Source organism: Bufo bufo, chromosome 2 (assembly GCF_905171765.1).
Source record: "Bufo bufo chromosome 2, aBufBuf1.1, whole genome shotgun sequence".
Lineage (NCBI taxonomy): Eukaryota > Metazoa > Chordata > Amphibia > Anura > Bufonidae > Bufo > Bufo bufo.
Genome location: NC_053390.1, coordinates 251,031,847 through 251,103,935, shown reverse-complemented (window position 1 = coordinate 251,103,935; position 72,089 = coordinate 251,031,847). Strand labels below are relative to the sequence as shown.

Genomic DNA, 72,089 nt, shown 5'->3' with positions numbered 1-72,089 from the left:
ATATTCCACTAACTTGTGACAAAAAATAAAATTTTACATGAACTCGCCATGCCCCTCACGAAATACCTTGGGTGTCTTCTTTCCAAAATGGGGTCACATGTGGGGTATTTATACTGCCATGGCATTTTAGGGGCCCTAAAGCGTGAGAAGAAGTCTGGAATATAAATGTCAAAAAAAAATTACGCATTTGGATTCCGTGAGGGGTATGGTGAGTTCATGTGAGAGTTAGTGGAATATGAGACTTTGTAAGAAAAAAAAAAAAAAACAATTTCCGCTAACTTGTGAAACAAAAAATCTTCTATGAACTCGCCATGCCCCTCAAAAGTGATCTTTTTATAGCGCTGCACCGATTTTACAGTGTTTTTGCAGTGATCAGAAAAAAAAAATTCTGTCACTGCGGTGGGGCGGACTGAACGCAAGTGTGCGCACAAGATCAGGCCTGATCGGGCGAACACTGCGTTTTTTGTAGAGCCTATAGAACATGTCCTATTCTTGTCCGCAATTGCGGACAAGAAAAGGCATTTTCTATATAGTTCTGGCAATGTGCGGATCCGCAAAATGCGGAAAGCACATTGCCGGTGACCGTGTTTTGCGGATCCGCGGTGTCTGTGTTTTGCGGATCAGCGGATCCGCAAAACACATACGGACATCTGAATGGAGCCTTACAGGGGGGTGATCAGGGGTTAATAAGTGACAGGGGGGGTGTAGTGTAGTGTGGTGCTACTTTACAGAGCTGCCTGTGTCCTCTGGTGGTCGATCCAAGCAAAAGGGACCACCAGAGGACCAGGTAACAGGTATATTAGACGCTGTTAACAAAACAGCATCTAATATACCTTTCAGGGGTTAAAAAATCGCATCTACAGCATGCCAGCGAATGATCGCCGCTGGCAGGCTGTAGATCAGCTTGTTTACCTGCAGTTCCTGTGAACGCGTGCTCCTGTGTGCGCGCGTTCACAGGAACGGAGGTGGTTATAGAGTCCTGTCACCACAAAAGTCATGCAGGCAGCAGGTTACAGAGCAGAAGCAGAGAAGATTGCTATGTAGTTTTAAGGGAACTGATTCAGTAAAACTTGTATTTTATACATTTTAAACTCCACTATTTCTGCTCTCTGTTGTACATGGAAGGTATATCGGTGATTGATAGCATTCACTGCATTAGGGTTCATGCACACACACACATAGCAGTTCACAATGCACGGGCACTGGACGTGAGCACTTTGTGCTGCGGATGCGGACCCATTGACTTGAATGGGTCCATGATTCGCAAGATACGGCCAAAGACTGGACATGTCCTATCCTTTGCAGTGCGGAGGCATGCACCCAAAAGTCAGCGCAAACGCTTCATAGTGTTTCCGTGGGTTTCCGATCCATGCCTCAGCTCTGCAAAAGATAGGACATGCCCCATCTTTGGCCGTATCATCTGCAGCATGGAGTGCACACGGCCAGTGCCCGTATATTGCGGACCCGCTGTTTGCAGTCCACAATATGAGCACAGAGCCCTTGTGCATGAGCCCTTAGGCCACTTTCACAAAATCATCGTTTCATCAGTGATTTCAATCAGTGATTGGGAGACAAAACCAGCAGTGACTCCTACACAGAGATAAGATATAATGGATGCACAGGCTGCGTTTCTCACTAGAAATGGTTAAATAGCTATGACTTTAAAAAGACAGTCCTGTGTTGGACTTTCAGGGTTGTATGTTACATTTTTGCCTGCAGGGGGCTGTAGACGGACGCAGCACAGCATTTACCAGGCTTTGTTCTGCATTACTTCACCATGAGGATCAAAGGTTTAGAAAGCTGCCAAAAATGATGGAGCAGGTGTGGTATACACTATATACTGTATAAATCAGGCCTTCCTGTCTTTGCTCTGTTACCTCTTAATGTATAACAAAATAATAACAAAGACAGGTGCACTCTGCGGTCTTACTAAACCCTCAAACTGATTTTAAAATTGAGAGATTAGCCAACATATCCTACGGTGTAGGACATGTCTGAGCCCGAGCACCGCGCCAAGGTTTCTCAAGTAGCTCAGGACCTAACACTCGCCTACCTGGGCCATATGGGCAATACCAGGAGCCAGTGGGCAAATTACAGGAGCATGAGGGCGACTCACAAACAGCTCACCAGTTACCTCCAGCATGTAGCCATGCTAGCAATGGGAGGAGTCTGCGAGTCCCACTCAAGACTGGCTGATATGGCCCAGGCCTCACAGGTGCACCTAAATGTAGCCTGTAGATGGAAAGCGGGCACATTTAAATTGGAGTTTATACACCTCCAGGCATCTCTATATATACAAACTGAAAAGAATGGCGTGGTATTAAACAATGTAGATTATGTTTTGCAGGCCTTATTACTGGCAGTCTCAGAATTCTCTCTCTGTTACCCGCAGAGCTGCAGGCTTTACAGTTCTCCTGCATGGCATCACTTCTTGAAACCTGTGTTCTGTCTTTACTCAAGTTAGCTAAAGAGCTCTTGCCCTCTAACTGGGACCAGAGACAAGACTTTCCATAGGTGCTGAGGCTTGAGTCAACTAAAGAGTTTTTATAGTAGTACAGTTGTTAATTTTGTGAAGGTAGGACACATCCATGACTTTTTCTATATTTATTGGTTTCCAGGTATCTGCGTTTCATTCCCTACAGACTATGCTCCGATCTTCTAGCCTTCGCTCTACACTGCTCTGTCATGCAGTTCCTATGATGTCCTTCAGTCTGTGCTCTCCCTGCTGGGCTATGTGCAGCTGTTCAGTAAGTTGTTTCACCAAAGACTTTACAAAAATCACGGTAAAAAGATACAAAACATCCTGCACGATATGATAGTAAATAAGCGGATGTGCATGGCTACATTTATAAAGTCACGGAAAATAATGCACTAAAACAATAGATGCAAACATAATAAATGGACTAAGTAGGTTTAGAGTAGGACCTCCTGACGAAGCTTTTAAAGCGAAACGCGCGTCAAGGTCCTGCACTTGGGGCTTTTCACCTCTTTTTGGTCAGACCATGTCTTCAGGTACGTCCCTTGTATAATGTGTCTATGGTTACACCGTTATGCCACATTGTCTATATTAGATCTATGTTACATACTGAGGTTGGACGTTGGTTATTTCTCATCCACTTGGTATGTATTGTTTTACATAGTTATATTGAGTCTTATACTGTGATTATAGCTTGTTTTGCAATAATAGTTTTACAGCACAATCCCTTATAGGGGTGGGTGGTGCATATTATTACCACTTGTGTTTTTTTTCTGTTTAGATAATTTATGACCATTTTCTGTGAGGCACAGTGTGTAGCCTTGTATCCGGAGACAACATGGATGTCCTATGAGGTTTTGCCCCTTGCTTCTCTGTATATCTTTTTCCATCTTGCCCTCTTTCTCCATATTTTATATATATTATTGAAATAAAGTTGGTATAATTTTTTGATTACTGGCTCCACAGTTTTTTATTTTGCTATGACATTGTGTGTTGTCCCAGGTGGAGTGTAGTGCTGTCGGCGTTAGACAGAGAGGTTTTGTAGGTTTATAAATAATTAGAGTAGGACCTGCCTGACTGAGACCACCGTGGCGCGGGTAGGTGCGTACAGATGTGTTTTGATCAAAATATATTGGCTAAGAATGCCTATATGTTATTATCAGAGTGAGGGCTTAGTCCATATATTATGTTTGCATCTATTGTTTGATTGCATTATTTTTCGTGACTTTATAAATGTAGCCATGCACATCATCAATAGATGCAGGATGGGTTTTTTTTTTTCTGTGATTATTTTGATTTGTCTTGAAGGAGTGGCACCTTCAGGTTTGAATGCGCTTCTATCCTGGGAGTAGCATTCATGTGCCACTTTTGTCCACCTAATAGGCGACATTGATTAAGGTGGTACATGTAGCTGTGTGTGTCCTTCTGATTGCTTGCTTTGTGCTCACAGAGGTAAGAGAGTGCAAACACACTATATGTGCAGGGTCTGCTGTTGTGATTATAGATGCCTGTATGGCAATAGGTAGGTTTAGAGTAGGACCTGCCTGACTGAGATCACCGTGGCGTGGGTAGGTGGGCATAGATGTGTTTTAATCAAAATATATGAACTCAGAATTTTATTATTAGAGTGAGGGCTTTGTCCATATATTATGTTTGCATCTATTGTTTTAGTGCATTTTTTTCCATGATTTCACCAAAAACTTTCCCAACATTAACTGTGAATTATTAAAGGATGTTTTCTGATGCTAAGTTTATTAATGGACTGTCCTTAGGGGAAGCCGTAAATATCAGATCAGTTCGGTCAGACAGGCTACTGCTATGTCATTAAGCAGCTGCCAGCAGCAGAAACTACAGGGAGTGCAGAAATATTAGGCAAGTTGTATTTTGAGGATTAATTTTATTATTGAACAACAACCATGTTCTCAATGAACCCAAAAAACTCATAAATATCAAAGCTGAATATTTTTGGAAGTAGTTTTTAGTTTGTTTTTAGTTTTAGCTATTTTAGGGGATATCTCTGTGTGCAGGTGACTATTTACTGTGCATAATTATTAGGCAACTTAACAAAAAAACAAATATTTACCCATTTCAATTATTTATTTTTACCAGTGAAACCAATATAACATCATCAACATTCACAAATATACATTTCTGACATTCAAAAACAAACAAAACAAATCAGTGACCAAATATAGCCCACCTTTCTTTGCAAGGACACTCAAAAGCCTGCCATCCATGGATTCTGTCAGTGTTTTGATCTGTTCACTATCAACATTGCGTGCAGCAGCAACCACAGCCTCCCAGACACTGTTCAGAGAGGTGTACTGTTTTCCCTCCTTGTAAATCTCACATTTGATGATGGACCACAGTTTCTCACAGGGGTTCAGATCAGTAGTGGAACAAGGAGGCCATGTCATTAGATTTCTTCTTTTATACCCTTTCTTTGCCAGCCACGCTGTGGAGGTACTTGGACGCGTGTGATGGAGCATTGTCCTGCATGAAAATCATGTTTTTCTTGAAGGATGCAGACTTCTTCCTGTACCACTGATTGACGGAAGGTGTCTTCAGAAACTGGCAGTAGGACTGGGAGTTGAGCTTGACTCCATTCTCAACCCGAAAAGGCCCCACAAGCTCATCTTTGATGATACCAGCCCAAACCAGTACTCCACCTCCACCTTGCTGGCGTCTGAGTCGGACTGGAGCTCTCTGCCCTTTACCAATCCAGCCACGGGCCCATCCATCTGGCCCATCAAGACTCACTCTCATTTCATCAGTCCATAAAACCTTAGAAAAATCAGTCTTGAGATATTTCTTGGCCCAGTCTTGACGTTTCAGCTTGTGTGTCTTGTTCAGTGGTGGTCGTCTTTCAGCCTTTCTTACCTTGGCCATGTCTCTGAGTATTGCACACCTTGTGCTTTTGGGCACTCCATTGATGTTGCAGCTCTGAAATATGGCCAAACTGGTGGCAAGTGGCATCTTGGCAGCTGCACGCTTGACTTTTCTCAGTTCATGGGCAGTTATTTTGCGCCTTGGTTTTTCCACACGCTTCTTGCGACCCTGTTGACTATTTTGAATGAAACGCTTGATTGTTCGATGATCACGCTTCAGAAGCTTTGCAATTTTAAGAGTGCTGCATCCCTCTGCAAGATATCTCACTATTTTTGACTTTTCTGAGCCTGTCAAGTCCTTCTTTTGACCCATTTTGCCAAAGGAAAGGAAGTTGCCTAATAATTATGCACACCTAATATAGGGTGTTGATGTCATTAGACCACACCCCTTCTCATTACAGAGATGCACATCACCTAATATGCTTAATTGGTAGTAGGCTTTCGAGCCTATACAGCTTGGAGTAAGACAACATGCATAAAGAGGATGATGTGGTCAAAATACTCATTTGCCTAATAATTCTGCACGCAGTGTATACAGTGGTTGGAACTGGAAGCATAAGTTTCCATCCACTGTGTAGTGGTGAATGAAAGCTGAGCTGCAGTTATCGGTGCTGGAAACTACACAGTGGACGGAGCCTCATATCCACTGTGTAGATTCTGGAGCTTGTCTGGTAATTGGTGGGGGTTGCTGAGTCTTGGACCTCCAACCATCTAATTTTTCATGACCTAAGTCCCGGAATTACCCTTTAATGTAATGAATGTATCTGCCTCTTCCATTTTACCCAGCTGCCCTCACTGTTGGAATGCTGGGACTGTCTCGTAGTGATGTGGATTGTTCTGTACAGAGCACACTGCATGCTGGAGCTCTTCTGCGGAGATATCCAGGATTGAGTGATGTATTGCTGGAGGAACTGCAGAAGGCTACACATGCAATAGAAATACTGCATCCCAGTCTGCATCCTACCCTTACACTGGTTGCCAAGCTACAGCCTGCGGAAGACAGTGAAGCCAGGTGATAGGCCTTTGGGTAGGTTTTTCTTGGTAAGCATTGCTGGGCTTACACATTGGTAATTGAAAGTTTTAGGCTGATGTCATTGGCTTTTCCTATAGATGAGAAATGGTTTGATGATCAAAAATATGGAAGGACTAAGACAGATTTTTTGTTTATGACTCATAGAAAAATATACTGCCCCTTGGGTAAAATGTTATCCTAACGTAATAAATGTATCCCTCAGCTTTATTTTTACTACGGGAAACTACTTGTTTTAAACATATCAATTTAATATTTTGTCCTTTGGAAAGATCTGTCCCTTGCTACCACACCAGCACTCTGCCCTTCTTGTGTGTGTGCTGATCCATTATGAGTGTGTGAGAAATTGTGACTTACTGGAGGTGACATAGTGAGATGAGCCCTCCGAACTACTACATCTGTTCTCACACAGCTTGATGTGAGGTTAGACCCAGGGTTGCCAACCATCCAGAAATTTCTGGACAGTCTGTAAAAATAGGCAACTTTTTTGGTAATGTTGTTTTATCAGTATAGTGTGGTATAGACAAGGATTACTCATAATCTTTATCATACATTATGGTTTTCCAATTTGTCCGTAAAAAATGTTGGCTGTCCATGATTTTGGAAATAAGTTGTCCTGAAAAAACGAAAAATGTGAGTTTGCAAACCGTGGTTAGACAACTCTCATGACGTCTTCTCTTTAATTTATCTATTATCCCATAACATTTTTTTCCTTTTGCTCAAATCTATACTGTGTAGTGGATCTGCTGCAAAATTGAAGATGGTGTGTGGGACCCTGTTCCTAGATTTGCTGTCTCTGCCCTGAATCGCCAAGCTTGAAGATCCTTGCACAGTAACTGGGACCATTCTTGGGCTCCCAGAGCATTTCTGGAGGTGTGTAAGAGAACTTCCATTCTCCTTATTTTTGCCTTTCCTGTCTTCATGATGGGTGGTTTGAAGGACATTACTTTGGTATCACCGAAGAAGAATCAGATACGCTGTGAATAGAGAAAATTAGTATTACCTGTAATTTTGCTTTCCTCGAGTCCAAAGACAGCACAGAGCAGTATATTCTGTCTCCTACTCTCTACCCTAGGTCCAACCCACCTAGAATACTAAATTAATAATTAGCATAATAATTGCCTCATGAGATGTTAGGACTAGCATCTAGATAGCACACTTTATGCCCCTTTCACACAGGCAAGATTTCCGCGCGGGTGCAATGCGTGAGGTGAACCCATTCATTTCTATGGGGGCTGTGCACATGAGCGGTGATTTTTACGCATCACTTGTGCGTTGCGTGAAAATCGCAGCATGCTCCTCTTTGTGCGTTTTCCACGCAATGCAGGCCCCATAGAAGTAGATGGGGCTGCGTAAAAATCGCAAGCAAGTGCTAGGAGATGATCGGGGTGGGGACCCGATCGTTATTATTTTCCCTTATAACATGGTTATAAGGGAAAATATAGCATTCTTTATACACAATGCAAAGTACAATAGGGCTGGAGGGGTTAAAAAAAAAAATAATAATAATAAAAATGTAACTCCCCTTAATCCACTTGCTCGCGCAGCCCGGCTTCTCTTCTGCCTTCATCTGTGAGGAAAAGACCCGTGGGGACGTCACTGCGCTCATCACATGGTCCGTCACAGTGACATCATCAAAAGGTCCTATTCCTCAAAGAAGAAGACAGAAGAGAAGCTGGGCTGCGAGATCAAGTGGATTAAGGTGAGTTAATTTTTTCTTTAACCCCTTCAGCCCTATTGTACTATGCATTCTGTATTAAGAATGCTATTATTTTCCCTTATAACTACGTTATAAGGGAAAATAATAGAATCTACACAACACCGATCCCAAACCCAAACTTCTGTGAAGAGGTTCGGGTTTGGGTACCAAACATGCCGATTTTTCTCATGCGCATGCAAAAACGCATTACAATGTTTTGCACTCGCGCGGAAAAATCGTGCATTTTCCCGCAACGCACCCGCATCTTATCCGGGCCAAAAACATGACGCCCGTGTGAAAGAGGCCTTAAAACTCTGTCCAGGTTCTCTGACCAAGGAGCTCTCTCAGCTAAAGGAGGAGCTTGCAGGATCCTTCTAGAGTTTCCAAAGAATTGATTAATTTAAGACAATGCTAGAGAAATTTCCTGTCTAATCAAATATTTGTATTTACCCACATATAATAGAATATGGTGTAAATGATGATAAAAAGCCAATGGACCAAACTGAAGTGATATATCATTGTTGCGTGTCTTTTATTTAAAGGACTGCGGTTATCTGTTTTTATGATGCCCACCACTAGATTTTTTTGAGAGCAAGGAAACAAAGGCCATTCTCTAATTCATAAAGATTTTATCCTATGCAATGCTGTTGAGAAGAAGCCACATCTAGAATGCTGATTGTTATTAGCTGGCTGGCACAATAGCAGGAATCATTCTGCTACTTATGGATCTGGGTTGCAGGATCCAGGGATTCTGAGTTCAAAGAACACCAGGGGCTCCTTAACAAGTGTATAACTATTAAATAATATGTGACATACTATTAATTGGCATTTAATATAAAGGATTTATTACACTACACACTTATACCATCTATAGTATTACACAAGCGTGATGGAAGGTCTGTATGGGGATGTCAAGACCTATATTGGAAGTTTCCATATATGACCATGTAAAAGCACATACATGTGTAAGACATGCCTATATCTATGCTATAAATGACTGAGAGACAGACAAGGGGGGTCGTTGCTGAAGAAGATGAAGTCACACATGGAGCCTGAGAAGGAGGTTTCTACCCTTCAGCAATGATACTTTAAGCGTTTTTGTCGGACTGCGCAATTTCTTGTTATTTAGCGAAGTAACCTCATAAAGCAGAACCTTCCAATTGTATATATACAGGCAAAACACTGGATTAGCTAGATATCCTCATCCGCCTCCAACTCCTGTGGGACATCAAAAACCGCACCAATAGTGAAGCACTGCATATAATATTGGCTCACACTCTGCTGATATACTCACAAGGGCAGGTGGAATACAGGCACATCAAACAAATATACCGTCTTCTATTTCTCTTCCCACACACTTCCTATGGAATATAGAAACCACTTCCCATAGTGAAGAATCATCATTAAATTTTAAAAATCTCTTTATATTATACTCACATGTGCAAGTAGTAAAATGTGCAAAATACAACAAATCACAGCCTAGTGCTTCTGCCCGACCCGGGTATCGCTCCAAGCTTCATCAGGGTCGTAACTATCAACACTGACATGCATCTTTAAATACCCATAAAACACCCTTCCCCTCCCCCCATTTTCTACCATGTTCAGATTAAAATCCTATAACTAGAAATTATACTAATATAAAATGCAGAGTGTATCAGACCTATATTTAATCCTCTTTACTCAATAAAAAACCCCTTCTATACTCCATTGTTTTCCACTCATCCAGAAATCCATTCATACGAAACTTTAACTACGGCACTAAGTCCGAGATGCACCACATGATTCTATTCAGCCAATCCTGCATCCCGGAGCGAGCCTCTGATACGGACTTGCTCTACTACAGGTATGTCATCACGGAACTTCATCTACTCTACCATCTAATCAACTTTTATGAAGACAGAAAATAAATCACATTGTTAATTTTTTTATACCCTTGTTCAATCCTGGTGAATGAGTCCTCCTGATGTTCCTTACTCCAAATAACGCATACACTATATTTGGAGAGGATAACCAAAAGTTTTATATTTTACCACATGTTTTACAATAACAATGATATGTGGACACTAGTGCATTGTGTTTAAATCAAATTGAAAAATTATCTGCTCTAACAGAGAAAGTAATATTTAAAGGGAACCTGTCACCTGCAAAACGCATATTAAACCGACCACAGTACCTTACAGTATCCCCCAGTGTGTTGCTAATCATATTTTTCTTTGCATTTCTTCATACTTGTTAAAAACGCTGTTTTAATGTCGGTTGGCGCTGTCTCCGAGTCAGGCTTGAAGTCAAAGGGGCAGCGGCCTCCTTGCTTCAAGTAAAGCTAAGCCCGCCCCTTACCCCTCCTCTACAATTAGATGGACATGCTGCCGGGATCGCGCTCTTCTAGTGCATGCGCGGTACGCTGCCTGTTACAGCATGACGGCCGGGCGCGCGCACAATCAAACGTCCGGAGCATCCGCAGTCAGCAAAATGTAGGTGAGTGAGTGAGGATCGCGCTGTAACAGGCAGCGTACCGCGCATGCGCTAGAAGAGCGCGATCCCGGCAGCATGTCCATCTAATTGTAGAGGAGGGGTAAGGGGCGGGCTTAGCTTTACTTGAAGCAAGGAGGCCGCTGCCCCCTTGACTTCAAGCCTGACTCGGAGACAGCGCCAACTGACATTAAAACTGAGTTTTTAACAAGTATGAAGAAACGCAAAGAGCAAAGAAAAATATGATTAGCAACACACTGGGGGATACTGTAAGGTACTGTGGTCGGTTTAATATGTGTTTTGCAGGTGACAGGTTCCCTTTAATCGTTAGGCAACCCCCGTGATAAAGTCAATGTTTACTTTTTAACACCAAGTATTTTTTAGTTCTATAACATTCTGGTTAATTTCTGAATATATCTTAAGGCGATCAGAGTTCATTTTTTGTGATCTTTTATACAGCATAAAGTTCATAGAGAAAAGTCTGGCTGCCCAGAGCCACACTAGAGTGAGCCTACTGCATATGGTCTTTTATTGTGGTAAATGTATGAGTATGCAGTAAGCTCCTACGCTTCATTCAGCAGGGGCTACTGGCAGACAGAATTTAATCATTGAGGTACTGTATATGACTATGCAAGGGATTTGCAACTCTGTAAACTTTTCTGCTAGCTCTTCAAAATCTTCAGTCAACATTTCCTTTGACCATTAATTTTCAATGATTCTGTTGCAGCAGTGAGAAGACAAGTACTGATTTTTCACATTTATTTTGCATGATGCCACAGCAGATAATATTTATTGACTGATATTGTTGGAAAATCTGAAGTATTTATCACAAAGTGTTTTTGTCGCAGAATAAGATACATTTTTACAGTTTTGAACATCTGCAATTTCTGCCTGCTATAGTGGGTTTTTTTTAGGTGTTAAAAGATCCTGTCAGATTTGCTAAATGGTCAAACACAGTATGATTATATGCCAAGGAGTTGTCCGAGTTATGGCAAAATGTGGCCAAATGCAGGGTCTGTGACAACATAAAAAAAAACTCCCCCTTTATACCCCTCTTTCACTGCTGCTTACAGCACCACCTCTACTATGCCTCCCTCTGGTCTTTACTTACTTGGCTGCAGCAGTGATGAGCCAGTATATGGAACAAGATCACTGGGGCCAGTGATTGGCTGCAGCGGTTATATGTCTATACATATACTTCATTTTCTCCATATAGCTGGTGGCATGCTAAATGTAAGATTAATATAAAAAAAAGTCATTCATTTTCTGATTATTTAACAAAAGAAATAAATGAAGATAAATATCTTTACATGTATGAACCGATTTATGGATATACATGACCACTATAAGGTGTGGTCTGGTCGTCAGAAGTCGAGTATAACAGTGTGGAGTCAAGAAGGCTAAAAGTAATATGTTTACAATGCATGTCTGTTCTGTAATATAAAATTGTGTGTAAACTTTGTTAGCTGCAAACTTAACCAAGTTTTGTCAGCATTGCATTCAAGTAAATAGAGCTTGGCTACAGTACCTGTCATTGGCACGTTGGCATGTATGAATGCAGAGTACACAAAGCATCACAATTTATTCGTTCTAAATCAAAACCATTATTATTATTTTTTTTTAACAGAAGTCGCCTCAACAACAGCTCATGTAAATATACTCTTCAAGATGAGCCATTTTCCCCCTTTATAACCAGACACTTATTTTTGGTTGTACGTGGCTTTGAAAACCATAACTTGGTTATTTTAATTATTTTTGGTGATACATGGGGCTTTATTTTTATGCCATTTTATTTTAGTAATTTGGTTTTTATTTTTCATACCCAGGAAAATGTAAAAAGAAACCTTCTAGCAGAGATACTGTACAAGTGGACCGACCAGGCATTTATAGTTAATGGGCGCCAGAAGTGGAAAAGGCTATTTGGTCCTGTATCATCCGGACAAATGGCTATCCATCTAAAATCATTAAAATGTACCGTAAGTGTAACAATATTATAAATATCCAAAAAGGCTCACATCCTAAATTGCCTCATTGTTATATGTAGTGATTAAAGTTTAAAGAGCTTAATTTACATACAGATACTCCACAGACTTATTTTTGTCTGACATCACTGTTGTCCTTTCTTTGACAGCACTGTTTTTAGTCTTCTCTCTTACAGGACTGTTGATTGAGTGTTGTTTAGTGTTCACTATGTTTGCTAGAGGAAGGTGTGCTGCACCACTTGTGCAATTAATGGACTTAAGGGGAAAATAGTGAGAATTTGAGAAGCTGTGAAATCTCTAAAGAGTTGGAGGACATATTTAAGTAGTGCATCGGTAATGTCAACGGTGGTTAGTAGAGGGCACTCAGACATTTAGAGAATGGTCAAGACAGACAGTTGCAAGCCAAGATCAATGTATAATCTCAGAGGACAGCCACAGCATGACAGATTGCAGGGGCTACTGCAGAACCAGTAAATGCCCAGACCATAAGGAACGGTCTACTTAAAGGGTTTCTACCATCAGATTTACTGCTATTTAGCTGACTGACAATAACGATGTGCTAATGTCAGCACTACATAACATCGTTGCGGAAATCCCGCATCTGCGCCGTTCACCTCTGTATTCGGCGCAGTGAGGAAGCCGGCACCAGGAGCACGGCCTTCACTCACTGCGCCGAATACAGAAGTGAACGGCGCAGGTGCGGTATTTCCTCAGATATGCATGGAACGTGGACATCAATCAAGAGGAGCGGGGCGGGCAGAACGGAGGACCTGGGCGGGATAAAGGGCGAGTAGACCGAGCCTCTAGGTGCTGAATCTACGCCCACATAGCACCTAGATGCTCATTAGCATATTATAAAAGTGTGTATTTTAGCAGAACGGCTGCAGGGACAAATGTAAAAAACCACTTATGAGCGATGTGCTAATGTCAGCAGTACATGTCAGTCAGCTACATAACAGTAATTCTGATGGTAGAAACCCTTTAAAGCAGGCCTGCATTCACACACTCCAACAGCTCATTTCCCAATGACCTCATCATATCCAAGAGTGCCTGCACTGGTGCCATAAATGGCAAACAGTCTTCAGTAATCAGAGATAACACCCACCCACATATTGCCCGTGCTATACAACTTTCTTTTCAGGACGGCCCATGCACAGCAGCCAACAACCATCTTGACTGACCTATGGGTCCAAGTTGAAAGAGCTTGGAATGACATACCACAGGAGGATATATAGTATCTGTATGACCGTTACCAGAGTGGCAGCCTGTACTGCTGCAAGGTGAGATGCCACCCAATACTAACGTTATCCTGCCACAACATATACTCTGCTGAAAAATAAAGGGTGCACCAACTTGTTTGTGTGATCATTAACCAAACACCACTAGCAGTTTATACTTTGTCAGTTTCAGCTCAATCACATTAAGTTTTCCAGGTGTTCTTTTTAAATTTTTTGCTAGTGTACTATCAATATCTGGTTTGTCAGGTTTTTAAAACTGGGACTGCCTAGAGCGAAGAGCTATGTCCTTGTTGGCTTTTTACTGAAACATCATCCTTTCCTATCTCGGTCTATATTGGGAATGACAACCCTACTCAAGTGACTCCCAACCTCCCAACCCCCCCCCCCCCCCCCCCAAAAAAAAAATTATGGTTGAGACAACCTCTTCAATTTTGTAATATTTTTTTTGAGAAAATATCCAGGTGATTTTACACTTGGAGCTCCACAGCAGACATATGCACACAGTTTTAGTCAGTGGTACTGTAAATTACTACTGTCAGACAATATTTGGAGTCATACATTTAAAATTATAGGACAATATGGAGTCATAATATAAGTTTAAAATGATAGGACATATTATATATGAATATAATTACATACATGGATATACTTCCTTCAGAGTTCTTAAAGATTGCTACATTTAAAAGGTTTCCTTTTCACATTTTGAATTAGCACCTAGAGCCGTCACTAGAATATTTGTGATAAGTCAGCAAATAGAAGTTTTTATAGTTGACAACGTAGAATTTTTTTCACACTGGTCAATTAAAATCTAGAAGTCCTTTAACACAGACCAATATACACTCACCTAAAGAATTATTAGGAACACCATACTAATACGGACCCCCTTTTGCCTTCAGAACTGCCTTAATTCTACGTGGCATTGATTCAACAAGGTGCTGATAGCATTCTTTAGAAATGTTGGCCCATATTGATAGGATAGCATCTTGCAGTTGATGGAGATTTGAGGGATGCACATCCAGGGCACAAAGCTCCCGTTCCACCACATCCCAAAGATGCTCTATTGGGTTGAGATCTGGTGACTGTGGGGGCCATTTTAGTACAGTGAACTCATTGTCATGTTCAAGAAACCAATTTGAAATGATTCGAGCTTTGTAACATGGTGCATTATCCTGCTGGAAGTAGCCATCAGAGGATGGATACATGTTCTCATGCTGTTTACGCCAAATTTGGACTCTACCATTTGAATGTCTCAACAGAAATCAAGACTCATCAGACCAGGCAACATTTTTCCAGTCTTCAACAGTCCAATTTCGGTGAGCTTGTGCAAATTGTAGCCTCTTTTTCCTATTTGTAGTGGAGATGAGTGGTACCCGGTGGGGTCTTCTGCTGTTGTAGCCCATCCGCCTCAAGGTTGTGCGTGTTGTGGCTTCACAAATGCTTTGCTGCATACCGCGGTTGTAACGAGTGGTTATTTCAGTCAACGTTGCTCTTCTATCAGCTTGAATCAGTCGGCCCATTATCCTCTGACCTCTAGCATCCACAAGGCATTTTTGCCCACAGGACTGCCACATACTGGATGTTTTTCCCTTTTCACACCATTCTTTGTAAACCCTAGAAATGGTTGTGCGTGAAAATCCCAGTAACTGAGCAGATTGGGAAATACTCAGACCGGCCCGTCTGGCACAAACAACCATGCCACACTCAAAATTGCTTAAATCACCTTTCTTTCCCATTCTAACATTCAGTTTGGAGTTCAGGAGATTGTCTTGCCAGGACCACACCCCTAAATGCATTGAAGCAACTGCCATGTGATTGGTTGACTAGATAATTGCATTAATGAGAAATAGAACAGGTGTTCCTAATAATTCTTTAGGCGAGTGTATTAGGCAATTATTGGGAACGAAATACATGTCCCAATAATTGCACGATAGTCAGTGGAAATAATGACTGCATTTACATGTAGCAATCACCTCTGCTACATGGGGACAAGTGATTGCTAGAGCAATGCTTGTCCCCATAGAAAATTATTGTTCCTGTGCAGAAGATCCTTGGTCATACAGGCTGATCTACAGCACTGAAACCATAATTTTTTTTTTGTGCAGGTTGAGAGACACAATCACCCAATCAATGAGCGTTTGCTCGTTCACTGTGTGATCACCAGCACCTTTTAGACAGACCAAATGATCATCCTTGATAACTGGCCTGATTATCAGTCTGTGTAAGAGGACCTTATGAAGGCAAATATGCAGAGAATAGAGAAGTTCATTGCCAACTTTAGCAGGTATCATGTACTGACAAACAATAACAGTAGTAGTGTAGTAGAATCTTTAAAATAAAAAAATAAAAATAAAAAAGGAAGTAACATCCCCACCCCCAAAAGGCAGGTAGAAGAGGTAGGTATCTGAGGAGGTAAACTATTTTTTTGAGGACTGCAATGTGTGTAACTGCCATCATACATCCAATGATGACAATGCTCATCACACAAAAATATAGGAGAGTAAGTGGCACGTGCAGTCTTCTCGGAGGTCTTCTTGAACCCAGGAGCCCTGGCAGCCAGGAAGAGAGGCAGCGGTCCAGAATGTCCTAAAATTTTCACAAGATAGTTTTAGTAATGCATGTCTGGGTTATTCTGTACATCTTCCAAGCAGCAGATGGATACACTTAATTTGGCTTTAGAATGTCCCTGATGTGTCAGGTGGTGGATTCTATGAAATGCCCAGTGGATGACATCTGGTAATGTGCAGTATAATGAATCAAGCTCAGTTTGTCACCATATCCCTGGCACAATTTGAACAACCCTTATGACCTGGTGCAATGTCATGTCAAAATCTAATTTGGGAGTTGGGACTTTAATAATTTCAATAATGATCATCCATTAAGTATTTAGTTAACTTCTGGTCTTTGGTGGCTTCTTAACTGGTGTCTGGGCACAAGTACAACCGTTTACACATGAATGTGTAATGACCTGAGATGCATCATGCTTTTTCTTTCTGTGCTCACTTAGCAAAATCAGAGTACAGTATGGCTATCCAGTGTTACTGCCAAGAACTAATAGACTGCACACTAAAGTGACAATCTGCACAGCACTCACTTGGTACACCTTCTTAAGCTCAATTTACAGTAGAAAACCTTAACCCCCTCCTGACACAGTGGTTTTCCATTTAAATTTTTCACTCCTTGCCTTCCCAGAGCTATAAGGTTTTTATTTTTCCCTTCACAAAGCCATAAGAGGGTTTGTTTTAGCGGGATAAGTTGTAGTTTCTAATGGCACCATTTTATAGTAGTGGGAAGCTGGAAAATAAAATTTGAGATGGTGTGAATTTGGAAAAAAGGCCATACTTCTAAGGCCTCTTTCACACGGGCGTTGAGGGAAAATGTGCGGGTGCGTTACGGGAACACACGCGATTTTTCCGCGCGAGTGCAAAACATTGTAATGCGTTTTGCACTTGCGTGAGAAAAACCGCGCATGTTTGGTACCCGAACTTCTTCACAGAAGTTCGGGCTTGGGATCGGTGTTCTGTAAGATTGTATCATTTCCCCTTATAAACTATTTTATAAGGGAAAATAATAGCATTCTGAATACAGAATGCATAGTAAACTAGCGCTGGAGGGGTTAAAAAAATAATAATTTAACTCACCTTAGTCCACTTGATCGCGGCCCAGCATCTCCTTCTGTCTCCTTTGTTGAATAGGACCTGTGGTGAGCATTAATTACAGGAACAGGACCTTTGATGACGTCACTCCGGTCATCACATGGTACGTCACCATGGTAAAAGATCATGTGACGTACCATGTAATGACCGGAGTGATGTCATCAAAGGTCCTGTAATTAATGCTCACCACAGGTCCTATTCAACAAAGGAGACAGAAGGAGATGCCGTGCCGCGATCAAGTGGACTAAGGTGAGTTAAATGATTTTTTTTTAACCCCTCCAGAGCTAGTTTACTATGCATTCTGTATTCAGATTCAGAATGCTATTATTTTCCATTATAACCATGTTATAAGGGAAAATAATAATGATCGGGTCTCCATCCCGATCGTCTCCTAGCAACCGTGCGTGAAAATCGCACCGCATCCGCACTTGCTTTGTGGATGCTTGCGATTTTCACGCAACCCCATTCACTTCTATGGGGCCTGCGTTGCGTGAAAAACGCAGAATATAGAGCATGCTGCAATTTTCACGCAACGCACAAGTGATGCGTGAAAATCACCGCTCATGTGAACAGCCCCATAGAAATGAATGGGTCGGTATTCAGTGCGGGTGCAATGCGTTCACCTCACGCATCGGATCCGCGCGGAATACTCGCCCGTGTGAAAGGGGCCTAAGGGCTTTATTTTTACAGTGTTCCCTATGTGGTAAAACTGACCTGTTACCTTCATTCTTTGGGTCAGTACTATTACATTTATATTGTTTTTCTTGTGTTTTAATACTAAGTTTGTAAAATGTATTAATTTATTTTTTTCTTTTCATCACCATATTCTGACCCTGATGATTTTTTAACATCCATGTCTACGGAGCTGTGTGAGGGCTCATTTTTTGTGATACTACTGTGGTGTGTATGACTTTTTGATCACTTTTTATTCAAATTATTTGGAGAGGCAACAAAAAAAATGCTGACTCGCCCACAGTAAGGCCTAGTTCACACTTTAGGGTACTTTAACACTAGCGTTATTCTTTTCCGGCATAGAGTTCCGTCCTAGGGTTTCAATACCGGAAAAGAACTGATCAGTTTTATCCCAATGCATTCTGAATGGAGAGAAATCTGGAGGCATCAGGATGTCTTCAGTTCATTCTTTTTTACTTTTCAGGACCTCCAGAATTCTGGAACACTTGCTGGATCCGACACAGAGTGCTCCGACAAAACGGATCCGGCATTGCAGTGTGCGCATGCTCAGACCGCCTAAAAAGTGAAAAATAAATAAATGCCGGATCCGTTTTTCCGGATGACACCGGAGAGACAGATCCGGCTTTTTTAATGCATTTGTCAGACGGATCAGGATTCTGATCCGTCTGACAAATGCCATCAGTTTGCATACATTTTGACGGATCCAGCAGGCAGTTCCGGAGACCGAACTGCCTGCTGGAATCCTCCGCCGCAAGTGTGAAAGTACCCTTAGTTATTTGATCAGTTATTGTGAGCAAAACCAGGTGCGGGTCAAAAACACGGAACAGATGCAAATCTTTTCATTATACCTTCCTTACTACTGGATTTGGCTCACAATACCCGATGTGTGAACTGAGCTCAACACAGTTACGGTGTTCCCTGTATGGGATAAATACGTTTATATTTTAATAGTTCGGGCATTTTGGGACGCAGCGGTACAAATTATCTTTTCTTTATTATTTATTTTTACTATGGGGAAAGGGGGGTGCTTTTAATTTTATATTTTTAAAAACTTATTTTAACACACCCCTCCCCAAGGGAACTAAATGTGTAGGTCACTAATGTTATTTAATACATTAGTGTATTGGAAATTTAGTATATTCTAATGTACTACTGTTCCGTAGTGTGGCGCATTTCGTCAAGGGAATAATATAAAGCTACTGTGCATGTATAATTAGAATGTCCTCCAGGAGCTTTTCAACATATACAGAATCCTAACATAAATATACTACCCATGTTTTATGTATGTATATAAATAATGCATTTGGAAAGTCTACAGACCCTTTCACATTTTGTTATGTTGTGGCCTCGTGCCATTTTTCTGCACTTAGTACCTCATAATGTCAAAAGTAAAAACAGAATGTTCGAAATCTTTGCTAGTTTATTGAAAAGGAAAAACTAAAATCTTACGCAGTACGTAGTTGAAGCACCTTTGGCAGCGATTACAGGCTCCGATCCTCGAGTATAATACCAGAAGGTTTGCAAATCTGGATTTGGGAATTTGCTGCCACTTTTCTGCAGATCCTCTCAAGCTTTGTAAGGCTGGTTTCACACAGGCGTTGCGGAAAAAGATGCGGGAACATGCGCGATTTTTCCGCGCGAGTGCAAAACATTGTAATGCGTTTTGCACGCGCGTGAGAAAAATCGGCATATTTGGTACCCAAACCCGAACTTCTTCACAGAAGTTCGGGTTTTGGTTAGGTGTTGTGTAGATTGTATTATTTTCCCTTATAACCATGTTAAGGGAAAATAATACATTCTGAATACAGAATGCTTAGTACAATTGGGCTGGAGGGGTTAAAAAAAATATATATTTAACTCGCCTCATCCACTTGTTCGCGCAGCCCGGCTTCTCTTCTGTCTTCTTCTTTGAGGAATAGGACCTTTGATGACGTCACTGCGCTCATCACATGGTCCATCACACAATCTTTACCATGGTGATGGATCATGTGACGGACCATGTGACGAGCATAGTGACGTCACCACAGGTCCTTTTCCTGTGCACAGCAAAGATGAAGACAGAAGAGAAGCCGGGCTACGCCAACAAGTGGATTAAGGCAAGTTAAATTTTTTATTTTTTTTAATTAACCCCTCCAGCCCTATTTGAATACCGAATGCTTAGTACGAGTGCTATTATTTTCCCTTATAACCATGTTATAAGGGAAAATAATACAATCATGAAAAATCGCACCGCATCCGCACTTGCTTGCGATTTTCACGCTGCCCCATTCACTTCTACCGCAAAAAAAAACGGAACGGAAATGGAAAAGAAAACTTTCGTGTGCAAGAGGCCTTAGGTCTCTTTCACACGAATGTCTTTTTTTTTGTTTCTGTTTCCGTTCCGTTTTTGAGGTTTCAGTTTGCGGAACCATTCATTTCAATGGTTCCCCAAAAAAAAAACAATGTACTCGGTGCGCATTCCGTTTCCGTATTTCCATATATCCGTTCCACTAAAAGATAGAACTTTTTCTATTATTGTCCGCAAATAACGTTTCGTCGCTCCATTCAAGTCAATGGGTCCGCAAAAAATCCGGAATACGTACGGAACACATCCGTATTTTGCGGATCCATGCCCACTTTGCCCATGTGTTCTTTTCATCGCGATATTCTGACCGTCATAACTTTTTTTTATAGTTATGTCCACGGAGATGTGTGGGGGCTCATTTTTTTTGCGGAATGATCTGCCGTTTTTGACAATACCATCTGGGTTGTGCATGACTTGATCACTTTTTATGCAATTTTCTTGGGATATAAAGTGATTAAAAAAAACTCGAAACAGCCTTTTATAAATTCTCTGTTACGCCATTCGTATGCGGCGATGCCCATAATTCAGTTTTTTTTTTGTTTCTTTTTATTTTGGGGAATGGGGGCAATTTAAATTTTTATGATTTTTTTATATTTTCAAAACTTTTTTTTCTTTTTGTTAAGTACCCCAAGTGGACCACAACTTACAATCATCAGATGTAAATTGCTCCATTATTCTGTATAGAAATCACTTTATCACAGTTCAGTGCTGCCATCTAGTGGCCTGAACTGGGATATACTAACAATGAGCCTGGAAGCCTAGTACAGGCTGCGACTCATTTTTAGAACAGGGTGCTTTCCCTGATCTCCACTGGGAAAGCGCGCCTGAAGAGGAATCCCACACTTGCGTTTTTTAGCACTCTCAGATGCCGTGAGTAAGGGGAACTCATTGCTGTGAAAGGAGGGGGCATGTGGCATATTCTGGGGCCATGAGGGTGAAGAACTGTGTGAGGAGCTTTACGGGTTGTAAATCTGTGAGAGAGCACCGGAATCGACAGAATGTAACTGTTGTTAGTACATTATTACAAGATTTGGGGCCCCACTTTTGATTTTGCCCAGGGCCACATTTTGTCTAAAACCAGCCCTGATTATACCTCAGCAGTGCCACAGGCTGATCGCCTCCATGTCACGCCACACTAATTCAATAATTCATGAAAAATGAGATCGACCAAGTATTGAATGCATATACTGTACATACTTTTCAGTAGCCCAACATTTCTGTATTAAAAATCATTTTTTAATTGGTCTTATATAATATTCTTTAATTCTCTGATACACCAACTTTTGGGTTTTCGATAGCTGTAAGCCATAATCATCAACATTAAAATAAATGCTTGAAATAGATCCCTCTGTGTGTAATGAATCTATATAGGAGTTTCACTTCTATGAGAGTTACAAGAATAGATGAGTAAGAGTACATGCTGGCACTTGTAGTTTCACAGCAGCTGGAGTGCCGAAGGTTGCTGACCCCACACTAATAGGTTGTAAATTCAGCTTTGTATTTAATTGTATCTATACCTGTCCCATGCTTATTAGAGTACAGTTACTGTCCTGTCGCCTTTACCTTAAAGCGAGTCTGTCAGCAGTTTTGACCATCCTAAGCTGGTGATAGCACTAGGTAGTGGCTGGGGAAAGCAGTACAAACATACTTTTTGTGGAGCTTTTCTCTGAGGAGTGGTTAAACTATAAAGCTTAATTCTGAAGTGCTATCTACACAGAGCTGCTTTGAGCCCTCCCCTGTGCTCTGAGTGACAGTTGTAGCATCTATCCAGGAGCTGTGATGCAGCTCAATGCAGAGAGTCCTGCCCCGGGCACCTGAGAGAACAGAATTTGGAAGAATAAAACTTCATATTCACACTATTCCTGATGAGAAAAAGCTCCACAACAGTTATGTCTGTACTGCGCTCCTTAGCCCATACCTAGAACTGTCAGCAGTTTAGCATGGTCAAAAGTGCTGACAGACACACTTTAAATACACTTTCTACCTCCAGTCCTATCTACCCAATGATCTCTTACCTTGCACCAGCGAGACCATCCCCTCGGCACCGCCCACTAGCATCCATTGCTTCAGTCTGGCACTCTACACATACAACTTGTTCTCCGGTCAACTGTCTGCCCCAGTTTTGCAGCCAACAGGCAGGTCCCACATGTTTCAGTCTGAAGTAGACACAATAACTGAGAGAATAAAAAAAATACATATATCGCATTACACACGTTGTTTATGTACCAGCATAACATAGTAACATAGTTTATAAGGCTGAAAAAAGACATTTGTCCATCCAGTTCAGCCTGTTATCCTGCAAGGCAATAACAATTAATATGCATTTATTCTGATTAGCCAAAATGTGTATGTAAATAACATCTATTATTATTTTTTTTTTCATGTAGTCTAAGGCCTCTTTCACACGGGCGTTGCGGGAAAAGGTGCGGGTGCGTTGCAGGAACCTGCGCGATTTTTCCGCGCGAGTGCAAAACATTGTAATGCGTTTTGCACGCGCGTGAGAAAAATCGGCATGTTTGGTACCCGAACTTCTTCACAGAAGTTCGGGATTGGGATCGGTGTTCTGTAGATTGCTATTATTTTCCCTTATAACCATGTTATAGGGGAAAATAATACATTCTGAATACAGAATGCATAGTAAATTTAAAAAATATATAATTTAACTCACCTTAATCCACTTGATCGCGCAGCCCGGCTTCTTTTCTGTCTTCTTCTTTGCTGTGTGCAGGAAAAGGACCTGTGGTGACATCACTCCGGTCATCACATGGTCCGTCACATGATCTTTTACCATGGAGATGGATCATGTGATGACCGGATTTACGTCACCACAGGTCCTTTTCCTGCACACAGCAAAGAAGACGACAGAAGAGAAGCCGGGCTGCGCGATCAAGTGGATTAAGGGGAGTTAAATTTTTTTAACCCCTCCAGCGCTATTGTACTATGCATTCTGTATTCAGAATGCTATTATTTTCCCTTATAACCATGTTATAAGGGAAAATAATAAATGATCGTGTCTCCATCCCGATAGTCTCCACTTGCTTGCGGATGCTTACGATTTTCACGCACCCCCATTCACTTATATGGGGCCTGCGTTGCATGGAAAACGCACAATATAGAGCATGCTGCGATTATCACGCATTATACCCGCGCGGAATACTCGCCCGTGTGAAAGGGGCCTAAGGGTGATATAAGACCACTTCCAGACCCGGTCATTTACCCTCCTTCCTGACCAAACCTAATTTTGCGAATCTGACATGTGTCACTTTATGTGGTAATAACTTTAAAATACTTTTACTTATCCAAGATATTCTGAGATTGTTTTCTAGTGACACATTGTATTTCATATGTTAGTGGTAAATTTGCGTCAATATGTCTTACCTTTATTTATTAAAAAAAATCCCAAATTTACTAACAATTTGGAAAAATTCGCTATTTTATAAATTTGAATCTCTCTGCTTTTAAGGGCTCATGCAAATGAATTTTTTTTTTTCCGTGTCCGTTCCGTTTTTATCGTGCCCCATATGTGGAACCATTCACTTCCCCGGGGCTGCAAAAAAACCGGAAATTACTTAGTGTGCAATTCCGTGTCTGTATGGCCACATGATCATTCCAGAAAAAAGTAGAACATATCCTATTATTGTTCCGTTATGCAAAATGCGGAATGCACACGGACAGTATCAATGATTTGCGGATCCGCAATTTGAGGTCTGCAAAACATCTGATGGTTGTGTGCAAAAGCCCTAAGACAGATAGTGTTATAAAATAGTTATTAACTAACATTCAACATATGTCTACTTTATTTTTATGAATCAATTTGTAAATGACATTTTATTGTTTTAGAACGTTAGAAGGCTTAGAATTTTAGAAGCAATTTTTTCCATTTTCAAGAAAATTTCCAAAATCTATGCCAATTCAGTTTTGAAGTCACTTTGAGGTGCTTACATAATAGAAAATCACCCATAAATTACCCCATTTTAGAAACCTCTAAATTTATTAAAAACAGATTTTACAAACTTTATTAACCCTTTAGGTATTCCACAGGAGTTAAAGCAAAATGGAAGTGAAATTAAAAAGGTCACTTTTTTTTTGCAGATTTTCCATTTTAATCAATTTCTTCCTGTTAGGGCTCCTGCACTAAAGCACATTTTTCTTCCGCATCCGATCTGCAGTTTGTGTGGGTCGGATGCAGACCAATTCATTTCAGTCGGGCCACAAAAGATGCGGACAGTACTCCGTATGTCCGTGGCAGCCGTAAAAAGATAGAACATGTCCTATTCTTGTCCATTTTACAGACAAAGATAGGACGGTTCTATAGAGGTCAGGACGTTTCGTTCCCCAAATGGTGTACGGAATGCCGGTATCTGTGTTTTGTGGGTCCGCAATTTGCAGACCAGGCTATGGACGTGTGCAAGAGCCCTAACATAGCAAGGGTTAACAAACCTAAATATTTATTACCCTGATTCTGAAGTTTACAGAAACACCCAATATGTGGTTGTAAACTGCAGGGCTCAGAAGGCCAAGCAGCGCAATATGGTTTTTAGAGGGCAGATTTTGCTGGAATGGTCATTGGGTTCTAAGTTGCATTTGAAGAGACCCTGAGATAGCCTTACAGTTGAAACCCCCCAAAAGTGAACATTTTCGGAAACTACACCATCTAAGGAATTTTTAAGGGGTCTATTGAGCACTTTGACACAACAAGCGTTTCCTAGAATTTATAACACTTGGCTGTTTGAAGTGAATCCAGCAACTAGTCTTCTTAAAAACATCATGCTTTATTGGTCACTTTAAAAGTCCATAGGGGGGGGGGGGGCGCGCGTCATGGCTTGCCTAGCTGAGCTTCAGGCTGCCCGTGTTGCAAAACAGTCTTTATCTCTAGCTACTTGGCCTATTATTACCTGATAATGGTGGGGGGCAAGAAGAAAAGGCAAGACACAGGTCTTGCCACCCTCAGGAGAACCGGAGGTACTTAGTATTCAACACTTTTTTCAGACTGGCTCATAGACTGCAGACGGTGAAGGGGCGAGTAAGATGGCGCCATCAGATCACGCCGGCCCAGTATTTGAAGCAGAGGCCCTGCACAGTCGCCCTGGCGCACCACTGGTGGATGCATTATAACTGGACTTCTCTGGCCTGGAGGATGAGGATTCCTGGAGTTGGAAGGAGCATCTGAAAGCTATCCCCACTAAGAAGCAGTGCATAAAAGAGAAAGGGAGGCAGTTGAGAACCTGCACTACCTTGGCCAGGTAGTGGAGGAAGTTGGAGATATTTTCACAGCTCGATACCCACTCTAGCGCTATAGCAGACCAAGTCGCACAAATATCTTCAGTGATGGCACATTTAGATGATCTTGGGAATCTGCATTGCTGAAACAACCTCCGGATACTGGAGTATCCCTGAAACTATTCAGCCTGCAGAACTGGAGCTGGCTACACTGAAGTTGTTTAAACCCTTGCTTGGTAAGTCGATTAAGGACCCTATACTCATAGACTGCATAGGTCTCTTGACTGAAGTCTACAGATCCAGCTAGATATATATATATCGAATTCACTTTAATACAGAAAAGGAGGTCATTACGAATGCAGTGAGGGAGCAAGAGGAGTTAAAGCTTAATGAAAGCTCTATCTCTATAATGGTGGATCTCTCCAGACATACTCTTCAACTCAGCAGAGCACTCAGACTTTTGACTCACCGAGATAAAGGGATTTCCTATCGGTGGGGTTTCTCTAAGAGATCTCCTGAATTTCCTTGGGACTTTCGAGCTTCCAATGGATTGGCCAAAACCCACTCTCCCTCAATGCCTCACATCTTGAGATTGGTTATTCTTAGATTTTGGAAATCTACCACTTCTCCCTCTAGAGTAAATTGGGCTGAGGAACTACATAGAATCATGCAATTGGAAGATATAGTTGCACCAGAGAAAGTGAGTTGTTCCGAATTCCTTTCCATGTGGCATCTAGGATCCCCTCAATTTCACATTTGGCTTGAAGGAGGCCCAACTGCTTAAGAGCAATGGACCCATGACCACTAACGCTTTAAGCAATGCATCTTCTCTTTACTGATAGAGTAAACAGAGGACCCCTCCCTAGTGTGTCTTGTCCTACATCTTTTTATGTCTCTAAACTTTCAATATAGTTTATTTTGTGCAATTGTTTGTCCGGATAATTTGACCACGGTATATCTGACATGTCCTGTTGGCAATTGTATTGCACTTTTGGTGAGGAAAAGTTAATAAAACTTGATTTAATCTAAAAATCCAGAGGTCCATACGTGTTCAGCTACGTGTTTTGGACGATCACATGTCATCTTTCATGCCACGATAAAGGACGACATCTGATCGTCCGAAACGCGTAGATGAACATGTATGCACCTACTGAGTTTTAAAGTGACCAATAAAGCATGATGTTTAAGAAGATGAGTTGCTGGATTCACTTCAAACAGTTTTTATTGACATTTTGGGGTATATTTGGCTTTCTGATCGATTGTTAACTAATTTTTTGGGAGGCGAGGTAGGCAAAAATTGAAATTCTGTCAGTGTTTTTTATGGGGTTCATCAGGTGGTATGTATGATAGGATAACTTTATTCTGCAGGTTAATACGATCATGGCGATACCAAACTTCTATAGTTTTTCTTCATGTTTTACTACTTTGCATAACAAAATCACTTTTTATTTAAAATCTGTTATTGTTTACTAACATCCATAACATTTTTAGTTTTCTACCAAAGTAAAAGTGTGAGGGCTTATCTTTTGAAGGACAGACTTTACTTTTTATCAGTAGATCATGTAATATTTTTATAGAACTGGTAGTTAGACATGGCGATAAATATATATATTTTTTTCAATTGTTAAATGACTTTATTAGGGCAAAGGGCGTTTTTTTTTTGTTTTTTTTTTACACACCTGGAGCTTTTATTTTTATAAAACACATTTTTTTTCTTTATTTCACGCTTAGTGCGCCCCCACCCATTAGGTCATACATTAAAAAAAAAATTTACTGCCGATTATGTCAGCCCAGGTTACAGGGGGAATACATCCCCCAGAGAGGCACCCTCACTGCAGAGCTGATCTAGGAAGACATGGCAGCTCCTGGCCCCGGCAATCACATGATCAATGGGGTCGAAACATGAAGCGGCACAGAACTTTCTCAGCTGTATACACAGCACTTGTTCATTGTTGTGTATACAGTGATCTACAAGGCAGGGGTGCTCTGCTGTCACCGACAGGGGGCTCCCTGCTCAGCATCTGCACGATTAGAGTGCAGCTGCGATTTCTGAATGGATGTTCCAAAACGTCCGTCAGAGATAAGTCCCGACTGCCTGGAAGTTTATAGTCAATGAGCGGTCAAGAACTGGTTAAAAGGACATCTGTCAGCAGATTTGTACCTATGAAACAGGCTGATCTGCTGCATATGTGTTTGGCAGCTGAAGGCATCGGTGTTGGTCCCATGTTCATATTTGCCCGCATTGCTGAGAAAAATGAGGTTTTAATATATGCAAATGAGCCTCTAGGAGCAACGGGGGAGGTGCTCTTTCTGCAACTGCTGCACCCTCTCCACGTTGATTGACAGGGCCAGGTGTCATGACGTTTTCACTGCCTGGTCCTGTCAAAGTGGTGAGGCCGCAGCAGTTGCAGAGAGAGCTGAGCCTCTAGGTGTAACAGCCTCCTAGAGGCTCATCTGCATATATTAAAACTTCATTTTTCTCAGCAATGCGGGTACATATGAACATGGGACTAACACAGATGTCTTCAGCGGCCAAGCGCACATGTAACAGGTCAGCCAGTTTCATAGGTACATACTGTATCTGCTGACAGATGCCAGCAGATGACTTTGCAAATGTAGCTGTGCAGTACTACTAAAAAATACAATTAGAAAAGCACTGATTGAGTTAATTGAAAAACAAAATGCCTTGTTCTTCCAGTCTGCTGTCGGTGTATAATTACCGGTGTTATTGCAGAGTACAGAGTGATAGGTATTAGGGAACACGGGGAGACACGGATGTCTTACTAACATGACTAGTGCTTATTTCTTCTCTCTCTGGAGAATAGCAGTTCAACATGGAAAGTCCTATGCCTGCAGCGGAGGTGTAGAAAAACATTAAAGGCGTGTATCAGCTGAAAATAAAGCTGTTTGGGGAAAGAACAATGCCACCCCTGCTGTGTGCTGGAAGCTTGGCACAGCCACCTGATACTGAGTGCACAAGAGTCTGGCCTGTGGTTATAGGTCACACGTTCTCATGTATGCCAAGATTTTGTAAAATCTACAAAACCAGGCAAAAGGGGTTTTATTTTATATTCTTATATTGCTCCAATCAAATATATTGCAAGCACTATACAGAGGGTGTTAATATTTACAGCCGCTTATATAATGCATGCTGAAATAATCAAATGGAAAAAAATAAATAAAAAAAATTAGATATGCATTAACCCTTTCAAGACCAGGTGATTTTGTGTTTTCATTTTTTACTCTTAACCCTCCCAAAGCCATAACTTTTTTATTTTTTCATTCACATATCCATATAAGGGCTTGTTTTTTGCAGGACAAAATGCACTTTCTAATGGCACGATTTACAGTTGCATAGAATATGGTGGGAAGCGGGGGGAAAAATTTCAAATGGGGTGAAAAAAAAAAACACCATGCCATGTTTTATGGGGGGTTTTTGTACTGCATTTCCTACGTGGTAAAACTGACCTGTTACTTTTATTCTCCAGGTCACAATTATTACAACGATACCACATATATATAGTTTTTCTTGTGTTTTTCTTTTTCTTAGTTCTTTTTTGAGAGAAGTGAAGTGACAAAGAAAATGCAGAATCGGCCATTTCTTCATTTGCTGTATGAGATATATATTTTGTTATATTTTAATAGCATGGGCAATGCCCATAATGTTAATTTGCTTAAATTATTAATGTATTGTTATTTTAATTTTGGGGAAAGGGGGGTGATTTGAATTTAAATATTTTTTTTTTATATTAAAAAAATATATATATTTTAACACTTTTTTTTAAAGTTCACCCAGTGAAGAGATGATAGAATTTGATATTTTGAAATTCGTTCGCAATTCGTTTTACTGGTAAAAGCAGAATTGCGTTATGGATTCAGTTACCGCAGACCATAAACGCAATTCTATGATGGAATGTCTTTAGAGGGATCCGTCCCGTTTCCATTATGCAGGGGAGTCCTCTCCTGCATAACGGAAACGGGACAGATCCGTTATGCAGCCCATAGACTTCTATTATGACGGAAAGAATAACGGAATGACTCTAAAGGCATTCAGTTATGCATTCCGTCATAGATTTGCATTTATGGTCCATGGTAACAGAATCCATAACGCAATTCTGCTTTTACCAGTAAACGAATCGCAAACTAATTTCATAAGCGGAAATTCGCTCATCTCTAATAAGCAATCATTAGATTGCTTTTTCATATGACAATTGTCTATGACAATTACACTAATGGGGGTTATTTATCAAACTGGTGTAAAGTAGAACTAGCTTCCACCTTTCATTTTCCAAAGGGGCTGTCAAAAATGGTTGCTATGGGCAACTAAGCCAGTTCTACTTTACACCAGTTTGATAAATGACCCCATTCATATGGAGCCCTGCCACAGGCAGGCTCTTCATAGGAACTGGAATACGGCAGCCCTGTACCACTCCTGAGTACATGGGCTGCCGCACACTGCATCTGGCTCCCCCCCCCCCCCCCCCCCATCTTTGCCAGGGGGAGCCAGAGCATGCACGGGAGCGCGCGTTCCCGGTCTTTAACTTTCCAGATGCTGTGGTCACATTTGACCACGGCATCTGAGGGGTTAAATGTATGCGATCAACGTTATCATATTAAAAGAGCATGCTCACAAGAGGGAACCATTTTTAAATGCCCGACTACCAACATAAATTTACACGGAGTGGTCGTGAAGGGGTTAAATTGGTATGTAATAAGGCCTCTTTCACACTTGCGTGTACTCCAATTGCCGGATCCGGAAAAACGCAAGTGAACTGAAAGCATTTGAAGACGCATCCGTCTTCAAAATGCGTTCAGTGTTACTATGGCACCCAGGACGCTATTAAAGTCCTGGTTGCCATAGTAGTAGTGGGGAGCGGTATACTCAGTCCGTGCGGCTCCCGGGGCGCTCCAGAATGACGTCAGAGCACCCCATGCGCATGGATGACGTGATCCATGTGATCACGTCATCCATGCGCCTGGGGCGCCCTGACGTCACTCTTGAGCGCCCGGGGAGCCGCACGGACGGTAAGTATACTGCTCCCCCGCTCCCCACTACACTTTACCATGGCTGCCAGGACTTTAGCGTCCCGGCAGCCATGGTAACCATTCAGAAAAAGCTAAACGTCGGATCCGGTAATGCGCCGAAACGACTTTTAGCTTAAGGCCGGATCCGGATCAATGCCTTTCAATGGGCATTAATTCCGGATCCGGCCTTGCGGCAAGTGTTCCGGATTTTTGGCCGGAGCAAAAAGCGCAGCATGCTGCGGTATTTTCTCCGGCCAAAAAACGTTCCGTTCTGGAACTGAAGACATCCTGAACGGATTTCTCTCCATTCAGAATGCATTAGGATAAAACTGATCAGGATTCTTCCGGCATAGAGCCCCGACGACGGAACTCTATGCCGGAAGAAAAGAACGCAAGTGTGAAAGGGCCCTAAGCAAGTCTTACATTTTTCATAGGAAACTGTAATTTATATATTTAAAAGAGCCTTTTATTCATTGTTGGCTTTGTTGGGAAGACTCCTATGCTGTCCAATAAAGCCATGAGAATGCTTTGATGGGAGACATGAGTTTTATATGAATAAACCTATTTATTTGACTATTTTTTCATGTATCAGTTTTCTATGTAGGGAGAACTGTCAATATTTGGGAATATGCAGAGAATAAGGAATCATAATTTTCCTGTCAATTTATATGCAACCTTTTACATTAATCAAACAAATCTATTCATAAAAAGTATTCATCATATTATTTAAATGTTGGTAATGAAAAAAAAAAGTTACATAATACACACAGATATATACTGGAAGACTTTTTGAATTTGGAGTTGGAAAGCTATTCTTGCACCAAACTGATGACTCCCTTTTGACATGCCGCTGCAAGAATAGCAGCCCTGTCTCTGTAGTTTAAGATAGGTCTGATAGGTCTCTGTATGGAGACCTCTCTCGGTACAAAATTAAAATGTATGTGCTGTGGGGAGGAAAAATGTGTCAAGTCCGAAATTGCGCAAGACTTCAGGGAATAACTTCGGGCTTTGATTCTACAACTTTAAAACCATTTTAAAACAGGAATCCGAAGTTGGCTCTTCGGCATACCTCTACTTTGCTACCCAGCTTTCCAAAGCTGCTGAAAGGCAAAACTGCCCAATTATGCAGTGAAGAGTTAAGGATGTTATTGGGTACAAACTAGGTTTAAAGGCTTGGCTGGGTCAAAAGTTTTTTTTTTCTTAATGTACTTGAAATGCGAGAGAAGAGTCTTCCCTTTCTGCCAGATTTTGTTGTTACCTTTCCTTCTGCCAGTTAGACTTTTCTTTATTAACAAGTCATCTCTGGCAGGAAGATGAAAGGATTAACGTAGTGGGCATTCTCAGCTACCTTGTGGCTTAGCTCATTAACAGGACTCACAGTAACAATGTAGAACACAAGAGCTGACCTCTCACATTTTACTAAGGCTCTCCTATGGTTTTCAACTATTAAAGTAACTTCCATATAAACTGAGATCTACTCAGATTAGTATACATCTAAATAGACAGAGCTCATAAGTAGTCATTTAAAAATGCAAGTAGTGACTCCTTTCATGATGTAAGGTAAGTGGTCAATATGAGTTTTAGGAGTGCCTCTGTGTTGTCTATTTATGTAATTTTGTGTGTAAACAGACATCAGATGGTTCGAATGTGACAAGCAACGTATTTTTCACTCCTATCAATTTATCCACATCCCAAAACTAATACCCTTCTCCCTCTCTACATCTACAGTTTCCAACACTAAGGCAAAATACACCCAAATATTGAAGGTATATTGCATTAATGTATCCTCCTTACCTTGAGGTCCTTAAAGAAATCATGGTGTGGGGCCTTCTCCAAGGACCTCTAGAATCCCTTTTGAAAGAGCTTGGCAATATCTTAGCCACCTCTGTAACAAGTAAAAGACGGGTGAGTTTCTAGGATTTCTTTAAAAGGATAAAAATTGCCAAAAGCTCATATTTAATACAATATACAAAAATGTTATGTAACCTTTGGAGGAAGGACAGGTGTAGTCTTCGCCATAGCAGCCACGGCGCTGTCTAAGATCTGGACAGGGGTTTCCTCCACTACGCGGAGGTACTTTGACTTGCCGCAATCTTTCTTTGCTCCCAACTCCACAGAGAGAACTGCATTCACTCCATGGCCCCCACGGCCCAACTACACAGTGTGTGACTGCAAGGGAAAGAAAATGGACATTATTCTGGAAATGGGCAAGAAAAGGATAAAAAAAAATAATATGCTTCATTTTGATAATTATAAGAAAATAAAATATTTTCACAGGGCTTACAGCTTGAGCACCCAGGCAGTCCTTACAGTATAACACATGGCATGTATTTAAATGGTAGTTGAGTGACGGCCTGGATGAAAAGCACTTTATACAGTCACATAGGATAATACTGATGCCAGAAATGAACCATCACATAAATATGGAAACATCAATATACCAGAATGCTTGGTCATTAACAAAAGCATGACCAAATTCTAGCCTTCTGATGATTAGTTCCAGTGACCTTCTCACTGGAATACCTCTTCTCCTTCAGTGCAGGAACAAGTACTGAGGTGGAGTCAATTTTTCTTTTTGACATAATGTCAGGGCGACACAGCGGGTGCACGATAGAGGCGGCAGGATGTTATGTTTGCAGTCCATGTTTCTGTATCAGATCCGGCTGGACACTCTTTCTCACACGGGTCCTGTCTGCATATTTACATATGCTTCGGCGCCTCCCTCAGCGGTTTATTTTGGCCTGAAACCAACACTTCACTACAACATAGACAGCTTCCCACTGTACATAAGATGGTCTAGTGACATACCAAAGCTTCCCAGTGCAGATGGCACCAACAGATATTATAAAGCATAATACTGGTTGAACTTACTGTAGTTTTAGACAATTATAGAATGCTTTGTCAAATAATTTTTTTCCTATGGCAGCATATCCAAAATATGTGTCATGGAACACATTACATGTTGTACAGATCTGTAAATTGCCCACAGAAATGTAACAATTTTGTACGAAGGCACACAAAGGTGTTCCTCCGGGCTTTTAATATTAATGACCTACCCTCAAAATGGGTCATCAATATCAGATCGGTGGGGGTCCGACACCCGGCAGCTGTATGAAGGGAAGGCGCGCGCACAGTTGATCGGTGGGGGGGGGGGGGGGGAGTCGGTCTGATATTGATGACATATCCTTAGGATAGGTCATCAATATTAAAAAGCCTGGAAAACCCAGATCCAGAAAAATAAAGCCCCTGATCAATGTCCCATCTCCAGAAATCTAGTACCTTTAACTTGTGATATTGTTAGGGTTTGTTCACATCTGCCTTTGAAGGCGCCATTCTGGCCTCTGTTGCAGATGCCATCAAAAATAGCAGAGTGTAAAGTTTGTCATACAGGTCTTTTTTGTCCGCAAAATAAAACCCAGACTCCTGAGCGGACTTCACTATAGTCAATGGAACCTGTAACTTCCGTTATTTTCATTGTTCTGCTCCTCTAACGGAGCACCTGTTCTTCACTTTGGGACACTCCCTGATGTTAGGGATCTCCTGCCTGATGGTGTCAAGGTGTTGCTTTGGTTACAATGGATTCACATCACATTTTTCCCATCTGTTTAATGTATATTTTTTTTAAAAACATATACATTAAAGAGGTTGTTCCTTCTTCCCTCATCGCACAAAGGCTGTTTTGTTTACATTCTCACTGCTAAGTGGAGGCTTATGCCTAGCAGTGATCCCGGTGACATCACCAATGGGTGGTCTGTAGCGCTGCCCTAGACCGCCCATTAGTGCCGGTGACGTCACAGGGCTTACTGCTAGGCGGAAGTCTCCATAGTGAGACCCCGTACTTCACTGGATCTAAAGAAAAAGACCTTGCCCTGCGTGATTCAGCGCAGAGCAACGGGGAACATCAGAGCATGAAATGCTCAAATGCTCCACTCATTCATTCTGAATGAGGGAAGAAGGTGTCATGTCCTGGTTCAGCTCTGAACCCGGACAACCCCTTTAAACACATGCCTCAGACTGAAGCCATACAGTGGCATCCGTTCACCATAGAATTCTATTGTTAAAAAAAAAAAAAGTATACTTTTTTTTATCGAAATCTGCAGGATACAAGAACATGGCATGTTGCGTTTTTGTATCCTTTTATGCTAACATATACGTGAAATGGAAGCATAAAACGTGATGCGAACCCGGCCTTAGTGATTGCAGTGAGGTATAAGGCAGGATTCCCTGGAACTTGTACACATAAGGCTACTTTCACACCTGCGTTCAGGTGTCCGCTCGTGAGCTCCGTTTGAAGGGGCTCACAAGCGGCACCGAACGCATCCGTACTGCCACAATGCATTCTCAGTGGAGGCGGATCTGCTGAGAATGCATCAGTCTGCCAGCGTTCAGCCTCCGCTCCGCTCAGTGAGCGGACACCTGAACGCTGCTTGCAGCGTTCGGGTGTCCGCCTGGCCGTGCGCAGGCAAGCGGATCCGTCCAGACTTATAATGGAAGTCAATGGGGACGGATCCGCTTGAAGATGACACAATATGGCTCAATCTTCAAGCGGATCCGTTCCCCATTGACTTTCAATGTAAAGTCTGAACGGATCCGCTCAGGCTACTTTCACACTTAGAAATTTTTCTAAGTTATAATGCAGACGGATCCGTTCTGAACGGATGCAAACTTCTGCATTATAGGAGCTCCAAACGCTAGTGTGAAAGTAGCCTTAGATGCAGTCTTTACATTTTACATATGCAATTCCCTATGGCTGTATATATTTGTACATTTCCAATAGTCTGCACAAGCTTTCCAACTCAAACAAGAAGTGTGATTTCTCGCTCTCTAACTATATGTTAACTCTGTAGTATTCTCAGTGGATATACAGTCTCTGGACAGAGGGTCCTTTTTCTCCTTTGGGTATGATCGACTACCTGAGCCTTGTTTGTTCCCACCACATGTAAAGAAGGCTGTGGCCACCATGTGTGTTTACCTTTCTCTGATGAATGCTCTGCAATCTTCCACTGTGGTCACTAAACGTTCTATAAGATCCAATATCTCTTTCCTCCAAGGGCTGGCACAAATACTGTCACTTTAGCTTTTATAATCCTCAAGCGAATTGAATCTCCCTGATGGACTCTGCTCCAAACTGCTTTTCAGCTGTGCACTTGTCAACAGACAACACTAGACTGACTTGTAAGGGGTGGTGCCAGCCCTGCCTAGTCACTAGCCACTAGTCCCGTTCTAAACTTCTTCCCTTTAAGAATAATGGAGGCCACTGTGCTCTTGGAAACTTTCAGTGTAGCAGAAATTTTAGTACCCTTCCCCAGATCTGTGCCTCCATACAATCATGTCTCTGAGCTCTACAGGCAGTTAATTCCTCCCTAATGACTTGGTTTTTGCTCTGACACGCACTGTCAGCTGTAAGATCTTATATATACACACACAAGGGTGTAGCTTTCCAGATAATGTCCTTTCAACTGAATTCACCACAGGTGGACTCCAATCAAGGTGTAGAAACATCAAAAAAAATTATCAAAAGAAATGGGAGGCCCCAAGAGCTAAATTACAATTGTAAAGGGTCTGAATACTTATGTCCATGCAAAATTTTGCCTTTCCTTAATAAATTTTCAAAAACTTCTAAAATTCTGCTTTCACTTATCATTATGGGGAATTGAGTGTAGATGGATGGGGAAAAACTTTTTAAAATTTTAGCACAAGGTTGCAACACAACAAAATGTGAAAAAGTGAAAGGATCTGAAGATTTTTGGAATGCACCGTATATACTGTACATTTCTTCCGGTTGCTTATAGCAGACTGCAGTGAAATGTTAATTTGACTTTAATTCGCTAAAAACTATAAGTATTATTAAAATTTAAAATGAGAAAAATATGTAAATGCTAGTAAATTAACATTTTATTGATGCCCCCTCTGATTAATAGGCTTACAATATCCGTTGGCATGTGGTGATACCATGCCAGGACACGAGAACTTTTGGGCAAAGCTGTTCTCGCCCTCATTAGGTGATATGAAACAAACACAACACGTACTGACAAAAAACAGCGTGACATCAACCATTACTGATTATATTGCAGAAAACTTTTCAATGACATACAAAGCCTGCTTTTAAAATGGTTATGCTACTTAGGTCTCAGTCTCTTTGGAGCATCATACAGGCATTACAAGTCATTCATGCTATATGCAATTGTGGATAATGACATCTCACTAGATGCAAAAATGCCATTATAACATTTTCTGCAGCGGTGTAGCAGTAGTAGTGGACCATGTGCCCTCACATCCAAGTGCTCCTAGTCATCAGTTTTTTAATCTTGATGTCTTCTTATGTGGTATAGCAGATGGGGGGGGGACCTGTAGCAGATCTTGCATGAGGGCCCTGGAGATTCAAGTTATGTCCCTGATGTTCAATTTAATTCAGTATTTCAAGAGTATATTTCATTTATTGATACAGTATATTAATATGTGGTAAATGAAAATGACACATATTAACAAAAGGTCCCAAGTAGAAACAATAATACAGACAGGACTTTCACTTTGTGACCCATCTCAGCCAGTGATTAGCTAAGAGGGATTTTTTCTGGCATTTCCAGGTAAGGAAGTCGAGAATTGTGGAGGTGAGTAATATTTTAATTCTTCTAAGTACCAGGAGCACTTAAAAACTCATCTTTCCCTGGGTCCTGTGTCGGACTGAAGTCCTTTGGGCCCAGCAGAGGAAATGATTCTGAGGGCTCAACTTCTGAGGTCCACAACGGATCAGTTTTGCCCTAATGTGTCCGGAATGGAAAAGGATCCGCTCAGAATGCATCAGTTTGCCTCCGTTCCTTCTCCATTCCGCTCTGGAGGCGGACACCAAAACGCTGCCTGCAGTGTTTTGCTGTCCGCTTGACGAAACTGAGCCAAACGGATCCTTCCTGGCACACAATGTAAGTCAATGGGGACGGATCCGTTTTCTCTGACACAATCTGGCACAATAGAAAACGGATCCGTCCCCCATTGACTTTGAATAGAGTTCATGACGGATCAGTCTTGGCTATGTTACAGATAATACAATCAGATCCGTTCATGACGGATGCATTATTGTAACGGAAGCGTTTTTGCAAATCCATGACGGAGCCGCAAAAAACGATAGTGTGAAAGTAGCCTTACTCTAGTGGGCCAGTCCTACCCTGCCTGGGTCTCTGGGATGACGTTTTAATTAGCCAATCACTGATAAGTGATTGGCTGCAGCAGTTTACGGAATGTCACTCGCGTTTGCTGAAGACTATGACAGAATGGTGGTGCTGGCTCGAAGTAGGCGCAGGAAGGAAAGTTATTTTAAATTTTCAGATTTCAAAGAAAACTTGCTGGTTGCCTGCAGACACCACTAGAGGGAGCTCAGTAGTGAACTGCATACTATGGTGTTCCGTACATAAAATAAGCCTGCAGTAAGCAACTAGTGGCAGCAATGCAGATATTTGAACCAGGAAAGATTAAAGGACCTTAACATGTATAGCTTGGAAGAAAGACGAGACAGAGGGGATATGATATAAACTTTTAAATACATAAAATGGAATCAACAAGGTAAAAGAGGAAAGAATATTTAAAAGAAGAAAAACTGCTACAAGAGGACATAGTTTTAAATTAGAGGGGCAAAGGTTTAAAAGTAATATCAGGAAGTATTACTTTACTGAGAGAGTAGTGGATGCATGGAATAGCCTTCCTGCAGAAGTGGTAGCTGCAAATACAGTGGAGGAGTTTAAGCATGCATGGGATAGGCATAGGGCCATCCTTCATATAAGATAGGGTCAGGGGCTATCCATAGTACTCAGTATATTGGGCAGATTAGATGGGCCAAATGGTTCTTATCTGCTGACACATTCTATGTTTCTGTGTAAAAAAAAAAAAAAAAAAAAAAAAAAAGAGCTCTGACATCTATAAAGATATATTAAGGAATTAAAAGGATTGTCCAGCCTTTACTAAGTGATAGCCTATCTTCGTGCCAACACTAGCTGATCAGCGTGTTTTAGTGGTGTTTTTTGCACGTGCATTTTTTGTAGTACTTTTTGCTGTAAAACGCCAGCTCAAGATGTTAGCTGAAAGTCTATGGGGAATGTGAAATGCAGGAAATTTTTGCTGATGGCATTGTTATTTAGGTGGCATTTTTTGTCTTTCTTGCTAGTTATCAAAAGTACAGCATGCAGGAGCTCTTTTCAGGCATTTCACAACAACTTCTCTCCAGGGGAAAACACCATGAAGAAGACGTTAGCGGTAAGAAACACTGGAGGAATTTATCAAAGTCATTACGCCACTTTTGTGGTGTAAACAAGAAACAAATATGATGTACGGCATATTTGTATCATAATTTGAGACTTTGAGCTTCTCAACACGTTTCTAAAGAGGCAGAAAAAGGGGGCAGGGCTTATCATAGCCCACCGGATTTACTATAACTAATGCCAGAAACTGCTGTAAGTTATAGTTCAAGTCTACACCAGCTCCTAGCTGTCATAGATTTGAGTTTCTGGTGTCCAGAGTGTCTTGATAAATCTCCCCCACTGTGTACAAAAAGCACAACAAAACTGTGGCAGAAAACTCAGGTGGCTAAGAGAAATACCTTTGGTTATCTTGGCATGTGCCTAACTGATGTGTGTAAGGACCCTAAGGCCTCTTTCACACGGGCGTTGCGGGAAAATGTGCGGGTGCGTTACGGGAACACCCGCGATTTTTCCGCGCAAGTGCAAAACATTGTAATGCGTTTTGCACTCGCGTGAGAAAAATCACGCGTGTTTGGTACCCAAACCCAAACTTCTTCACAGAAGTTCGGGCTTGGGATCGGTGTTCTGTAAATAGTATTATTTTCCCTTATAACATGGTTATAAGGGAAAATAATAGCATTCTGAATACAGAATGCATAGTAAAACATCGCTGGAGGGGTTAAAAAAAATAAATTAAAAAAAAACTCACCTTAGTCCACTTGTTCGCGGCCCGGCATCTCCTCCTGGCTTCATCTGATCTCTGTGCAGCAACAGGGCCTGTGGTGACATCATTCCGGTCATCACATGGTAAAAGATCATGTGACGTACCATGTGATGACCGGAGTGACGTCATCAAAAGGTCCTTGATCTATAATTAATGCTCACCACAGGTCCTATTCAGTAAAGGGGACAGAAGGAGATGCCGACATCGCGATCAAGTGGATTAAGGCGAGTTAAATGATTTTTTATTTATTTTTTAACCCCTCCAGCGCTGTTTTACTTTGCATTCTGTATTCAGAATGCTATTATTTTCCCTTATAACCATGTTATAAGGGAAAATAATAATGATCGGGTCTCCATCCCGATCGTCTCCTAGCAACCATGCGTGAAAATCGCACCGCAGCCGCACTTGCTTGCGGATGCTTGCGATTTTCACGCAACCCCATTCATTTCTATGGGGCTTGCGTTACGTGAAAAACGCACAAAGAGGAGCATGCTGCGATTTTCACGCAACGCACAAGTGATGCGTGAAAATCACCGCTCATGTGAACAGCCCCATAGAAATGAATGGGTCAGGATTCCGTGCGGATGCAATGCGTTCACCTCCCGCAACGCATCCGCGCGGAAAACTCACTCGTGTGAAACAGGCCTAAGAGATTCTAGTGGGTTGTCTAGTGATAGCCTATCTCCAGGACAGGCCATCACTAGCTGATTGTCGGTGGTCCGGCACCCCCACGATCAGCAGTGCTGCAGAGATAAGCGCTGTCCACTACAATGTTAATGGTCAAGTGTAGTTCCGGCAAAGGAGCTACACAGAACAGCTGATAGGTGAGGGTGCACGGTGCCCATCCTGAGGATAACCCCTTTAACCTAAAGTTTTTATCTGCTACAGATCCAGCGAGCTTTTTAGTGTAAAACCGCAGTTAATATGCAATGCATCAGCCAGTGAACAAGTACAGTATCACACTTTCCCAGAGAAGACACACATCCCCATACAAATGTATTGTTATGACAAATATTCATTTGTCTCTGAGCTACAGAAAAATGTTTTCATTTCTACCTAGGAGAAAACGGACATTATTTTTTTTTTATAATAATGTTATTTGTGTAACCAAAGACACCTACCTTATTTCTATATTGGCCTCTTTTTAATTTTATTTTGTGCTGCACTTGTATGCAGGCATGACTGCCTTCACATTAAAGCAATGTGGACAGCGCTGGTACAATACAGAGTTACTAAGAACCTGTCTACACTATGTCCCAAAGGGGGCACTGGGAGGGGGAAGGGTCTGGCCTGCGCTTCCCAGCATGGCCTGTGTACACTCACCATGACCTCTGACCCCCTGTCAATGTGTCCATCCATGTGAAATAATAGAGATGGGCCCCATTCAGAAGACTGGCAAGGGGGAAGTTGCCTGTTGCTAGAGGTGGGGCTGGAAATTTCACTGAAAACTACATTCAACATGCAATGCAATGTCAGGTTCATAGGCTCCTCTCATCATGTGACCAAAGCGGTGGTGAGAAAAGGCGTTCACGTTGGTTGTAATCTCCAGAAAATGTAACTAACCCAAATCAGACAAATGTGAAAACCAAGCCAATATATTTAGTTTCAAATGAACAATGTTTCCCATAAACAAATGATGAACAGCAACGTAACCAGTCTTCTATTTACTGCACATCCACAGGCAGCATACTGTCACCATTAGCCATAGCTGGAGCCTACAATACAACACACACTGGGCATCATTTGTTAGGGGACTTGTGGCTTTATTTTAGTTTAGTTAGTTAATTTTAGTTTTACAAATAGTCGGCCGTGTGATAGTATTTAGGTGTATGGATGGTTTTACACCGTGTTCGGCAGGTGGTCGGAGCGGTGGTGTGTTGGGGGCCATGCTGGGGCAGGCAAATTTACTACGATTTACGCTTGGCACAAATGTCGAAGAACTCCTCCAGCTAGGTAGTAGTGTGCATCTGTGCCGATACATCCTATCTTTGGCAGCATCTCGCAGATGGCAGACCCATTAAAGTTAATAGATCCACACCCTAATGCAGGGTGCACACAGACGGTATCCATGTTTTGTGGTCTGCAAAACGGACACAGTTGTGTTAATGCACCCGTAGGGCTCATGTACACGGCCACAAGTGTTTTGCGATCCGCAAATCACGGATCTGCAAAATAGATCCCGGCCAAGTGCAAAATGGGCAAGCATAGGACATGTTTTATTTTTTTACAGGGGTGTACTGTCCGCATCTTTTGAGGCCCCATTGAGATGAATGGGTCCGCCTCTGATCTGCAAAAAACAAGGATCAGATGCAGACTGAAACTACGGCCATGTGCATGAGCACTTACAGTTAGAGAGCTGCAGCAATGGTCACTGATAAAGGACACACCCTCTGATCTGCCATCAGGATCAATGAATGGGGAGATCTCTGGATCCATGTGAGGTACAGGGCTGGTCCTAGCTTTGTTAGGGCTTATGCACTCGGCTGAAGCCCAGATACCGGCCGTGTGCGTTCCGCATTTTGTGGAATGGAACATCTGGCCCATAATAAAACAGTCCCATCATTGTCCGTAATGCAGACAATAGGACATGTTCTATATTTTTGCTGGTGCCACGGAACGGACATACATGTGTTGTCTGCATCTTTTGCAGCCCTATTGAGGTGAATGTGTCCACATCCGACCCACAAAAAATACGTTTGTGTGCATGAGCCCTTAGGGTCCATTCACACATCCGTGTGTGTTTTGCGGATCCGCAAAACACGGACAGCGGCAATGTGCGTTCCGCATTTTGCGGACCGCACATTGCCGGCACTAAGAGAATATGCCTATTCTTGTCTGCTATTTAGGACAAGAATAGGACATGTTCTATTTTTTTTCAGGATCGGAATTGCGGACCTGGAAGTCTGGGTCCGCAATTCCGGATCGGGGCCGCACGTCGGGCGGCCCCATAGAAATGTATGGGTCCGCAATTCCGTTCCGCAGAGTGCGGAATGGAATTGCGGATGTGTGAATGGAGCCTTAGAAAGAGATTGTCATTTACTATATGATGTCGGATTTTAATTTTTCACATTCATGGGATAACCCCTTTAATGTTTTGGCTTTGTTCATTAGAACTATTCATATACTGGTTTCTGTCCAAGCCTAGTTCACAGTTTGCATTTTCATGCAGTTTTTTGGGCTAATACCTGGTATGGATCCAAATGAACAGAAGACACATAAAGCTTTAATTGTAACACATCAGGTTTTTGTTGTGGAATCGCCCAGTTTTTCATACAGGACTTGCCCGTACTGCAGGATGCTGCGCCTAATGCATGATGAGGCGTACCAGTCCATGCTCCTCAAATCTACGCCAGCCCCACTTTTGGGAAAGTGGCGAGGTCAGCGGAGAAACGCCACTTTGAGCAAAAATGTTTGCACAAGTGGTGTTGAAAAAGTCAAACACGCTTTTTCACGTCACAAATACGCAATATGGGCACGGCTGTGTGTGTGCATGAGGTCTAACCGAGTGTTGGAAAGGAGGCATAAGTGGTGTTGAAAAAGTCGCAAACACACAGTTTGAGACTTTTTCATGCCACAATGTGGCATAGGCCAATGATTAATCTGGCCCATTGAGTCTAACAGTATTTCTAAGGAGAGTCTGTTTTCAGTCTTCAGTTATAATGAGTGCTGAAGACGCCTGTGTGCAGCATACAGAGGCTTCCAGTCGCCTCTTGTCACTACCCCAGTCCCTGACTATGTACGGTATATGTTCCCTGAGTATCACTGCCCATCAACTTGCCTATCCGACTTCTTACACAAGGACATCTTCAGTACTCAGTAGAACTGAAGACTGAAAACAGACTCTGCTCAGCAATGCTGTTAGAGTTTGTTAAGAAGACTCAATGGCCAAGATTTATCATTAGCCTACACCACATTTGTGTCATGGAAAAGTCGCAATCTGTGTGTTTGCGACTTTTTCAATGCTACTTATGCCTTCTTTCCAACACTCAGTTAGGCCTCATGCACATGGACGTGTGCCGGCCATGCCTGTAGTTCAGCCCACAAACTGCGGACAAAGGCCAAGTGCGCACCATATCAGGGATGCGGGCCCATTCACTTGAATAGGTGCGCAATCCGGGGAGAGACGGTGCGGAACAGAGTCATTGATCGGAAGTCAACGGAAGCACTACAGAGTGCTTCCGTGGGTTTTCTGTCCGTGCCTCCACACCGCAAAAAAGTAGTGCATGCATGCATTTTTGAAATGCAGACCATCAAATGCGGATCGCAGATGCCATACAAGGGAATGGGTCCGCGTCTGCAGGCACATGGTCAATACCCGTGCATTGCAAGCTGCAATTTGAGGTCCGCAGCATGGGCATGGCTGGCACACGGTAGTGGGCATGAGGCCTTACAGCTTTGCTTAGAAGACTTTCTTACACCCTGTTTTCTAGTACAAACAAAGATCTTTCCCTAATAAAGTACACTGCTCAAAAAAATAAAGGGAACACTTAAACAACACAATGTAACTCCAAGTCAATCACACTTCTGTGAAATCAAACTGTCCACTTAGGAAGCAACACTGAGTGAATCAATTTCACATGCTGTTGTGCAAATGGGATAGACAACAGGTGGAAATTATAGGCAATTAGCAAGACACCCCCAATAAAGGAGTGGTTCTGCAGGTTGTGACCACAGATCACTTCTCAGTTCCTATGCTTCCTGGCTGATGTTTTGGTCACTTTTGAATGCTGGCGGTGCTTTCACTCTAGTGGTAGCATGAGACGGAGTCTACAACCCACACAAGTGGCTCAGGTAGTGCAGCTTATCCAGGATGGCACATCAATGCGAGCTGTGGCAAGGTTTGCTGTGTCTGTCAGCGTAGTGTCCAGAGCATGGAGGCGCTACCAGGAGACAGGCCAGTACATCAGGAGACCCGTAGGAGGGCGGCAACAACCCAGCAGCAGGACCGCTACCTCCGCCTTTTGTGCAAGGAGGAACAGGAGGAGCACTGCCAGAGCCCTGCAAAATGACCACCAGCAGGCCACAAATGTGCATGTGTCTGCTCACGGTCAGAAACAGACTCCATGAGGGCCCGACGTCCACAGGTGGGGGTTGGGCTTACAGCCCAACACCGTGCAGGACATTTGGCATTTGCCAGAGAACACCAAGATTGGCAAATTCGCCACTGGCGCCCTGTGCTCTTCACAGATGAAAGCATGTTCACACTGAGCACATGTGACGAGTCTGGAGACGCCGTGGAGAACGTTCTGCTGCCTGCAACATCCTCCAGCATGACCGGTTTGGCATTGGATCAGTAATGGTGTGGGGTGGCATTTCTTTGGAGGGCCGCACAGCCCTCCATGTGCTCGCCAGAGGTAGCCTGACTGCCATTAGGTACAGAGATGAGATCCTCAGACCCCTTGTGAGACCATATGCTGATGCGGTTGGCCCTGGGTTCCTCCTAATGCAAGACAATGCTAGACCTCATGTGGCTGGAGTGTGTCAGCAGTTCCTGCAAGACGAAGGCATTGATGCTATGGACTGGCCTGCCCGTTCCCCAGACCTGAATCCAATTGAGCACATCTGGGACATCATGTCTTGCTCTATCCACCAACGTCACGTTACACCACAGACTGTCCAGGAGTTGGCAGATGCTTTAGTCCAGGTCTGGGAGAAGATCCCTCAGGAGACCGTCCGCCACCTCATCAGGAGCATGCACAGGTGTTGTAGGGGAGGTCAAACAGGCATGTGGAGGCCACACACACTACTGAGCCTCATTTTGACTTGTTTTAAGGACATTACATCAAAGTTGGATCAGCCTGTAGTGTGTTTTTCCACTTTAATTTTGATTGTGACTCCAAATCCAGACCTCCATGGGTTGAAAGATTTGATTTCCATTTTTGAATTTTTGCGTGATTTTGTTGTCAGCACATTCAACTATGTAAAGAACAAAGTATTTCAGAAGAATATTTAATTAATTCAGATCTAGGATGTGTTATTTTTGTGTTCCCTTTATTTTTTTGAGCAGTGTGTATTATAAAAAAATATGTTTATCATCCCTGTTCCTACACTAGATTAAAAATAATGTGAAATGACAGTTACGCTTTAAGCAAAAATAAAGGAAACTGACCAATTTCACATGAGTAACATACTGTTTGTCTGAAAGAGACTTAAGACTAGTTTCACACTAGCGTCAGACATCTCCGGCAGGCTGTTCCAGCAGGGAGTAGCCTGCCAGAGATGTCTGGATCTGGCATTGCCGGACACTACCAGCCAGCCCCATTCAGTATAATGGGGACCAGCGAAGATCCAGCCAAACATGCCAAGAATCAGCTGGAGGAAAACTGCTGCTCGATGCGGTAGCTTGTAGCAATGCCGGAATGCAGAGAGCTCTGACAGGCCATTCCCTGCAGAAAAAGCCTGCCGGATCTCAAAGCGCTAGTGTGAAACTAGCCTAAGCCAGAATTCAGGCACAATGGTAAATGGGAGCCAATGGGGGAGATTTATCAAACTGGTGTAAAGTAGAACTGGCTTAGTTGCCCATAGCAACCAATCAGATTCCACCTTTCATTTTTCAGAGAAGCTCTGAAAAATGAAAGGAGGAATCTAATTTCTTGTCTTATAAACATCCTTACCACTGATAGAAATATGTACAGATGACATGAGGCATCTTAGTACTTGGACTGAACATACGTAACTGCGTGGAAGTTGTCGGAATAATCTAACTGTACACAAGCCATAGATTTCTTTTTTCTAGAGTTCTCAATATGACTGCGGAGTCCAGTACGGTATATCACTGGCCTCTTATAAACACAGGACTTTACACTGTGCAGACAGGAGTCCTGTCCACCTCCTCCTAATATAGTCCTTATAAGGCAGGAACCCGAAGTCAGACAGGACCCAGATACATCTTCTGCCATACTCTCTATATACTGCACAGGGAATACTACTACAGTATGAACACTCAACATTACTGTCAATCAGAAATTCATTACAATATACGTATTATTATGTGACTGCACCGTCTGTTCATAAACCTTTAATTACTTTTGATTCTTTAGCAATGTACTAAAATACAAACCCGCCCCTCGTCCAGAACCAAACACACCGGCCCAGCGCACTTTAGGTTAATTTCACACAAGTTTTCTGTCAGGATGCATTCCGTTTTGTGAACGGACAGCATCCGGACTGAACCCTGATCCAGTCATTTCAATGGTTATGTACATATTGTTCCCTGACCATCTGCCTGCTCGGCAAAAATTGCAGCATGTTCTGTCTTTATCCATTTTTCACACAGAACTGGTCCATTGAAGCGAGGCTACTTTCACACTTGCATTCGGTGCGGATCCGTCTGGTATCTGCACAGACGGATCCGCACCTATAATGCAAACGATGGTATCCGTTCGGAACGGATCAGTCTGCATAACAGCTTTTCAGATCTGAGTTTTCACATTGTGAAAACTCAGATCCGACAGTATATTCTAAAACAGAGGCGTTCCCATGGTGATGGGGACGCTTCAAGTTAGAATATTCTAAGAAATGTGTACATAACTGCCCCCTGCTGCCTGGCAGCACCCGATCTCTTACAGGGGGCTGTGATCCGCACAATTAACCCCTCAGGTGCAGCACCTGAGGGGTTAATTGTGCGTATCATAGCCCCTGTAAGAGATCAGGTGCTGCCAGGCAGCAGGGGGCCAGACCCCCCCCTCCCTCCCCAGTATTAAATTCATTGGTGGCCAGTGCGGCCCCCCTCCCTCCCCAGTATTAAATTCATTGGTGGCCAGTGCGGCCCCCCCTCCCTCCCCTGTATTAAATTCATTGGTGGCCAGTGCGGCCCCCCCTCCCTCCCCAGTATTAAATTCATTTTACACGAGCGTGACGGATTGGCTCCGGATGCGTTCAGTGAAACTCGCACCATTTTGCAAGCAAGTTCAGTCAGTTTTGTCTTCGATTGCGTTCAGTTGTCTAGTTTTTTCTGCGCAGGTGCAATGCGTTTTTTACGCGCGTGATAAAAAAACTGAAGGTATACAAACAACATCTCTTAGCAACCATCAGTGAAAAACACATTGCATCCGGAAGCAAGTGAGGGTGCAATGCGTTTTTCACTTCTATGGGGCCAGGGCTGCATGAAAAACGCAGATTATAGAACATGCTGCGTTTTTCACACAAAGCAGAGCTGATGCGTGAAAAAAAAACGCTCATGTACACAGACCCATTGAAATGAATGGGTCAGGATTCAGTGCGGGTGCTATGCATTCACGTCACGCGTTTCACCCGCGTGGAAAACTCGCTCGTGTGAAAGGGGCCTTACAGTTTTTGAGGAGGAGTTCAGAAATTCTGTGCTTCTTATAGGGGGTAATTTATCAAACTGCTGTAAAGTAGAACTGGCTTAATTGCCCATAGCAACCAATCAGATTCCACCTTTTATTTTCCAATGGTGCTGTCAAAAATGAAAGGAGGAATCCGATTGGTTGCCATGGGCAACTAAGCCAGTTCTACTTTACACCAGTTTGGTAAATGATTCCAATAGTCCCTAAAAGATTATTGAGCGGTCTCTGCTTGTTATACAGGCTGATAAGTCTGCAATACATAAGGAACTGTGGGTCAGTTTAGGTGAAAAACCGGTCTCATGGTTGTTCAGACAGACGATCAGAGCCCAGTTTTCATTTCTTAAAAGGAACCCGTCACCAGTATTATGGTGTCCTCAGTAAGGGCGGCATAATATAGTTTTATTTCCCCTTAACAGCTCCAGCGCATAATGATGAGTCCTGATATTCATGAGCTCCTGGCTGTCCCGGTAAGAAAGAAACTGTTAGGGCTCATGCACACAAACGTATTATTTTTCTGTGTCAGTTAGTTGTTTTTTTTTGCGGCCCATATGCGGAACCATTCACTTCAATGGGGCCGCATAAAAAAAATGGAAATTACTCCATGTGCATTTCGTGTCTGTATGTCCACATGACCATTCCACGAAAAAAAATAGAACATGTCCTATTATTGTCTGTCTTACGGACAAGGATCGTACTGTTCTATTAGGGGCCGGACGTTCTGCAAAATGTGGAATGCACACTGCCGTTAGCTGGCGCATGCGCATTAATTACTGTGATGCCGTACCAGGAATGGACATTGCAGTGCGCATGCGCCGGCCGACGGACTCAGCGTGCAGGTGCGGGATCTCGGCGAGAGAAGTAGTAAGAAGATGGGCGGGCAGAGGGAAAGACTGGGCGGGGGAAGCGTCGATAAGGCAGAGCTCCCTGGGCACCTACGAGGTTGACGCCGCCCCTGGGCACTTGCGAGCCCTCATTTGCATATCCTACTAAGATGATTTTTGCCAGTTTTAGAAGTCCACGATTGCTTATAAAAGGTAACGTTTTTATCAACTAATGCTGCTAGAAAGCTATGGGAAGGGTTAAAAAGGTGAAACTGTGATGACAGACTTCCTTTAAACCTGTCAGGAAGCTGAGAACCATCCTAGTATGAACCCTTCACTTCAATGGGGTGTAATTTTTACATTTTTGTCAAAATGCAGGAGGCCGGGGCAGCCCTCAGAGGCTCGTAAGCAATATATCCAATTTACCTATCATAGACTGAACTTGCTGCAATACCAGATCCAGCCCATGGAGAGACGGGGCACTGTTTCTTGAAAGAAAAAAAATCCTTTAAAGGGGTTGCCCAGAACCTAATCTGTCAGCTGCACACAGTGATTGTTCCATATCTAACCACTCGAACCCCACAATGCCAAGAACCAAGGTGGTTTTCAGTCGGACCGTGGAACACACTTGCCCTTTGCACATCAAATCTCGCATTCAGTTATCCCTAATTATCAACATAACACTTACTATAATCTATTACTATATATTTCTGTCATAAGACAACAAGATGATGAGTCATTATGTCAGTGGCTCTGTGCTTCTAACCTGGCATATACACTTAGCATACAGGTCCAATCTCAAGACCGTATCCGTTTTGTGGACCGCAAATAGCGCATCTGCAGAATACGGATGCTGCCCATGTGCATGCCACACTTTTTGCCGGCCTTATTGTAACAATGCCTATTCTTGTCCGCAAAATGGACACATAGGACATGTTCTATCTTTTTTTTTCAGGGCTGCAGAACAGACATACGAATGCGGACAACACACAATGTACTATCCGCAATTTTTAAGGACCCATTGAAATCAATGGGTCCAAATCAAATTCACAGAAAATGCGGATTGGATGTGGACCCCATTCGTGTGAATAAGGCGTTACATACAGTATATTACTTAAATGTCTGTATAACTACAGTAAGTTGGTTCCATCCTGTTTTGTAAAGATTGGAGAGGTAAGTAGTACAGTATTTCTTTTTTCCACAGAAATTGGATAACACCTTCATGTCACAAATGTGATTAGAACATAAAAAAACTGCACAAATGTTAGAGTATGAAATGAAAATGTTTGCATAGAGAAAAACCTGGGTCTACCTTTAGTTATGATGCACTTCTGTCCCATGCAATGAACTTCGCTGTAATATGAAATACTGAGGTACAGTCCTGCCAGGACCTTACCTCGATGGAATCACCAAAGAGCTCCCAGCATTCCTTGATGTGGGGATGTATAGATATTAGAGGGCATCCAGACTGATGACAGCAGAGGCGGACTGGGATCTTGAAGTGGCCTTGGAAAAAAACCTAAAAGTGGCCCCAAGTAGGCAGGTCCAAATTGACAGAAGGTGGGGCAACACAAGCAGATAGGGGCAGCATCAGTAGGCAGGGAAAACAGAAGTAGGTGGGGCCAGCAATACTGTAGTGCAGCACAAAATACCGCCCCCGCAGAACCAAATACCACAGTGCAGCACAAAATACTGCCAACCTCACCACAGTATTCAATTAAAGCTGAGGCCATCAGATCATTATGTACCCAGCCAGCGGCTGTGAGAAGGGCTAAGGTGGCCCTCTTGGCATTGGCCCACCGTGAAATTTCCCTGTTAGGTTCTATGACCAGTCCGCACCTGGATGACAGGATAAGGAAGGATGTGGAGGAGACCAGGGAACATGGTATCACCCAGCAGGTCTGTTATCTGAAAAAGGAGACCAGACTGCAGTTGCATCAGATATAAAATTTGATTAGTAATTTTCAGAAACACTTCATACACTCTATACAAGTGGATTCTGTGAAATTATCATTTTGGCTGGAGGTATACTTAAAAAAAACTAGAGAAAAAAAGACAATGCAACAGCACTCGGCAAGCCAAATAAAGTACAATAATGCCATAGTCACAAAAAATATTCAAGTGCTAATGCTACGCTTATTTTATACGTGAGATGCTTGGCGAACGCATTTTGTACAAAACCATTTGGGCCTGTCCGCCAAACGTCAAGGCGATCTCTGTAAGATGGGAACCTAACACTGAATACTACCTATTATGCGCCATAAAGTTCAGGAAGTGTTGGCTCCACATGCATGCTGGGTCCACTCTGCCCTTTACCATTTTTGGTGCCATAATGGCCTCCATTACTTCCAGGGGATACAGGTACCAACTTTATTTGGTTTGCGAAGTGCATTGTCTTTTTTCTCTATGTTTCTAGCCATGGCAGCGTGCACCTGTGCATTGGGATGTGTTGACTAACCCCCTTTTTTTACTTAAAAAAACTAGCCGCCTCTAGACCCAATCCTCTATCCTGCTATGTGATTTGGAGAATCTTGCTACCTGACCCCACTAGCTACTACCATTCAGATCTCCATAAGTGTATGCTAACACATCAGATTTTTGGAGCCAAAAACCATGTGTAGATCTTCACTACTGATTTCAATGGGGAATCTGCATGTGAATCCAAAGATAATTTTTCAGCTTGCGGGATTAAAAACCTTGCTGTGGAAAAAGAAGTTTCTTGATCATTCTGCGTGGAATCCGAACACAGAGTTCCTACTGAAAATGGACAGGAATGAAAATCCTCACTAAAACTGCACTAAAAAAAACATGTCAGGTAAAAAATTTATACAGAAAAAACCTGATGTGGATTCCACACCACAACCACACTTAGGCTACTTTCACGCTTGTGGCAGTGATCCAGCAAGCAGTTCCGTTGCCGGCAAAACGTATGCCAACTGATGGCATTTGTAAGACTAATCAGGATCCTCATCACTCAGAAAAATGCATTGAAATGCCGGATCCATCTTTCCGGTGTCATCCGGCAAAACGGATCCGGCATTTATTTTTTGCACCTTTTTTTTGGTCTGCGCATGCGCAGACCGGAAGGACGGATCCGGCATTCCAGTATTTTGATACTAATACATTCCTATGGAAAATAAATGCCGGATCCGGCATTCAGGCAAGTCTTCAGTTTTTTTGGGCGGAGATAAAACCGTAGCATGCTGCGGTTTTATCTTTTGTCTGATCAGTCAAAATGACTCAACTGAAGAAATCTTGATGCATCCGGAACGGATTGCTCTCCATTCAGAATGCATGGGGATAAAACTGATCAGTTCTTTTCCGGCATTGAGCCCTTTTGACGGAACTCAGCATAGGAGTAGAAAAACGCTAGTGTGAAAGTACCCTTAAATCATCACTATTTATTGTGATTTTTGTGTGTGTTGTTGCTGATTTTGGCACAGATTTTCTGTTACATGCTGTGAATTTTAAAGTGAACCTGTCATGTTGAACATGGTGTCTGAGCTGCAGGCAGCATATTATAGAGCAGGAGGAGCTGAACAGATTGATATATAGTTTTCTGGGAAAAGATTCATTATAACACTTATTGCGTTCATATAAATTCCTGCTCATTCTGGGCTTTGAAGTCAAGGAGGCGGTCCTATCTGATTGACAGCCTTCCCTCTATGACTGTGTATAAATAGATAGCTGTCAATCATTGATAGGACCGCCTCTGACTCCAAAGCTCAGAATGAGCAGGAATTTAAATGTATAAAATACAAGTTATAATGAATCTTTTCCCATAAAACTATATACCAATCTGCTCAGCTCCTCCTGCTCTATAACCTACTGCCTGTAGCCTGCATTTTCATGGTGGCAGGTTCCCTTTAAAATCTGCAAGGTAGGCCAATTTCCACACGGAAGAAAAAAGCAAAGTCTAATCTCAAACACTTTGGTGGAAATGTATTGCGCTGCGGTTTTTTCCACGCATAATCCGCAACATGTGCAGACAGCCCTAGTATCCATACTGTTCTCTTTTGACTCCTGCGGTTTGTATAATCACTGCTGATCACTGCTGTTCATGCTGTCAGGGTAATACTCCGCTCATCCACAGATCAAAGGCCAGAGCCCCCTGTACAATAAAAACACACATATATTAAACAAAAAGGAGTATGTGATCCCTGTATTTGCCTATGGAACATGGACGTTAAAACTGCACTTCCTACATATTTTTATAAAAATAAATCCTGAAACGATCATATAAATGACAAGACAATATACAACTGTGTATAAACGGTATTGCCCGCTGGCAACCAGTTAGATGACTTTCTTCTTTTCCAACCCTCTCCCAAAATAATACACTAGGAATCTGTTCACATGGAGCATACAGGCAGATGCAAGGTAAAAGCACAGCAGTTAGGCTACTTTCACACTAGCATTGTTTGAATCCGGCAAACAGTATGCAAACTGAAATACCGGATCCGTCTCATCCGGAATAACGGATCCAGTATTTGAATTTTTTTAAAGATCAAAGGCGAAACCAGCTCCTCCTATATCCCGGTGCGTGCGCAGACCGGAAAACCGGATCCGGCAATGCTGCAATTTCCGGACCACTTGATACCAGATCCGGTATTAATAAATCTCTATGGAAATTAATGCCGGATCCGGCAAGTGCGGTATTGTTCTGGTATTTTGTCAGGAAAAAATACTGCAGCATGCTGCGGTATTTTGTCTGGTCAAATACCGTTAAAGGGATGGAACGGAAGACATCCTGATGCATACTGAAGTGTTAGGTTCCCATCTTACAGAGATCGCCTTGACGTGTGGCAGACGGCCTCAAATAATTTTGTACAAAATGATTTGCCAAGAATCTCTAATTTATTTGGTTTGGTTATTTGTACTTTATTTGGTTTGCAGAGTGCTGTTGCATTGTATGTTTTGTTCTATGTCTGTTTCAGTAAACTCTTTTCTTCCCCATAACACCACAATTCTGGAACATCTTTTATCATATCTCTGAACTGTGATGTTCCTGTATTAATCCTCCTAAATATAACTGGGTGTTACCATTCCCCTCGTCAAAGGGATATGACTCTACACAGACTCAGGCAGCACTGACTAGACAGTATCAGACGGTGTAAGGACACATCCCCAACTGTTAACACCCACACATTTCTAGGAGGAATAACACAGAAACGGTACAATTTAGAGTTTTAAGAAAAATACGCTATAGAATAGTGATCTCATGGGAAATACATGTATGTACAAAAACAGACAGGTGAGGAGAGGTGGCAGGTCCTCTTCAAAAATGCCAGTATCATAAGCAAATCCTAAAGTAAGGCTATTTTCACATCTGTTCCGGCACAGAACAGCCTGCCCGAGTTCTCCAGATCTGATACTGCCGCCTGCCTGCCGAACCCCATCGACTATAATGGGGCCTGGCAGAGATCCGGCTGCTACACGGCAAATATGCCAGGTTTTTATCCAGCCATTCTGTGCCGGGATAGGAAAGCCGGAGATGTGAAAATGGCCCAAGAGAACACTGGCAATGCGTCACATCTGTTTATAACAAATATCAATGTATTGCTAAGCAAGGCACATGCCTGGCATCTATCACACTACTACAACTCCCATCCGCCGGTTTATTATAACCAATCATATGATACAGAGACTATGGAGCTCATCAGTTACGTTGGAGGACCAGAGCAGATTTAACAGACGTATGGCGGTCACAGATGCACGAAGTTCTACTGTACCTCCACATGCCTTCAATTTCAAACCTGGTGTGCCCCATCAGACTATGTATGCCCAAGAGTATTCTCTATAGAAGCACTGCCACACATACCGGAGCATGGAGGCTCTGCCAGTGTGTATGAGCCCTAATGTACTACTGGCAGTCGCAGGCTGTTCTGTCAGTGGTCCAGGAGGCTGAGATAAGGGGATTCACACACAGTGATCACCAGCGATTTTCGTTCTAAGGCCTCATTCACATGGCAGTATCTAAAGCTATATGCACACGACCATCGTTTTTGTCCACGTTCAATCCTCAATTGTTTTCATTTCTTTGGGTCCACAAAAAAATGCAGACAGCAAATGGATGTCATCTGTGTGCTGTTCGCTACCGTGGCCATGACGCAAAATATTCAACGTGCACGATTCTTGTCCATTTTGCAGAATAGAGCTAGTACTTGTAATTAGAGATGAGCGAAGTGAGCTTCAGATGTTACATCCCAAGTCGCTTTGTTCAAAACTTCCGAAAAAGTCTCCGTACAGTATTAGAATGTATGGGCTCCAATGAGCAGAAGCGAGTTATTTGTGAAGTCGCACGTGACTTCGTTGAATAACTTCGGAAAACGACTTTAAAACCGAACTTGGCTGGTCTTATCCTCGGGGTAAGGCCACACGGTCAGGTTTTTGCATGCAGTTCTGGAAGCTAAAACCAGGAGTGAATTAGAAAAAGAGAAGTGGTATCTGTCCTTTAGGGCTCTTTCACACGAGGGGATTCCGTGCGGGTAATCCGCTGCGTGAAAGAGAGCCAAGCCCCGTTCCGGACAGCAGAGACACGGAGCAGTAACATGATTGATAATGCTCCATGCCTCTCAGACCTTTTTAATACAAAATCACGGTGACAACTTTATCTCATTGTGATTTTGTAGTAAAAAGGTCACAGAGAGGCACGGAGTATTATCAGTCAGGTTACTGCTCCGTGTCTCTGCTGTCCGGAACGGGGCTTGGGTCTCTTTCACGCAGCAGATTACCCGCAGGGGATCCGCTCCTGTGAAAGAGCCCTTATACTTTCTCTCCTTTATGATTCCCACCTGGCGGTGTGGCCGCCCCCCTTGCAGTGGATCTACGTGTCGATCGGCGATATACATATCTGACACATGTGAACACTGCCTAATAATGGCCTGTATTCTGCCGACTGATTGACAGGGAGACGGTGAAGGATTTTCTCTTAGTCACCGCCCTTTTATATTACTGATTCACTGGACGGCTAGAGATTAGGGAACCGCTTTACACCCCAAATGCAGGTCCCAATTACAGGATGACGTGTGAGAAAATGTATCTTTGTATCGGATCGGTGCACATACCGTGGCGCAGTACGTCAGACACAAAGAATACAGTGTACCCTGCACCACCAAACACAGCGCCCACCTGTTGGCGAATACAGGGCATATTTAGGGTACAGACACACACAGGGCCACAGCATGATCGAGGGGCGTCCACAATGTGGCGGAAAACTGCACCGACATAGGATTTCACCACAAATCAGCATGATTTACAAAAAAACTGCATGGACATCCTTAATAATGGCAGGTTGTACCCAGCGCTGAACCCCCACCCCCCCTTGTGTCAGTAAAGCTGGTATACTATAGGGATCAGTACAGACTGCATTCTTTCCAGTGCGGTTATGCCACACAACCCATGTAGTTGCCTGGCTGCCCAAATCTACTCACCGCTGCCCCCGCACTGCCCCGCGTAGTCCTCGCAGCAGTCGCCGCTCCGGTGGCAGTAGGAGTCGCAGTAGCACGTGCTCCCGGTGGCAGTGACGCCGGTGCAGGCATTATTCCTCCCTGGGCAGCACCTGGGATGTCCGCGCCGGGTACAGGCACAGCGACCTCCCGGTACCTGGATCACCCACACCGAACAGAGAAGAAGCCACAGCCCGGAGCTCCGGAGCTGCATCCCGGGGCATCCAGACACAGGAGACGGGAGGGAACGGTCTGCAGTCACTGTGCCCCGCAGGTCATGTGAGGTCAGCCCCCGGGCTCCAGCTGTTCCCAGGTAGTGGGAGGAGCTCCGGCGCCCCCAGCCTCCTCATTGGAGCCCTGGCTGTATAGGTGGGGACATATGTGTGACGGATGGACGGAATATCTCACTGTAGATGAGGAAGGGAGACCTCTTATCAGCCTTTACTTTCTGGTCAAATATTGGGACATTTTTTGCCAAAAGTCAGAATATTATTTATGGCTTTTTTTTTATGTTTCCACCGCAGTTTTACCGGTTTCAGTTTTTACAACAAATTGAATTTTACAACAAATTCATTCTCCGGTCCCGAGGATTACAACCATACCGAATTTATATAGTTTTTTGTTGTTTTTTTATACTGGAAACAAAAAAAGTTGAAAAAAGTAATTTTTTTTTACTTTTTATTGCCATATTCTGACCCCCATAACTTTTTTATTGTTAAGTCTACGGAGCTGTGTGAGGGCTAATTTGTGTTTTTTAATTATTTTGATCATTTAAGTTTTTTATTCAGTTTTTTTTGGGAGGTGAAGAGATGAAAAAATGGTGAATTGGCCATTTTGATGTTTTTCTATTCCGCCGTTTGCCATAATGGATAAATATTTTTATATTTTAATAATAAGGGCTTTTCGGTCACTGTGATGCCCACGATGTTAATTTTTTTAAAAAAATTTATTTTGAGAAAAGGAGATTAATTTGAATTTTTATATATTTTTGTTTATATTTTTAACAACTTTTTCTTTCCTTTTTTTTATTTTTTTTAAGTCACCCTAGGTGGCTATAGCAAGCAATCATTAGATTACTGTTTCTATTTAGTAATGGAAATTGAGCCATTACTAAATATGGAATACAGAATATTCAAATTCAGTGCTGCCACCTGTAGGTTTGTCTTGGAATATACCAGTGATATAACCATGGGAGCCTTCAGCAGGCTCCAGCCTATCATCACCAGGCAACAGCTTCCCTGATCTCATCCAGTGCAGGAGCGCATGACTTCCGTATTTTCACCACTTAGATGTAGTGGTCACATTTCACCACAACATCTGAGGGGTCAAATGTCTGCGATCGGCGTTATCACAGATTGCAGACATTAGCCTCAGTGGCCGTGATCATCTAAGGTTTAGGCCTCATGCACAAGGCTGTTGCACTACGGAGTGCTTCCATGGTGTTTCTGTCCGTGGCATCATTTTGGAAATCCTATAAAAATATATCAAACTACAGACACTTCTGTAATGAATCTAAAGGGGTTTTCCAGAAGTTCTCAGGCTAGCTCATCAATATCAGATCAGTGGGGTTCTGACTCGTGTCCCCCTGCTGTTTGAAGAGGCCACAAAGCTCCGGTGAGCACAGCAGTCTCTTCCTACGTCAGTGACATCGCATTCATCGGTCACATGGGACTATGTGCAGCTCAAGCGAATCGGCCTGGGCTGCAATACCAAGCACAACCACAATACAATGCACGGCGCTGTGCTTGGTAAGCTGTGAGGAGGCCGGGGCACTCATCAGAGCTCTGCAGCCTCTTCAAACAGCTGATCGTCAGGGGTGCCCGGAGTCAGATCCCCAACTGATCAGATATTAATGACCTGTCGGAAAACCCCTTTTAAATAAATCGTATGTGAAGGAGCCTGATATACAACCCTGTGCTCAGAACGTGTGCCTCATCTAAGGGTTTGCTGAGTGCCACTTATTTCTGTTCTACTCCATTATAGGAGCAGAGCAATGAAAATGACACCCGCAGCACCTGATTGACTACGATGGTGACCAGCATATTACACAAAATACTAAAGCCTGCTGCACTATTTTGCTCCCCATTTTTAAAAAGAATATGCAATGGAGACCCCGAAATAAAGCGTTCAGCACAGATGTGAACATAGCCTAAGGCCTCTTGCACACAACTGTATGGCTTTTTCAGTATTTTGCGGTCCGCAAAAAACGGATCTGCAAAAAATACGGATGACGTCTGTGTGCATTCCGTTTTTTTGCAGAACGGAACAGCTGGCCCCTGATAGAACAGTACTATCCTTGTCCGTTATGCGGACAATATTAGGACATGTTCTATCTTTGAACGGAAATACGGAAACTGAATGCATACGGTGTACCTTCCGTTTTTTTGAAGATCCATTGAAAGTAATGGTTCGGCATACGGAACGCAAAAAACGGAAAGTAAACGGGGAAAAAAAAAAGTGTGCAAGAGGCCTAAGTATGGAGCTGCACATGCAGCCCCTGTGCACTGCCAGAGAGAAGCCCCCCGACTTTGGTACAGACAAAGGATGAAGATGCAGCTTGAAGACCTGCTCTGTATGAGAATGGAAGAATGGTACATTAGAGGCATGGCATAAACTCATCACATTTTCCCCAACGCATTTACAGTAGCAGCACAATGTGAGATGACATCTCATCTAAGCAAAAAAACTTGCAGTGGGAATTGACGTGCGGTGCAGATTTTATATCCACAGCAAGACAATACACCATGACAGTGGGCACAGAGGCGATGGGGGTGTCTGTATTTTACATGCTCTTATTATATTAGGTTATTTCCTTTTTTCCTTGCTTTGTGCTTTCTCTCTGCCATTTATTTTTCAGCTAACCTGAGGTAAATCTATTGGAGGATTCTGATTGGACGATGGTTGCTTACCTGTATCTGGGGTACCTGTTTTCTGCCCCTCCCATGATTGGCCAGCTGTTCTCTGTGGCGGGAATTTGGAATATTTATAGGAGCTGTCAAGCGGGTTCAGAGCCGTCAGTCGCCGAACCTGTGAAGAAGAGAAGGCGTCGTCTGAAGCCCCAGTATATTGCCAGCGTAGCTGCAAAAGAGCTTATTAGCTTCGCCGGCATTACTGGGCAGGAGGAGGAGCGGCGACTGAAGTTTTCGGCGGGGGCGATCAAGTTTGAAGATCGGCGCAAGAAGGACTGGGCTGCTGCCAAGAAGAAGATCCGAAGGTCCGGACAGGAGGCTCTACAGTCCGAGAAGATTGGCTCCGGCTGAAGGGGAGGAAGAAGATCGCTTACCTGCCATGGAGGAGCTGCTGAAGAAACTTATCCTGCGCGCCGAGGGAAGATGTGGAGAGACGTGGCTTAGGCGCTGGTTGGCTGATGCTCCGTCAGCTGAAGATGAGGAGGCGGGGTCACGTTCCGTGGCTCCTACTAATGACGTCATCGGATGTCCGACGCCGGCTTCTGGAGGATCAAGCAGCGCAGCCCAGAACACTGCAGAACCAAGCCGCGTCTCCAGGAGAGCTAAGAAGCCAAGAAGATCATACTCTCCTTCTGAAACTTCAGGTGGACGAGGTGGCAGCAGGCGCTCCTCCCCCAGGCGGGCTGCATCGCAGTCTGGGGTATTGAGTCGAACGCCACAGCCGTCCTCCAACTCAACCGAACGGGACCCAGCTCAGGATCCAGGTGAGATGACATGTGGGCAGAGTCTCGCTTTGCCCACCAACATAGGGTCTAATGATAATAACCTGCTGCTTAGCCTTGCTAAGCTATTCACCCAATGGGCTTCAGCATCTGTGCCATTACAGGTTAATCAGCCTGCGGCAGTGTGGTGTGAATCACCTGCTACGGCAGTGGCTGATAATGGCCGGAATGAGTTATCAGAAGATTTAAGGATTGGTGTATCTGAAACTTGCCTGAAGGAGGCCATGACTTGTGATGGTTCTTTTTTGGGGTTTCATTTATCTCAATCAGTTAAGGAAAAAATTTGGAGAAGGGAATATGTAGATATTTTGTCTCTTCTCCCTTCTGCCAAAGAATCTTTCAAAAATGATTTAAAAAAAAGCAGATGACAAAAAGGAGGATAGGAGAAGGTCTGCATCGCGGTCTTTCAATAATTGGCTGCAGGCCTTCTGTATCTACTCCTCAGTTTTATGCGCAAAACACCCACAACTTTGCGTTGGTTTGTTTCAGCATATGGATTCCATCTTAGAGGCTTATCGGAATTTCGGAGGCCTCGCTTGGTTTTCATATGATGAGACTTTCCGCCAGAAATTGACAATTCATGCTAATATGAAATGGGGATCTAAGGATGTTGGCCTTTGGCTTAGCTTGATGTTGCCACAACGAGCGAGTTTTCAGGCTAAGCTAAATTTTTCACCGGCGTCTGGTGCAAACTTAAAAAAAGGGATTTGTGTTGCGTATAATGAATCAGCTTGTAAATGGCTGAGTAATTGTAAATATCGTCATGAATGTTCACGTTTGTTAGATGGTTTTATTAAGATTTGTCAGTATTTTGGTGTTCCTTTAGCGTGGGAGAAAACAGTTTGGCCTTGTCAAGAAATTGCATTTTTAGGTGTTATTATTGACTCTGTTAACATGGAATTTAGACTGCCTATTGATAAAGGGGAGAAGACAGTGATAGCTCTCAGGAAAATGAGTCTAGCAAAAAAGTCCCAGTTAATTGATATACAAAGTTTGTTGGGTTTATTAGCATTTGTTCTAGTATCATACCAGTTGGCCGAGTTTTTTCTAGAAGGTTATACATGGCGACAAAGGGATTGAAGTCTCTTACGCGCATGTTAGAATAACAAAGAGTTTGAAAGATGACTTAGCAGTATGGGAGGAATTTTTATTAAATTTTAATGGCCCGCAGTGCTTGGCAGGAAGATTTTGTTGAAGCCGGTGCCCTGGCCTACATACGGATGCTTCAGGTTCATGGGGTTATGGAGCTTTTTTAAACGGTCAATGGTCAGCCGAAGCATGGCCTGATTGGTGGAAAGAGCAAGGGTTGAACAAAAACTTGTTTCTTTTAGAATTATTTCCTATAGTGGTTTCATTGATAATTTGGGGTGAAGTGTTTAAGAATAGGAGAGTTCTGATTTTTTCGGACAATAAAGGGGTTCTTTTCGCTGTTTGTCATCTCATAGTGAAATAGTAGTTAGATTATTATGTTATTTAGTGCATTGTTGTTTAGGTCTGAATGTTTGGATTAAAGCAAAGTATATTGCCAGTAAGGACAATGTTATAGCTGATTCTCTTTCCCGCGCTCAGTGGGAAAGATTCTTTTCCTTAGTGCCTCAAGCGGAGAAAGTGGGAATTCCATGTCCGGAACAGGTTTGGAATCTCATCCGGGAGTAATCAGCTGGTTCATTCAGAGGTCTGTTGCTCATCGAACATGGGATGGATATTCGTTAGCATGGAAGAGGTGGTATCAATTTTGTATAGTTAGGAATGTTTCTTGATTTTTGTTTTGATTTAAATTTGTTTTTTCAGTTCTTGTGTTCATTGTTAGAGTTGGGTTATTCGGTTTTGGCGAAAACGGTTTCAGGTGTTTCCTTCTTTTTTTTAATTAGCAGGTCATCAATCTTTTTCGAATCAGTTTGTAGTAAAACAATTTCTGAAGGGCGTTAGAGGATCGCTTAGCCAGGCAGATAAGAGACGGCCAATTACGTTTGAGCTGTTGGGCAGCATAGTGTCAGTTTTAAGATTTTCAACGTTTTCAGCATATGAAGAAATGTTGTTTAAAGTGGCGTTTGTTTTTGCCTTTTTTGGAGCTCTACGCATAGGTGAATTGGTAGTGGCTAATAGGACGTCAATTTCACCTTTGAGGTTTGAGGACGTTAAGTTGATCAATAAGGCAGTTTTAATTTTTATTAGGAAATCTAAAACAGATCAGTTGGCTAAAGGGTCATGGGTTAAGTTAGCAGCGTTTGCGGAATCAGTTTTGTGCCCGGTTAGGACAGTAAAAGAATTTTTAGAAGTTAGACCAAAAGTTGGTGTGTCCTTCCTGAGTCACGAAGATGGGTCAGGAATGACAATACACCAATTTAATACACTACTGAAGAAATGTTTAGCATGTTTAGATTTGCCTGTTGATCAGTACTCATCTCATTCATTTCGTATTGGGGCGGCTACTGTCGCTGCCAATCTGGGGTTGAATGAGGCCATAATTAAGAGAATTGGGCGTTGGGAATCAAATAGATATAAAAGTTACGTTCGGCCTAATTTAGTTTTATAATTGTTATCAATCTTTTTTAGGTCCAAGCCAATTTATTGTTTGGATTCTGGGTCATTCTTTTGTCTTTTGGGCTGAAAGAAGGGCTGCAGAGCGCAATTACTCTTTAAGTATGGGTATTGGTTCATTATTTACTACAATTTTTTTGGTTAGGTTTTAGGGGCCTTAGATGGAAGCAAATCATTCCAATTTTGAGAGGAGAACTACAGACGTTTCCCCGGCCTGATGTTTTAATTATTCACGCTGGGGGGAATGATTTAGGAAGAATTAAGACGCTAGAGCTGATGGATCAAATGAGATTAGATTTGAAAGCTATTAAATCTTTGTTGCCCGAAGTTACGTTGTTTTTTTCTGAAATTATTCCTCGTATAGTTTGGAAGAGTGATCAATTTAGTTTCATAGACAAAGTTAGAAAAAGAGTAAATAGAAACATAGAGAAATATCTTCCAAGCCTCAATGGGTGGTCATTTAGGCATACTGAACTAGAAGGTTTTATTCGGGGCTTATATCGAGACGATTTAGTCCCATCCACCGTATTCCACCACTCTGAATCCATTTACCCCAGATGAAGATTTGATGTGATCATGTGATATCATTTGTCCTCGCTCTGAAGGATATACGTCCATTGTCCCCAGCTCCCTTGGATATAACATTTTATGGAGTCATAATATATAACAAGACGTATTGGTAATTATACACATTAAAACAAGACAATTTCCAATACACATATTGGGAATACGCACACTGCACAGCACTATGAGCAGGTAGCAGTGGGCAATAAACCAATAAAAAATGCTCAATAGACTTCCCAATAAGATATATGAATTTGAAGTGTGCACTTGGTCTGTCTATTTATTAGAGTATATTTCCCCATAGATTCATATTATGAATATCACTGCTGATTTTAAACATCACTTGCTATACCCTTATACTTTACATGAATTAGACATCTTTCTATAAGCAAACGACTATATTTTTTATAAGACACTTGGGGATAAACAATATACTAATATTCAGTGAATGTATGAGAAACATAAGGTTGCTATAATCCAATGAATATGTATATTATCATCCACAATATCATCTCCATCATAAATATTTATTTAGGATTTTGTAACAATAAATACAGCTCTGATCCTACAAGAAAACCACATAGAAACACATTCCCCTTTTTGAGACATCTTCTCTATCAATTTTTATGTATTTTTTCAACATTTACTCATTTTGAATAATAATGCAATGAGTTTGGTCTAAAATAACCTATAGAAGATTCTCTATAGAGGCCAGAGACACTTATAAGTAAAAAACGCACTAGTGCCGAAAAAAACGAACACAAAACCCAACAAAATCGCAACTCAATTAGAATCCCAATTTACACCACAAAATCCATCGCAGATTTTCTACATAGCTTTCCAAGAAGACACATATATATATATATATATATATATACAGTGGGGGAAATAATTATTTGACCCCTCACTGATTTTGTAAGTTTGTCCAATGACAAAGAAATGAAAGTCTCAGAACAGTATCATTTCAATGGTAGGTTTATTGTAACAGTGGCAGATAGCACATCAAAAGGAAAATCGAAAAAAAAAACTTTAAATAAAAGATAGCAACTGATTTGCATTTCATTGAGTGAAATAAGTATTTGAACCCCTACCAACCATTAAGAGTTCTGGCTCCCACAGAGTGGTTAGACACTTCTACTCAATTAGTCACCCTCATTAAGGACACCTGTCTTAACTAGTCACCTGTATAAAAGACACCTGTCCACAGAATCAATCAATCAAGCAGACTCCAAACTCTCCAACATGGGAAAGACCAAAGAGCTGTCCAAGGATGTCAGAGACAAAATTGTAGACCTGCACAAGGCTGGAATGGCTACAAAACCATTAGCAAGAAGCTGGGAGAGAAGGTGACAACTGTTGGTGCGATTGTTCGAAAATGGAAGGAGCACAAAATGACCATCAATCGACCTCGCTCTGGGGCTCCACGCAAGATCTCACCTCGTGGGGTGTCAATGGTTCTGAGAAAGGTGAAAAAGCATCCTAGAACTACACGGGAGGAGTTAGTTAATGACCTCAAATTAGCAGGGACCACAGTCACCAAGAAAACCATTGGAAACACATTACACCGCAATGGATTAAAATCCTGCAGGGCTCGCAAGGTCCCCCTGCTCAGGAAGGCACATGTGCAGGCCCGTCTGAAGTTTGCCAATGAACACCTGAATGATTCAGAGAGTGACTGGGAGAAGGTGCTGTGGTCTGATGAGACCAAAATAGAGCTCTTTGGCATTAACTCAACTCGCTGTGTTTGGAGGAAGAAAAATGCTGCCTATGACCCCCAAAACACCGTCCCCACCGTCAAGCATGGGGGTGGAAACATTTTGCTTTGGGGGTGTTTTTCTGCTAAGGGCACAGGACAACTTATTCGCATAAACGGGAAAATGGACGGAGCCATGTATCGTGAAATCCTGAGCGACAACCTCCTTCCCTCTGCCAGGAAACTGAAAATGGGTCGTGGATGGGTGTTCCAGCACGACAATGACCCAAAACATACAGCAAAGGCAACAAAGGAGTGGCTCAAGAAGAAGCACATTAAGGTCATGGAGTGGCCTAGTCAGTCTCCGGACCTTAATCCAATCGAAAACCTATGGAGGGAGCTCAAGCTCAGAGTTGCACAGAGACAGCCTCGAAACCTTAGGGATTTAGAGATGATCTGCAAAGAGGAGTGGACCAACATTCCTCCTAAAATGTGCGCAAACTTGGTCATCAATTACAAGAAACGTTTGACCTCTGTGCTTGCAAACAAGGGTTTTTCCACCAAGTATTAAGTCTTTTTTTGTTAGAGGGTTCAAATACTTATTTCACTCAATGAAATGCAAATCAGTTGCTATCTTTTATTTAAAGTTATTTTTTCGATTTTCCTTTTAATGTGCTATCTGCCACTGTTACAATAAACCTACCATTGAAATGATACTGTTCTGAGGCTTTTCATTTCTTTGTCATTGGACAAACTTACAAAATCAGTGAGGGGTCAAATAATTATTTCCCCCACTGTATATATATGTTGGGTGTAACTCTGTGTTTCTGGTATACACTAAGAGAGTTAAATAACTCAATCTTTTCATTTTCTTGCTTCAATAATAACTTTATTTTTCTTTCCCTTTTCACGTAGAGACCACGTACACTGAACTTCAGGAGGAATGGCAGGTTCGGATAGAGTGATCACAACATACCGTACAGGAGAGGGCCGTTTTATAGGTCTTTATTGCCCATTTTTTGTTTTATTATACATATACTTTATTTCTGTCTGGTTTGGCTAGCACCATGGGATGAGTTGATTTTGATACAACAACCCAGGCGGCACAACTTTGCATTATTTTTCATATGTTAGATATACCCAGTGGCATCTGTGTACCCATAAGAGGAGATCCCTCTCGGATGAGATGACAGCTCAGTAACCTGGGTGACAGTCCTGCATGATCCGCGGTTACCGTGGGTCTGACAGTTCTTCGCCCGGGCGATGCATGTGGACACCCTGTCTTGAGGGAGCCCACTGCCCTTCTGAGTATGCCATGTCCGATGTAATGTGGGCTGGATGCATTACACTGGATTTTATTGATTGAGGGCGTCTTTCCAGTGAGTGAGATGGCGCCTAGTATAGGTTTTTTTCATCTGAGCATGCGCCGGGAGAGGGGCGTTCCGGATGTGTAAGAAGACACTGCAGTGATGACTGTGCGTCGACGTAGTCTGATGACGCCGGACGCTCACCTCCTTCCTCTTCCCTGACTGGTGCGGTGCCGAGCCTGCGCAATGGACAGTAAACAACGCTGGGCATACGGCAGGACGCGATTCTCCCTGTGATTTCGGTATGTGTGTTGGATCACCCCTCCTTCTTGCTCTCCCCCTGCAAGTTATGACATGTCTAGCACATAAATCGATCGATCCTTATGTTTCTGATCGACAACCTTTTATTCACTAGAATGAGAATATGTTGGATCACTGTAATATGTATGACATAGATGATTCATGTCTCCTCCAATTATGTTTTGATTTGCACTTGCTTATCACTATATGTCAACAATATGTGTTTATATTGCTTCAGTGTATTACTGTCACGATTTGTTCACACCCACTGGGTGGAGTGTGATCACATGATTCACAAGTTAATTGATTCACCTGTATATATTGCTGAGATTTGGAGTTGTATTTATGCTTGAAAAAGGCTCAAGAGCAGAGCCGAAACGTTGCACCACCTGGGTGATTAAAGGTTCATTATTCTTTATCCAACGGAGTGCCGCTCGTTTTTCCGGATTTATATATATATATATATATATATATATATAGGAGCCGGTTTGTCAGACGGATCAAATATAGCCACTGAGGAAGAAGACAGCAGAGTCTTCGAAACGCGTCTGGCGTATAGGATATATTCGATCTGATGTCATAATAACCGGCAATACGATATTCAATATCGCTCCTGTTGATATCAAGTAAAGCACTTTCAAGTAAAAGGTCCAGTAAGAACGGCAGCGATGGGCACGCTACAGGAAGTAGCAGGAAGCCAGCCCAGCTCCATTACCTGTACAGGCATCACCGGAGACACGAGGGACGCCAAAGACACAGAGGGGGCTACACCACAAGCCGAGAATCTGGGATCACTAAAGAGGAGTAGTGAGATACAGCAGTGCCCCGACCACCAGTCACAGCGGACTGTATCTGCTACACATTCAATTCATTCATTTTAAGCGAGGTACCATCGCAGCCTTCTATTTGATACCATTGAAGATAAAAGTCAGAGGTAAGCTTACCACATATTTACTCCACGTGGGACGCCACGAACAGGACATTCTCTGCGCAAATGTGAGTACCGGAGCAATTTTCTGCAACTGCACTTTTGCTATTGAACTTTGAATCCAGATTGCAGCAATATATGAATATTAGTCAATAGGAATTATTAAGTTGATAACGTGGTAATCAGCAACTTCTAACCAAAAAGCTACACTCTCCAGAGAGACCCTAAATGAAAGTGTATCATCACTGTGGATACAATCCGTACAATTGGTAGCGCTCACACATCACTACTCTGATCACCTCTCTTGACCTATTCATATATTAGCACGCCTCAACCAGCTCGCACTCTAGAGATATTATACATCCCTGCATTTTTTTGCATTCTTTTTTACATTTTACATTTGTAATTTTCACCTTTTTTCTTCTTCTTTTGCACTTGTTTTTGAATACATCAACTATACCTATCACCGTTTCTGAGCTGTGCATCAGCCAATTCACTCATTATTGGTACGAGGAAAGCGGTTTATGATACCACAGCTACTATCCACATGGATCTCTCTGCATAATATTTGAGATGTTACACAATACTTGAACGAACTTTGACTTTATTTTGGGAACTTTATTTCAGGCTCTTTTACAGCTAACCAGCTGACATCCGCACAGCATTACTCCATCCTTGGAACATTTTATTGAATATTTACAGTGCTGCTATTTTTTTAATATTTTTTAAATATTTTTATATATATATATTTTATACAATTTTATATATATATATATATTAATTACTTTTTTTCTTTTATTTATACTTCATTCTTATTATTTATCTTTTTTTCTAAGTATCAGATATTACTTTTATTAATAAATCTTATTGACCTACTGTAGATTCAGTCTATGTGATTCCATCTATAAGAGTGCCCATTCACTTTTCCTCATTGATTTAGTCCACTTGTCCGATATTGGTTTGGACATTTTCAATTCTCATGTTCAAGACATGATTGATAAGGCCGTGGTTTTAAGGGGAAGGGACATGCGGGTTAATACCCGCATGTCTTGTGGGTTAGTCACCCAGCTTCGCTGGGGGGACATTTGTGGTTTTTACTGACGTTTTAATGGTGTTTGATTAATTTATGAATTCATTATTTATTAAATTTTGTTTATTATGAATTTTAACCCTTAATAAAGGATCGTGGCCATTTTGCACCATATTTGGGTTTGGTCTTTATTTTAGTTAAGTATTAGATAAGAACTATGCTCATATGACACCATGACAGTGGGCACAGAGGCGAATGCCGGAGTACCACTATGGTGTCATTGAGCATGATGGGGGTATCTGTATTTTACGTGCTCCTATTATACACTGCTCAAAAAAATAAAGGGAACACTTAAACAACACAATGTAACTCCAAGTCAATCACACTTCTGTGAAATCAAACTGTCCACATAGGAAGCAACACTGAGTGACAATCAATTTCACATGCTGTTGTGCAAATGGCATAGACAACAGGTGGAAATTATAGGTAATTAGCAAGACACCCCCAATAAAGGAGTGGTTCTGCAGGTGGTGACCACAGATCACTTCTCAGTTCCTATGCTTCCTGGCTGTTGTTTTGGTCACTTTTGAATGCTGGCGGTGCTTTCACTCTAGTGGTAGCATGAGACGGAGTCTACAACCCACACAAGTGGCTCAGGTAGTGCAGCTTATCCAGGATGGCACATCAATGCGAGCTGTGGCAAGAAGGTTTGCTGTGACTGTCAGCGTAGTGTCCAGAGCATGGAGGCCAGGGGCGGGCTGGGCCGGGGGGCAGGGAGGCAATTGCCCCCCAGGCCGCCCTAAATAAACGGCCGCTGGGCCGCCCGTCTTTAAAAAAAAATTTTATTATTTTTTTTTTTTTTCTTCAGGGCCGCACCGCCGATCATCACCACAGGCGGCGCGGCCCTGGATGTCATTGCGGCCGTGCTGTGTGTGTGCTGTGGGGCAGGGGAGGGAGAGGCGTGTCCCTCCCCTGTTCTTCTGATAGGCCGCAGGCACTAATGCCTGCAGCCTATCAGAGGCCGGCTCAGGCAGAGCGATGACGTCATTATCATCGCGACGCCTGAGCCCGGCAGCACACAGCAGGGACACAGGCCAGAAGAGGCTTGCATCACTGCTGATGGAGGTAAGTATTAGTGTTTTTTTTTTCTTCTTTGCGGGGGGCTGGCACTATGGGGGGGGGGATCTGGCACTATAGGGGGGGCTGGCACTATGGGGGTGGGCTGGCACTATGGGGGGGGGATCTGGCACTATGGGGGGGATCTGGCATTATGGGGGGGATCTGGCATTATAGGGGGGGGATCTGGCATTATAGGGGGATCTGGCACTATGGGGGGGGATTTGGCACTATGGGGGGGATCTGGCACTTTGGGGGAGCTAGCACTATGGGGGGGGGATCTGGCACTATGGGGGGGGGATCTGGCACTATAGGGGGGCTTGCACTATAGGGGGGGCTGGCACTATGGGGGGGGATCTGGCACTATGGGGGGATCTGGCACTATGGGGGGGGATCTGGCACTATAGGGGGGCTGGCACTATGGGGGGGATCTGGCACTATAGGGGGAGCTGGCACTATAGGGGGGCTGGCACTATGGGGGGGAGCTGGCACTATGGGGGGGCACTATAGGGGGAGCTGGAACTATGGGGGGGCTGGCACTATGGGGGGAGCTGGCACTATGGGGGGAGCTGGCACTATGGGGGGGAGCTGGCACTATGGGGGGCTGGCACTATGGGGGGCTGGCACTATGGGGGAGCTAGCACTATGGGGGGGCTGGCACTATGGGGGAGCTGGCACTATAAGGGGGCTGGCACTATGGGGGAACTGGCACTATAAGGGGGATGGCACTATGGGGGGGGAGCTGGCACTATGGGGGGGGAGCTGGCACTATTGGAGGAGCTGGCACTATGGGGGCATTTCTTGCTGGCACATTATGGGGGGCCCCCATGGGGGAGAGGAGCACTATGGGGGTATCTAGGGGCTCTAAAGGGGCTTTTTTTTTTATTATTGGCACATTCTGGGGGGCACTATAGGGGAGAGCAGCACTATGGGGCATCTGGTGTTACTATAGGGGCATTATTTGGGGGCACTATGGGGAAGTGGGGGCTCTAAAGGGGCCTTTTGTATTGGAACATTATGGGGGGCACTATGGCATTTGGTAGCACTAAGGGGGCATTTTTTACTGGCACATTATGGCAGGCACTATAGGGGAGAGCGGCACTATGGGGCATTATTTGGGGGCACTATTGGGGCATATGGTGGCACTAAGAAGGGGAATTTTTTTACTGGCACATTGTGGGGGAGAGGAGCACTATAGGGGCATCTGCTGGGGGCACTAAGGGGCATTTTTTTACTGGCATATTATGGGGGACACTATGGGGAAGGGGGAGAGGAGCAGTATGAGTGCATTTACTGGGGCACTATATAGGGGTATTTTATACTGGCATACATTATGGGGACATTAGCTCAACTGCAGGCACTAAGCGGGGGTATTTCATGTACTGTCATATTATAGGGAAAATTAGTACTACTAGGAGGTATTATGGGGAGCTTTACTACTACTGGGGGGCTATGAGGAACATGATTACTAGGGCACTATAGGGGCATTATTACTACTAAGTGTGCTCTGGCAGAGAATTATTTCTATTGGTGGGATTTTGGGGGGCACTGTTACTTTGGGGGCACCCTGGCATAGTATCAGCTTAGCACAATTATTTTTGGGGGACATTATCTTTATACTATTAGTGTCTGAGCGCAGTTATTTTTTAGAGCACTGTATGCCAATAATTGTTTAAGGGGGCACTATCTGTGTGGTAGTAGTATTCCCAGGGGTACTGTTTCTGCAGTATAGTATTGGGGGTGGCAGGAAACTAATGTCTGTTTCTCAATCTCTGCAGAGACGGGAGATGGCAGAAAAATCATCATGGCAGTCTGGTCTGAATGGAGAAGATGAGGAAAGAGAACGTCTACATCAAAGGTGACATCACTGGATGTAAGAGGTAGGGGGCGCTATGTAGGAGAGGAGATGCTCTGGCTCCTCCCCCTGCCATTTGCAGAAGGAGGATTCAGAGCTGGGTGAGGACGACGAAAGGGGGCAGCAGGCCATGGGTGGGTGGCAGATGTTGGGGGGGAACCACAGGCCTTGAGCAGGATCTGGGAGGGAGGAGAGCGGAGGAGCTTCCTGGCTGTAGCTTGTTGTATAAGCAGGCAGTGTAGCCAGGACAGACCATCCCCTCTCCGTATGATGTGTAGACAGGCCGCAACTATAGAATGTCAGCTGTACAGTGTGTGTTGGGAGTGGCCTATTATATGTAGGAGGGGCTTCTAATAATGGGCGGGGCTAAAAATGGGCCACTTGACTGGATTTGCCCCCCAGGACTAAGGCTGCCAGCCCTCCCCTGATGGAGGCGCTACCAGGAGACAGGCCAGTACATCAGGAGATGTGGAGGAGGCCGTAGGAGGGCAACAACCCAGCAGCAGGACCACTACCTGCGCCTTTGTGCAAGGAGGAACAGGAGGAGCACTGCCAGAGCCCTGCAAAATGACCTCCAGCAGGCCACAAATGTGCATGTGTCTGCTCAAACGGTCAGAAACAGACTCCATGAGAGTGATATGAGGGCCCGATGTCCATAGGTGGGGGTTGTGCTTACAGCCCTACACCGTGCAGGACGTTTGGCATTTGCCAGAGAACACCAATATTGGCAAATTCGCCACTGGCGCCCTGTGCTCTTCACAGATGAAAGCAGGTTCACACTGAGCACATGTGACAGACGTGACAGAGTCTTGAGACG

The 72,089-nt window shown here is 43.0% G+C and overlaps 1 protein-coding gene across 1 annotated transcript; it reads right to left on the bottom strand.

Annotated features, from left to right (window-relative positions):
* Positions 1 to 15,718: 15,718 nt before the first annotated feature.
* Positions 15,719 to 56,499, bottom strand: LOC120988716 (somatomedin-B and thrombospondin type-1 domain-containing protein-like). Its single transcript, XM_040416368.1, has 5 exons — positions 56,233 to 56,499; positions 32,704 to 32,886; positions 32,512 to 32,602; positions 22,488 to 22,646; positions 15,719 to 16,365 (listed from the first exon to the last, which is right to left on the bottom strand). Exons 1-5 carry the CDS (start codon positions 56,459 to 56,461, stop codon positions 16,260 to 16,262), a joined length of 768 nt encoding a protein of 255 aa, XP_040272302.1. The 5' UTR covers positions 56,462 to 56,499; the 3' UTR covers positions 15,719 to 16,259.
* Positions 56,500 to 72,089: the final 15,590 nt, after the last annotated feature.

Bases quoted from the DNA above. Each gene is read 5' to 3' on its own strand.
- LOC120988716 (XM_040416368.1), bottom strand. From the start codon at position 56,461: ATGCAGCTCCGGAGCTCCGGGCTGTGGCTTCTTCTCTGTTCGGTGTGG. The intron at 32,887-56,232 runs GTGAGTAGATTT...TTTCCCTTGCAG, and splicing joins GGGGCAGTGCGGGGGCAGCG to TCACACACTGTGTAGTTGGG. The intron at 32,603-32,703 runs GTTACATAACAT...TACTTGTTACAG, and splicing joins CACCTGTCCTTCCTCCAAAG to AGGTGGCTAAGATATTGCCA.